Here is a 72,089-nt window from a genome sequence, read left to right as displayed (position 1 = left end):
TCTCTCGCTGATGAATGAACTGAACTGTACAATGTGAAAAATAACTTTTAAGTCAACAAAGACCTGCAGAGGTGCTGAAAAGAAGTGCATATTTATGACTTTAACTATGAGGTATATTTAATACCAACATACCTTTGAAAGGCAAAGCACTTTGAATGTGTCCATTTATATGCTGCTCAATCTTTGCCCTGACAGCAGGGCTGAAAGTGGGGCACAGAGGGCAGTGAAACAGCCAACACGTGGTGCATTCCTGCAATTCTGGCCTGGAGGCAGAACTCCAATTTGATATTTGCATCTAAAACAGAGAGAAAAACAGATAAACACCATATACACATTTAAGTTCAGGTTTTAGCAGAAATAACACGTTACAGTTAGCATGTAAGAGATTTGGGAGAAAATTCTTTACAAAAACATAATTTACAAGAAACTTTTATTTGTGACATACGTATCTATTGACATATAAAAGACAATTGAACAAAGGCTAACTAACATCTTGGCAATAAAACAGAATAAATAGAGAATATTAGTATTTATACATATATAAAACTCTCTGTGACGACCTTTACAATGTTTTTGCAGGTGGAATGAGAGACATGAATAAAGTGCAATATGCAGTAAATGGAACAATGTGCATTGATGTTACAGATCGTGAAAAGTAGTGAAGTGAATTTGTTCATAACAAGCAAAAATCAAATACGTTTGAAACTGACCACTAAATGCTAACCAGAGGTGTCAAAAGTGCACATTCTTACTAAAGTTTAGATGCCTCGGGGGTCTGACCGTTGTTGTAGCGCTAACAAAGTGCCAACGTAATCAGTGTAAGCAAACTAGATGATTCCTACAATTATATAATTATTAACGGCAAATTTAGACATGAAAGACTCTGTAACAACCTTTACGATCCACTTGCAAGGTTTCCACAGTTGATGGCTGTATCCCAATTCAGGGTCTGCAGCCTTAAAGTTCGCAGCCTCAACGGTCCATGAACTCTGAACATCTGAACTCTGAAGCATGAACTCTGTGTCAAAGATTCAAGTTGCAGTTATTTATATTTCCTATCACCTTAAATCTTCACTCAAAGACACTCAAGTATCTGTGACAGTGTGTATATAGATGTATCATATATAAGAGAGAAATATTGTTATTTTAATATGTTGGCATTACTAAATGTGGCTCAGTGCTTACATATATGTGTAAAAAGCAAATGTACGAGCTGTGATAACTGTGTCTGATAGAATGAAGAGTAGACTGATAAATGAAATATTCCTTTATTGGGTGAGAAAATCAGACCATGTCATAACTGCTTTAAGTCACACAGAATAGACATCAGAGCCTTAAACAGGCTGACTTCTGCTAAATGGGTCAAACTGGGCAGAAAGTCTACAAACACATAACATCCTTATAGAATATGATGTAACACTATAGATCAACTTAGCTCAGAATATATAAAGCAAATAAACAATTACAGCAATATGATGCAACAAACACAGCAGTGCTACTGATCCAAAATACTCAAAGCTTCATAGAACTGAAACAAACATTTATTTTTAGCTCCATTCTGCTGCTGATACAGACTTTAGGTTTCTGAACATTAAACTTGTTGCTGCCTTTCATAGTGTGTAACTTGAAGGCCCTGAGTACTTTCTCCCACACTGAAAACACTGGAATGACAACATTATTTGAACATTACCTAATAAGACTGATTCAGGACAGACAGTTATGTTAAACTTTCCTAGCAGTCCTTCACAAACAGGGAACAGTCTGTCTATTCTCTCCATCTGTCAGCTGCTGCTGGCTCTTCCTCCTCCTCTTCCTCACACACTGCTGAGTTTGTCCTGGTGGATCATCAGGGCTGCAAAGCCTCACAGATGATGTGCAGCAGTGGGTCCCTCAGTCTGTCCTCACTCTGGACACTTGCAGTCGTCACACATGGAAATCAAATGTGTGATAAGCTGCAGGATTCAAACACAAGTGTGACTTATAAACACATGTTCATACTTTTATTCCACAATCAGAGAGAAAGAAACAGAGAGAGAGTGCAGGACCATAGCTGGACTCGCCATCGGGCATACCGGGCATTTGCCCGGTGGGCCGCTGGCGATTTTTTGCTTTTATGGGCCGATCGATTTTTTTTTTTTTTTGGAAGGGTATAAATAATGAAAGGTGTTGGATTGGCCAATTGGTCATGATCGACTCTGGGCTGGACCAATTACAGCCGAGGAGGGCGGATGCACCCTCCCCCTTGTTTAGCAATCTTATAGATGAACTAAAGAAAATGGAGAACAAAAAAAGGAAAGAAGGTGCAGAAAAAATTAGGGCCAAAAAGAAACAAGCCCTTCAGGCAGACGCTGCCAAATGTGCAAAAATAACTGAATTGTTTGGCGGTAGCTGTGGCATAGCTTCCACAGATTTAGCAACATCAGCAAGTGGTGGAGGCCAGCAGGTGGATAAGGGAAAGGGAAGGCAAGAGGAGGAGAGACCCGAGGCCGCCACCGGTCATAGTGGCAGAGGAACTGAACTTCAGGTAAGAAGTTATGACCTGCTGTCTATCTGTGTCAGATATAAACCAAGTTTAGTTGTAGTTTGTTTTCGTTGTGCTGACTTTTTACAGTCGCTTAGAATAACTGGTACTAGCTAGCATGACGGAGTTTATATACTGCTGGGCGGGTGCTATGAAGTTACTGATAGTAAATTTTATTTTATGCTTAAGGTTAGTTTCTCAAACTCCTCAAAATCTTAACAAATTGTGCCAATCCTTACATGTTGCACCAGGCTGATTTATCATCTAAAGTGGAGAAGTCTGTGACAGAGGAGACAGAAGAGCAGCAGAGAGAGATGGAGCAAGAGAGAGAAATAAAAGAGCAGGAGATGGAGATGGAGAGATGACTTTATGTCATCCATGAGGGATGCATTTGACATATGTTTCACATATTATAGCCCAACAAGTTACTTATAGCAATTTAAATACCAGCAATCACTTTTTGGCAGACAATCACTTTTTGGCACAACACCGGCTATTTTTTGTGTTTCTTTTTATCGCTCTGTAGCTGAGTTCAATTGAAAGCCTGCATGCGCTAGTACCTCTTGCCACAAGTTCCCAGAATCCTTTGCGGTTTTACCCCTGAATGACGTCACATTTTTGGTGGGCCGGTCTCTAGTCAAAATGCCCAGGCCGATTTTTTGTCCCAGTTCAGCCCTGTGCAGGACAGACAGACAGGTGACAGTCTCAGGTGTACACACTGCTACACAACAGCACCAGAGAAGGAGGATTTAGTGTTTGTGTTATTACGAGTGCTAAACAAGAAGAGTTCCAGATGGTGCAGTGGACACATGTGTGACTGCTGTGATTAAAGCATCTTTCTTTCAGCTTAACGAGTGAACCGTCAGCTCGTTCAAACACACATTAAAGTCCGTTTGGCTCGACACCACCGAACAGAGGCAGCAATATAACATAGCTAACATTAACAGTGCAGTGAATCCTGCTTGTGCCGTGATATTCAGGACTGCAAACCGAGCAGCATCGCTGACTTTCAGCTTGTTGTGTTTGTGGATATATGACTGACTTTAATTATCCACAAAATCATCACATTCTCTGTAGGATTAAGGTCGACTATTGAACAGCGTATATTTTAAAGTAAAGGCTTTAAAACCAAGTAAACGCTGAAAGTACAAACATCACTAATGTCACATAACTTTGCCGACATGTGGCCAACAGGAATGTTTTAATGTTCTTCATTATTAAACATCTGCACATAAATAAGTGACATAATATTCAGTACTTACTTCTGAAAGTTTACTCTTCAGCCGCCCCTCTTCCGCCGTTTTCTTTCGGCAACATTATCCACACCCACCGCCGCGCCGTTCTCTCAGAACTGAAGAAACTTCTTGGATAAAATGTCTTCAAGAAATTTAAAGCAGTTCAGACGCTTTTCTTTCCCAGCTCCTCAGACTGTCCACCCTGTTAGCTTCGTTAAGCAGCCATGAAGAGTAGAAGGCCAAGTATGAGTTTCAAACAATAAACACATTTATTTTTAAACCCTGCAAATAAACAACATTAACATCAAAAGTTTTACATTTCCTAAATGTATCCCACAATCTGAATATAACACCCACTTCCCCACGTTTGATCCGCTGTGTTAAATATGATTAAGAACAGAATTCAATCATTTGCAAATCCTGTAAACCAGTATTTTAAACAAAGTGAGAAAATGAAACATTTAAAGAAAAATATTAGCCCATTTTGAATTTGATGGCAGCATCCTCTCTCCATAAACTAAAGGCTTTACGATGTTTAGTGCTGGACCATGTTGGTTAATGTGTAAACGCAACAGTTTCCATTTTGATTAACCTGACCAACATCTAACATAGAATACCTTTGAAGTGGCCTGTGGATAACTTCAAACACGTCGAGGTCTTCAGAGGCTGAACTTTGACCCAGCATCACAAGGAGCGCCATAAACACTTGTTACAGTTATTAGAAGGAAGCCAGCCTTTAGACATCCCCACAATGACATCGTGACCAAGGGTCTGTTGCATGATTTTTAACATGGCTACAATGTGTCGTCTGCTGAGTCATCGTTTAATACAACAACGTACTGAAAGAGAGCATTCAGCATCTGACTGAGCTGGACTAACCTTCCCTTTCAAAAGTGAAAACTGCAACATAAAACTGGAATACAACCAACTTCTAATGAAATGTAACATTTTATAACATGAACACAGATTCCAGGTGAGCTGTGTCTTCCAGGACTGGATTTACCAGAACAGGTATGAGGACGGTGCCTGACGGGCATGTACGAGCTGGAGTGGATCCCAGCTAACACAGGGTGAGGAGACAGACGACCGTTCACGCTCACACTTATTCACCAGTTAACCTAACCCCACTACCTGAATGTGTGTGAACTGTGGGAGGAAGCCAGAGTCCCCTGAGAGGACCCACACAAACACGGGGAGAACATCCAACCTCCACAGAGACTCTCTCTGCACTAAAAGCACAAAATAAAAACCACACCGTCATGTAATTCAAGAAACTGGTCTTAAAAAACAGTTAATCTAATATGTCCACATGGAGCCCGTGTTAAGGTCCGTACTGGGCTTCAGAACATCAAGTGAACAACGTCAGATGGGACCTGGGTGCGTTGTCTCCTGATAGAAAGTGCTGAGGATCAGGACTCAGGGACAACATGATATCTGTCCAGCAGAGGGCGGCATTATTCCAAACGGCTCCATCCTAGAAACATGATGTGGAACAGCTGACCTGTAGATCTGCTCAAGAACAATCGTCACAGTCTGATCACAGTCAGTCCCACGTCTGCCATGTTCTCAGCTTCCTTTAGTACAGGTAGCTTTAATGATCATTTCAAGTGTGGTTGTTTCATGGAAACAGAGAGCAGACTGCAACATCTGTGACAGCCACCTCTAACACTCTGATGGACGTGTGGACAGCAATGCTGCCTGGAACAGTACCGATGTTTCAGGGCTGATGACGTTTTTGGGTGGGACATCTACATCCTGACATATCAAGGTTACTTTACTTTTAGGTAAATTTGCTTTACAGAAAAATAATAGCATTTGTCATCCCTTCACAAACACACACATCGATTTAAACCTGACAGACACATATTTGGAAATTAGACGCGATTAATCAAATCAGAAAAACAGTTATTAGTTATTAAGTTTAGTGACGGCAGCAGGGACAAAGCTGCTTTTATAAGACTTTGTCCTGCATCATTCTCATGATAAAACAGACTCAATGGCCCCAAGATATTTATATGACTGCACTTGCTCAGGTTTGTCCGGATTTCAAACTGTTCTAAAAGTCTTTTGATTCAAATCTGGGGCTGTGTTATTGAAAGCAGCAGAGAAATCGATGAACTGAAGTCCTTTACTCTCTACATGTTTGACAATCAGGTGAAGTAGAATCAAAAGCGCGTCCTCCACTCCTCTGTTGGGCTCATGTGCAATCTGCATTGAATCAAGCTGAAGTTCAGTGTCTTCCATAATCACATTTCTGATGATTTGTTCAAAGACTGAAGTGAGGGCAGCAGGCCTGAAGTCGTTTAGAACTTTTGGACGACTAGATTTAGGACCAGGAACCACAACAGCTTCTTTCCAAAGAGAGGGCATGAACGATTTATTCAGAATAACCTAAAATATAGGACTGAGTTCTTGAGCACAAGTGTAGGAGCCATATGAGTTGTTCCTTTTTGTTTTGGATTAAGAGGGTTGGTTTAAATGCACACCTTGTATTGGTGCACGGGTGTGGGGCGTGACTCGTGGGCGTGTTAGGTGATAAATGTGGTTGCACTCATCTGTTCACCACACCTGATGAGCAGAAAGGTCGGGTGAGCATGAGGGGAAACCTGTTGACCCCAGCTTGAGTCATTGTGATGCATTTTTGGCTGTAACTTGATGTATGTTTTATGCACTAATTGATGCCATAGGCCGATGTTGTAGTTTGGTGTAGTAATTGGTGTAATTCTTTGTGAGTTGCAGTCATTGTGTTTGTGCAGTCTGTGCATTTGTTTAATAGTTCGATGAGCCGTTTGGAATAATGCCGCCCTCTGCTGGACAGATATCGTGTTGTCCCTGAGTCCTTCTGATCCTCAGCACTTTCTATCAGGAGACAACGCACCCAGGTCCCATCTGACGTTGTTCACTTGATGTTCTGAAGCCCAGTACGGACCTTAACACGGGCTCCATGTGGACATATTAGATTAACTGTTTTTTAAGACCAGTTTCTTGAATTACATGACGGTGTGATTTTTATTTTGTGCTTTTAGTGCAGAGAGAGTCTCTGTGGAGGTTGGATGTTCTCCCCGTGTTTGTGTGGGTCCTCTCAGGGGACTCTGGCTTCCTCCCACAGTTCACACACATTCAGGTAGTGGGGTTAGGTTAACTGGTGAATAAGTGTGAGCGTGAACGGTCGTCTGTCTCCTCACCCTGTGTCTGCTGGGATCCACTCCAGCTCGTACATGCCCGTCAGGCACCGTCCTCATACCTGTTCTGGTAAATCCAGTCCTGGAAGACACAGCTCACCTGGAATCTGTGTTCATGTTATAAAATGTTACATTTCATTAGAAGTTGGTTGTATTCCAGTTTTATGTTGCAGTTTTCACTTTTGAAAGGGAAGGTTAGTCCAGCTCAGTCAGATGCTGAATGCTCTCTTTCAGTACGTTGTTGTATTAAACGATGACTCAGCAGACGACACATTGTAGCCATGTTAAAAATCATGCAACAGACCCTTGGTCACGATGTCGTTGTGGGGATGTCTAAAGGCTGGCTTCCTTCTAATAACTGTAACAAGTGTTTATGGCGCTCCTTGTGATGCTGGGTCAAAGTTCAGCCTCTGAAGACCTCGACGTGTTTGAAGTTATCCACAGGGTGCGAGGTCCACTTCAAAGGTGTTCTATGTTAGATGTTGGTCAGGTTAATCAAAATGGAAACTGTTGAGTTTACACATTAACCAACATGGTCCAGCACTAAACATCATAAAGCCTTTAGTTTATGGAGAGAGGATGCTGCCATCAAATTCAAAATGGGCTAATATTTTTCTTTAAATGTTTCATTTTCTCACTTTGTTTAAAATACTGGTTTACAGGATTTGCAAATGATTGCATTCTGTTCTTAATCATATTTAACACAGCGGATCAAACGTGGGGAAGTGGGTGTTATATTCAGATTGTGGGATACATTTAGGAAATGTAAAACTTTTGATGTCAATGTTGTTTATTTGCAGGCAGTGGCGGTCCTAGCCTGTTTGGCACCCTGGGCGAACAATCCCTCTGCCCCCCCCCCCCCACACACACACACACACACAGACGCAAATCCTTACACACATTAACATAAAGCTGCTGCACACACACACACACACACACACACACACACACACACACACACAGAGAGAGTATGCATTGTATGCAGACGGCTACCAAACAGCCATCATAATTCGTCATACAATGAGAACAGGACAAATCAACAATTGACAAGGACTAATTAATATTTAAATCTGTAACATAATGTATTGTTTGGAGTTTAGTCTGTTACTGTTTGTTTTTTTACCATTTCTTCTTGGAGCAACTGTAACCCACATAATTTCTGACTCACTCTGATTCTGATAGTTTCAGGATGACCTGCCATTATCCAATCACACATCTGCTTACCTGCATCTTTTGCTCGTTTCTCCTCCTCTTCTTTTCTATTTTTTCTAAGTTGAGCACCATGATGGCTTTGAACTTTTCTTGTCCATCTTCCATTGGTTTTAGTATGAACACAAATCCCCCAACACAAGGATCACCACAACATGATCTAATAGACCTACACCTTAGTTCACAGATTCACTTCATCTAGGGTGCATTTCTGAGATTTCACACAACCCAGGATTCAAATCATGAATACATAATGGACTTGGATTTACAACATTATAAATGAAATGTGCTCTTTTTGGAAGCAGCAGGGGCCCCCTCCCCTCAAACTGTAAATTTAAATTGTTATTGATCCTTTACCCCTGGTCCTAAAGTGTATATTTATTTTCTTACTCTTCTTATTGTTTGTTTACTTGCACTGCTGTAACTGGAGCCTCGTCATCTCATATCTCTGTATACTGGACTGTCTGTAGCGGAGATGACAATAAAGTTTACTTTGACTTTGGCAGCGAGCAGGCGCACCGAGGGCTCTCGCGCTCACTTTCGTGTATAGAATTTCGAAAAAACATTGGTGCAAATTATAAGTCTGTATCATGATGCCTGGTGTTTTTGTGTTTGTTGGTTTGTTTTTATTTTTCTTTATTTTGTGAGTTGGTTATTAGATGCTGCTCCAGCCGGTCAGACTCATCTGGCTAACCTAACAGCAGTCCTGGCCAGGCTAGAAAAATATGGATTGAGAGCAAACAAAAACAAATGTGAGTTCTTCAAGGATGCCATTGAGTATTGTGGACACAAGATCGACAGACATGGGCTCCACAAAACCGAGGACAAAGTTGAAGCAGTCCTGAAGGCACCAGACACTAAAAATGTGAGTCAGCTACGTTCATTCTTGGGCTTAATTAATTATTACCACAAGTTTCTACCAAACCTTTCAACAGTCCTGCACCCGCTGAACTCTCTGCTGCAACAAAATGTCAAATGGAAATGGACAAACTATGAAGAGGCATTTAATTTAGTTAAGTTAAGCAGCTCATTACATCAGAGGAGGTTCTGACACACTTTGACCCCAAGCTACCACTTCGCCTCGCCTGTGATGCCTCACCATATGGCATTGGTGCCGTGCTATCTCACAAAATGCCTGATCGATCCGAACGACTGCTTGCCTTTGCCTCAAGGTCCCTAAATGCAGCCGAGCACAACTATACGCAGATAGACAGAGAAACACTCAGTCTAGTGTGGGGAGTGAAGAAGTTTAATCAGTATTTATATGGACGACACTTCACCCTGATCACAGACCACCGACCGCTGGTGTCCATCTTTAACCCTCAGAAAGGTATTCCAACCATGGCTTGCGTACGCTTGCTTGGGCTTTGTTCCTGGGTGCACACACCTACACCATTGAGTTCAAAGGGACAAAGCTACATGGAAATGCAGATGGACTTTCACGTCTTCCACACATGCAACCCACCGAAGAAATGACTGATCCAGCTACTGTGTTTCATGTTACACAAATGGAACCCCTACCTGTCACAAGTGCTCAGGTGAAAAGAGAAACGAGCCAAAACACAATCTTGTCAAATGATCTTACTGTGAATGGTTGGCCGTCCTGTAGTGACACTCAGTTCTCCGCGTACTCCACCCGCAAAGACCAACTATCCGTTTGCCAAGGATGTGTCATGTGGGGAACTCGTGTCATCTGCCACCCAAACTACATACAAAGGTACTGGACTCACTGCACGATGGACATTTGGGTGTTAAGATGAAAGGTCTTGCTAGAAGCTATGTTTGGTGGCCAGGCACTGATTGTGAAATGGAGAATATGGCTAAATCCTGCATTGTTTGTGGTCATCCGCTCCATGGCAACGCATTCATATAGACTATGCTGGCCCATTTATGGACTAAATGTTCCAGGTTGTGGTTGATGCCCACTCAAAGTGGCCAGAAATCTTCCCCGTAAAGCAAGCAACAGCTGCCAGCACGATCAATAGTCTTTGGTCACCGTTTGCACGCACAGGTCTGCCACAACAGCTCGTAAGTGACAATGGTCATCAGTTTACTGGAGAGGAGTTCCAGTGTTTCCTTGGGAGTAACGGCATACGACATATCACTTCAGCTCACCATCATCCTGCAACAAAGCTGAACCAGCCAGTCGCACAGAGGGGAAACCGCTACAACAGAAAATTGACAATTTTTTTACTGTCTTACCACTCATGCAACAACTGGACACACACCTGCAATGCTCTTCATGGGATGAGATCTGAGATCACGTCTAGATTTGCTGAAACCAGACATTCGCAAGGATGTCCAAGATAAACAGTCTTCCATGGTGGAAGCAACAAGAAACAAAACCAGGTTCTTCAATGTTGGACAAAGAGTTCTCGCCAGAGACTACAGAGACCCAAGTCAGAAATGGCATTCTGGCACGATTCATTCACGGACCGGACCGCTGATATACACCATAAATGTTGGAGCCAACTTAGTCTGGCGTAGACATGTTGATCAGATTCTAGATGCAGAATGTCACGTGGTTCCAGAGCAACCCGAGAGGACACATCTACACCTCAAGATTCAGAAGAGTTTGCCCTCGCTTCACCACCTGAGGTTCAGGGTTTACGTGAAACCACCAATGTTCAAACACCTGAACTTTCCACACAGAGCACTATGGACTCTGACCAAACAGGCAGACGTTACCCTGAGAGAAATCGCAGAGCACCTCAGAGACTGAACTTATAGGTTTCCAGTTCATTTTGTAAGGAAAGCAGTTAAAATGTTTAAGAGGAAACAACCTACCTCTATGTTGTAAATCACTGAGTAGGTGTCATATTTCAGTTTAAGTACAATCTTATGCTTATGCATAAGCTTATGCTAGACGAGTCCAGAAGTACAGAAACCTTGTGTACAGCGTTGGAGATGAAGTTCTTCTCTTGAACATGAAACGTGGAAGGAAGGGAGGAAGACTTGATCCAGATTTTTCAGGACCCTACACCATTCAAGACATCGCTGGCAAATGTGTGAGATTAAAAAAACACGGAAGGAGCAACTTTAAGAAATCACTACAGCATTGACCATATCAAGCCATACAGAAGAAGCCACCATGTAAATATCAGTGACAATTAAAAATACCCAACTCGCAGTCAGACGGTGAACAGCAGCACAGACCTGAAGATGCCTCCCTGCCATCCTACTGCTAACCCTCAGTGCCAGCAAAGTCCAGAGGATTCATTATGCACCCAAAACGGCTGACACAAGGAGTTTAATTGTGTTCCAGGACCAGAAACGCGTGAACAAGAACTTCCCTCCCGGAAACAAAGCTTAGAAAATGAAGGTGACATAGTGAACAACTCTTTTTGACCAGTTGGTCATTTGTTGCCAGTTTGGCGTTGCAACTTAATTGACTGTTGCATGACTTTGTTTGCATTTTGAAGTCTTCAACTCATATTGGATATAAAGAAACGTGCACTGAGCTTGTGGAAGTCTGGAAATGGATCTGCCTGTCAGTAATTTTCTCTTTTGCCCACCCGCTGTACCTTTCCTATTTCTCTGCGTGTAAATGCATGCCTATTGTATTGACTTTTTCCTGTTGTGGCCCGTCGGCCTTTACCAAGCGTATCCACTAGAAATCTCATGCATGCCTAAGCTAACTTATCATATTTTTCTTTTAGTAAAGAGGCTATGGCGTGCAAAGGATACTGGGCGCTTGGAGGCAGCTGTTGGACCATACAAGTTATTTTTCGAACACTGCAGGGGTCACGGTGGCTTTCTGATGAGGTAAGAGAACTTATCATTATTGATTCTGATTTCGAGGTTCTGCTCCTTCTGAAGCATTTGCAGTGCAGAGACCATTAATAGTTTAAAATGTGCGAGTAGGTCGGGGGGTTTATATAGCAAAACTCTGATAAGGTTTCACCCATTCACTTCAATAGGAAAAAATGTTATCAACCACAACACAGATGTTGTGACATCATAATACCCAGTTCCAGTATATGCAGAAAGAACCTTTATCAGCAATTCTATTCCTTTAGATGTTTTTGTGTACAGCACTCAAGCAGTTACTTCAAAAATTGTTGCTGTTGTTGTATAAACTCAGATTTTTCAAAACAGGTCATTGATGCATATCTGCACCGTGTTATTGACAGACGAAAGGTAAGTAAGAAATGTCATTTACCTACTAATTTTGAAATTAAAAAAAAAAAACCTATTTACTGTTCTATAACATTTTTCTATACTTGTGCAGAATGCTGCACACCTGCTCTGTTCAGTAGTTGCAAGCTTGTTGTTTTCTGGGCAGTTCAGATGCCTCAACTGGTATGTTGAAAGCTCAGAAGTGGTCCAAACAGTTGACTCCTTTCTGTTGCTGAGGAAAGAGTTCGGTTCCTTTAAAGAAGACTATATTTGAAAACACCCTGAGACGCATGGTACCTAAGTAAATCCAAATTACTCTGCACTTCCAATCCCACAGATGAAGTTCCCAGTTGAAGACGTGGCTGTGCCCTGTGAACTTTGGTACACACTGGATTCTTGTGGTATGTGTTCATTTTGTTATTAATTTGCATAATTTGTTGTGAAGCAGTTTCTTGCACAAAGTGTTATTTTTAAATAAGTTTTCAGTGGCACAAACAATTGTAATTTTTAATTTAACTTTTTCTTTAGATTGTCAACATTTCTGCACAGAAAATACTGCTCATAGACCCCATGGGAATGAAGGTGTTTATGACAGGAAAATTCTGCGCAACTGGAGGTATGTATGATACTGAGGTGTTATTCTTAGATTAAAAAAAAAAATCTTGTTTCATTACAAACACTTTTGTTCAACTAGGAATTTTCTGAGGATGAGAGGGCATGAAGACACCATGGAGTGGCAGTTACAGACTATGCAACACAACAAGCGACAGGATTCCAGCAGTTGTGGAGTTTTACTGTTAAAGGTAACCCGTATTCAAATGATTCAGTTTCTTGTTAGCTAGAATTAAGACTTTAAGTGAATTTAAGTGAAGTGAAAGTTATTTCGGTCAACAACAACAAAGATGATCATTTTACATAGAAGTACTTAATCATACAGTAACTGAAAAAGGAATAGGCTGAAGCCTTGTGGCTTATAATTATCCTATCCTTTACCTAATTAAGACTTTACATTCTAATTATGATCAATCTCACAGTTTGCAGAACACTACCTTGATTTTGGAGAGGTCAGTGAGGTGTCAACCACTACAGAGCCAGTTGTGCTGGAGCGAATGCAGATAGCTTGCACCCTACTTGAAAATCGAGGTAAGTCCAGTAAAGTCCTTATCACGTTAGTGCGTACTTCCAATTTAAATAGTGCTTTTCAAACAGCACAGTACAAATAGTGCTCTTCAAACACTTTCAGATAAGACCCTTCTCAAAGTCTAATTTAGACTAATTTTCCAGGAAGTATATTTGGAAAAAATGTACTATTATTTTTTAATTATTCAATAAATAATGTTTGATTAAAACCTAACTATGATTGTGTTTCAGGGAACGCTGAGGACTACTGCATTGTTTGCTCCATGTTAGATGCTAACGCTGACCGCAGCATGATTGAAATGGTAAAACAAAACAAAACAAAAGAAACACATAAGTCTTAGTATCATTACTTGCCAATCATAATTAAAATGTTGAGTAATAGTATTCACCAAACAGAATATGAGCCATTTATTTTTCCTTTCCAGGTGCAGTATGAATCTTGCCAAAGATGGGCACATTTTGCATGTGAAAAATATAAAGAGAGCAACCAAGAATATAAATGCCAAAAATGTAGCCAGAGTCAGACAGAGACTGTGCAGAGACTGTAGAAGGACAGAGCAGCAGCAGAGCAGTCCAGATACACTGATGATCCTCTGTCAGATCCAGAGGGACACACAGGGATGATGCTGGACTCTACATTGTGTCTGACAGTGGAGCTGTTCTCAGAGCAGTTCACTCTGCAGCACTGACAGTCATCTGCACTTCTTCTCATTCCTCTGTCAGTCACTGCTGGATGAAGCTCTCCTCTCCACCTCCCAGTAACATGGCCCAGTCAGAGCGTCTCTACACACAAGCTGCTGCTGCTTCAACCTCTCTGGATCATCAGGACACAGCTCCTCCTCTCTCAGCACACACACCGTCCTGTTTACCATCATCAGCTCCACCTGCAGAGAGAAGAAGGAAGAGCAGAGGAGATAAACGAGTGTTTCCAGAGACTCTTCATCAGCTGTCAGTCAGTGATGCAGCACATCCAGTATAAAGAGCAGCAGGGACTTCAGTGCTGGGACTGTACTAGGACTCATTGTTGCTTCACTTTTTCTAATCTTTGGATTTTTATTGAAGTTGATGAAAATGTTTTTCCCTCCTAGTTTGAGTTTGGACTTTCATTCATTAGAAGAACCTTGGTGTGTCCACTCTGAGCTCTGTAGGAACCCCAACAACAAGCCCAACAATCCAGATGGACGGTTCCAGCTGTTAACTGGAGGAATTCCATCCAAACATCTGCTCTCACTAAATTCTTCCTCACCTACAGACTGTGTTCTTCACTGCTTTAAACTTGGAAACGAATGCAGTCATTGGTCTGCGTGCTGCTTTGTTCAGAGAGCTGATTGGCTGTTGACAGTGTTTGATCAGAGCGTGTCAGCCGTTACCATGGTGACCATAAAGGTCAGAAACAGGAAGTGTTTGTGTCCAATCCTGAAGCCTGTCACCATTCTCCTCTCACAGCTTCACTGAGAAGCTGCAGCTTTACAGGAAACACTGGATCTTTGCTTCATACTGACTGTGTTTAGTACAATACTGCTGACAGCACCACCCACTCACTCCATCACTCTACTGACCCCAGAGTCTCCAGTCTGTAGTCTGGACTCTGCTGAAGATCAGACAGCTGCTTCACATCTGGATCCTTCAGGTTGTTTCCCCACAGGTGCAGCTGTCTCAGATGGGAGGGGTTGGACTTCAGTGCTGCTGCCAGATAATCACAGCTGATCTTTGACAAACCACAGCTCCACAATCTGTATAAAGAATGAAAGATGTAAGTTTATTAGACAAAGTGTGAGCTTGAAATCATTCAGTGTTTCATCATCTGTTCAGAGCTGAAGAAGGTTCAGAATGTAGAAGTTTAGAAAATGGAAACTCCAAACAGCTGAAGCCAACAGGAAGCAGCTTCAAACAGGAAACTGTGCAGAGTTTCAGACTATATGTCCTGATGCAGCCAGTTGGATTTTGGAGATTTGAATCTCTGTTCTGTGACTAAGTCCTTGAATCATTTCTTCCAGTTGGTCCAACAAGACAGACTAAGTGTTGGACATGTGTTGTGGCTCCATTAGGGGAGCTTCTAAATGTGATGTGATGGCCCCTCTGGGTCTGTCAGGTCACAGGACTGAAGAGAGCTCAAACTGGGCACACAGTTGTTCCAGTCTGGACCAAAGACTCTATACTGGGACTGAGGGACTGCTTTGACTGCACCCACTGGGACTTTTTAAAGGCTCATGTTCTCACGTAGATCATCGATTTCTACTTACATTTCTTTCTGGGAAAAATGGGGATTACTTTGGAAACAGGAAGTATTTTCCCCAATAAGCAGCCCTGGATTAGTAAATCACTCCAACATGTTCTCAGGCAGAAGAAGCTGTCTTGTTATGAGGGAGAGAAGAAAAAGATTGAGGCACAGAAACTTGTTGAAAGAGAGATAAAGCAGCTAAAATCAGGTGTAAAAGTAAAGCAGAGGATGAGCTGAATAAAGGACACTCAAGGCTGGCTTGGAAAGGAATGAAGTCCATGGTGGGGATGCAGAACAAGGAGCAAAGATGAATGTGATGCTGAATCAGCAGAAGACTTGGACTCATTGGATTCCAGCTTTGATATCATTGATTTCAATGAAGAGCTTTGTGATTGTAGCAAAGGGCTGGTAGCTCTGAGAGTCCCACTGATGAGGTGTTTGTGTGGAAATCTCTTAGTGGGACCAAAGAGAGAAAAAGCCCTGGTCCTGATGCTGTGGGAGGGAAATGATTGAAGTGTGCTGTGAGGAACTGACTGGGAGATTTTCACACATTTTCCAGTCCTCCTTGGAACAACAGGAAGTTCCCAGCATATGGAAACAAATGTTAAGTGTCCTATGGCACTCAGTGATGATGGTGCTGTGGCCCCACCACCTCCACCTCTTTGTAAAGGAACTAACTGTAATCTGAAGCTTCAAATGGGACTAAGACTTCCTCCACTAGGTGGCAGTGTCTGATGAGAAAGTGTTAGTGGAGCTGGCCTGGAGTCAGAAACAGGAAGATGCAGGATTTGGGCTGAAATGGGGAAAAGTGGTTCGCACTAGTGCCTTAAAGCAAGAAGGTTGTAGGTTGAAGCTTGTTGGCCTTTCTGTGGAGGTTGGATGTTCTCCCACAGTCCAATGAAATGCTGCTTAGGTTCATTGGTGCTTCTAAATTGGCTGTAGGTGTGGATGTGAGAGAGTGCTTCTCTGTCTCTCTCTGTTGGCCCTGTGATGGACTGCTCACCTGTGCAGGTGGACCACGCCTCTTGCCCTATGACAGCTAGGGCACAGGCTGCAGCCCTGTGAGCCTAAGCTGAATAAACAGTTAGCAAAAATGATCCATAGATGGCCTGAAATCCCCCAGTTAGCAGTTTGGTAGATAGCTATGACATGCTAATCCCATCCAGCAGCTGTATTCTACCTGTAAGCTGATCCCTGCTGAGCCAAAGCACTTTTTCATATACAAATTACAACCTTTAATAGAAACCTATTGGTCAGCATCTTATTAGCCTGCTGTTAGCTTCATTCCACAGAAAACTGAGAGAAACTAACAGAGTTGATAAAGAATAAAGAGAAATGTGCTGATTTAAAGCCTTTGAAGTGCTTCAGATGATCTCTGTCCACTTCTGTCCACTCATTCATTCATGTAAGCTTTCTAATGCAGCTTTGATCTTCACAGTCTGCTTCATGAAACTCATTCTAACCCTGAATGTCAGAGTGTTCCTCCTTCTCTTTCCCATCATTCATGCTGGCAGTGGAGGAGATTTGGATGTTGGACTGTGTTTTGGATGATGTGTGTATGTTTGTGTTGGACTGCTGTCTGTAAAGCAAACGCACATTTTGCTTTGGATTTCAGTGTCAGACAGACTTTAAGGTGGAATGAAGAGTTGGAGAGTTTCACAGTGAATTATCCAGTGGAGGATTTTTCTTCTTCTTTGAAGGTTTGAAATGTGAACATTGTTCTGCTGCAGTCAATGGACTAAACCAGAGAAGAAGAAAACAGACTTTACCATGAAGATCCTCAGTGTGGATCAGTATAATATCAGCCTGATGTCTGCAGTTTAGTGTCAGCACAACTTTCACATCATATTCATCTCAGCACAACTAAAACATGCTGACTGACCTCAGAGTTTCAAGTCCACATCCTGGACTCTCCAGGAAACCACACAGATGCTTCACTCCTGAATCCTGCAGCTTGTTGTTCAGGCTCAGGTTCAGCTCTCTCAGATGGGAGGGGTTGGACTTCAGTGCTGCTGCCAGATAATCACAGCTGATCTCTGACAAACCACAGTCCCACAATCTGTATAAAGAATGAAAGATGTAAGTTTATTAGACAAAGTGTGAGCTTGAAATCATTCAGTGTTTCATCATCTGTTCAGAGCTGAAGAAGGTTCAGAATGTAGAAGTTTAGAAAATGGAAACTCCAAACAGCTGACAGAGTTCATACGCCTTTGTCAGGGTCAAATTCAAGCAAGACCATGTGAAAATTAAAACACATCATCCTAGGTGAACTTAAACACCTTTGTTCCCCTTTTGTTAAGACATAGAAAAGTACACCACACAAAAATACTGCAAAAGGAAACGGTCGCCTTATATACATAGTGTATAAACTCAAAATGCACATTTCACTTCAAATTAAGATTAAGGCTTTGAACAGATCACATAGTTCAGTTCAACATATAAGACTTTAAGAATGCACAAGCATCTACTTAAAATCTATTTAATTTATCATCCATGATATTATTTTGTACAATTCCAATGTATTTTGTTCATCTCCCTTAAATAAACAGGCAGTCTTAAAGTATGAAATATTCATATACAAACACATATAAATGTGTGTACTGTCTCAGTGGCTGATAGTACCCCACAGGCCTCAGTGTGAGCTTGAAGACATTTATAATGTTTAAGTAGTTTAATGTGCAGGTGCTGACGATAAACACATTTTGAATGAAAGCCGGGGAACTTTGGTAGCACAGAAACAAGTGGCTATTCTTTGTGACTATATGGATCACTCACAATACCATTATTTCACACAAAGGCACCAAATTAATACTCAAAAAAGCTGCAGCAATACACACAAATATAAACAGTACTTGGTGACAACTTTGCTTTTAGCCTTTAACCCTTCTTGACTACTTTTGATGTGGCCTCTATATTTTACCTTTAAAAACAGTTTAACTTGCCAATCTGTTATTTTCTCATTTTGACCAACTGTATCAGCACAATTTATCTAAATTCAGACAAAATTTAAAATACAAGTAGAAAGTGATATTTTGACTGTAAAAACCACACACATGTTTAACGAATCATCTTCATAACTTGAAATGCAAATAGAGATTGTACATTTTTAAAAATACGCACACGTTTTGCAAACAACAAAGTTATATGGTACTATTTACCAAAAAATGCAGCCAAGGCTCAGACGTTTTTCATATAATCATTTCAAACTATTTACAGAACAATCAGGTGTCAAACAATAGTTTGTGTCACTCTAACACATATGAGAACAGCACAGGGATAAACCTGCAGGTCTGACAGCAGGTGTGTCACTCAGCGTTTACACTGCAATCTGCCTTTGTTGGCTTTAAGGCAGCAACTGTGACGATCACTAGTAGAACTGACACACAAAACAAAACAACAGCTACACACTAAATACACAAGACAACAAACTAACTTGAGACCAAACACGGTAAACGTCACAAATCTCTCACGTATCAAAACTCTCTCTCTCTTTCGCTCACTCGCTCTCTCTTGCCGGTCACTCCTAAAACTTCCCCCTTTTGCTAAACAACCAAATGTCATGTTTCCATATCATTTTTGATTGGTCGACATGGTACATTTTCCCACCTATAGGGCTTTGGAGCGTGATGTCACGGGAGATGGGCCACGCCCCCTTCCGCCATGACAGTAGGCCAGCCAAAGGATACCATTTCAGCTATGGATCGTACGTGTTGTGTTGTCGGTTGCAACGTTAGATCACACGATCGTGAAGGCAAGAAGCTGGATAACGGGCTCTCTTTTCATCGTTTTCCATCCTGGAGGCAACGTGAGGGATCCCATGTATCCGATATTACTAAACAAAGACGTCAGGCTTGGATTGCAGCGGTGAGACGAGCGGATATCGAGTTCTCTGCAATCCCCAGCTTTTTGTTGGTTTGCTCACGGCATTTTCTTTCCGGTGAGTTCTAAATTAATTCATATCACTCTTGAAAGGCTTTTAGTGTTATTTTCAACGTGCTGCGGTCATAGATAATGAGATAAAACATGCTAATGTGTGATGCTGCAGAACCACATCATGTCGACTGAGTAGCTTATGATTTGGCATTATTGCAGGCAAACCAGCATATGAAATGGATGTAACAAATCCAGACTGGGAACCAACACTGCACATGGGGCATGACGACATACCTGTATCAGACTCGGACCGGCACTCAAGGCGTACGCAACGGAAGCGAAAAAGAGCACCCATCGGCGGTAAACAACCCCCCCCCCCCCCCCCTCTAAAAACATACTAAATTGCTATCACTGTACACTAATCCGCACATAACTTCCAGATGAATCACACACCTGTCATTGGAATATTGGTGTACATTTACCTTATGTCTAATTTTATCTTACAGGCTTTCGTTATGCAGCTGCAGAGTCTGAAGGTGTGCCCCGTGCAGAAGTGATTGATGAAGATCTGACAGAAGACCAACAGCAAAATCACAATGTCATGGAGGCAGTGGACAGCAGTTGTGTTGGACAAGTGGAGGTTGAGGTAGCAGCTGCAAATGTGGATATACTGAAGAAATGTAAACCTTTTAAAATGATGACAGATTACAAACTCTCAGCTGTGTCTGTAATCAAACCTCTGTAACTTTGCTTCACTTCAGCAGCATCAGCTCATGTTCACATGTTGATTCATGGTTTGCTTCAGTTTTTGATGGACTGCAGAATATTTTGAAGGTTATCTGCTATAAAAAGCCAGAACAGGAAAATCTGCTTCATGTGTTTCTGTTTGATCCTCAGTGACTTTGACACAAAGGCCTCTGCTGTGATGATCACACCTCTGATCAAGTCTCACAGTGTCAGCTTTGTTTTTATACATATGGATATGTGCTGATAAATGATCAGAGTTATAATATTTCCCACTGTCTGCTGTGTGCCGTGACCTTTGACCTGCTAAAGACAGTCAGCTGTGGATTTTTCATTGTTGTGTCTGATACTTAGAACTGTGAGGAAGAACACTACACAGTTAATCAGGGTCCCCTCTCTCTGAATCAGGAAAGGTGGGCAGGCCGCGTGTGGGCCGCGGGCCATACGTTGAGTCTCACTGTTTGAAATGTGAACATTGTTCTGCTGCAGTCAATGGACTAAACCAGAGAAGAAGAAAACAGACTTTACCATGAAGATCCTCAGTGTGGATCAGTATAATATCAGCCTGATGTCTGCAGTTTAGTGTCAGCACAACTTTCACATCATATTCATCTCAGCACAACTAAAACATGCTGACTGACCTCAGAGTTTCAAGTCCACATCCTGGACTCTCCAGGAAACCACACAGATGCTTCACTCCTGAATCCTGCAGCTTGTTGTTCCAGCTCAGCTCCAGCTCTCTCAGATGGGAGGGGTTGGACTTCAGCGCTGCTGCCAGATAATCACAGCTGATCTCTGACAAACCACAGCCCCACAATCTGTATAAAGAATGAAAGATGTAAGTTTATTAGACAAAGTGTGAGCTTGAAATCATTCAGTGTTTCATCATCTGTTCAGAGCTGAAGAAGGTTCAGAATGTAGAAGTTTAGAAAATGGAAACTCCAAACAGCTGAAGCCAACAGGAAGCAGCTTCAAACAAACACAACAAGAGAAAAAACTCTGAATGTTTCACATTAAAGTCGTACATTTCTCATAAAAACAGGACAAAGACTTGAAAAAGTCGTGTTTTTCCTTCCAGGAACCACAAGGCTTCACTTTTAAAGGTGAAGTGTGAAAGAAATGGACATATTTGAAGTCCAACACCTTTTTCCAGTCACATTATTAAAGCAGACAAACTACAAGCTCATTTTCATTCCAACAAGTCATCTTCTGACCTGGACTAACAACACTGGTCTCTATGTGCAGCTGGCTGTGAGACCAGTGCTCAGGGAGCGTCTACAAAGTGCAACACTGAAAGACCATCACACACTCATTTGCTTCCATCATCCAACCTGAAGAGGAAACAGAGTAAAAGTAAAAGCTGCTCCTTTTGGACACAGTATAAAAGAAAGTCTACAGTATAACATAGAAAAGACAGAACAAAGTTTTGGTTGTTGTTAAATTGTGCAGAAATGAAACTACACTAAGCTCAATTATGTGACAGACATTTCATCCCATGTCAGTTTGGCCTCATCCTGGGCCGGATTATCCAGCACACACTCTGACCACAGGCCCAGGGGCCACGCACAGCTGGGCTCCATCCAAGAGACAGCAAACAAACCAACACAATAATAAAAAGCACCATGTGATCTTCTTACATCTTCAAGACAAACATAGTAAAAACATGAGCACATTTGTTTCCTGATAAAATGATGTGACAGGTAGAACAGAGTAAAGTGGTGGTGTTACAGCCTTTCTCCCCTCTGCTGCCGAGGCTGTTAGTCTCTCCCAAACTCAGCTACAGGACTTCCAAATGAATGAAAGCAGCAGAAGTGGCTTTACAAATGAAAGAGGAAGAGGAGAAGAAGAGGAGAGGGAGGCCACCCTGACCATCACTCCAGCTGAAAACATCACACTTCCATTAAAGTTGGTGAGGAAATGTTGAGCAGGATGAGCTGCTGGCTAATCTGGAGGCTGTAGCAGCAGCTCACAGTCACAGTGGATTTCCACTCATGAAAAAGCTCTGGCTGCTTCATTTCTCATCTCATATCAGAGACTTTAATGCTTCACTGAAGCTGTACTGTGATGCTTCCATATCCCAGTGAGGCCTCCATAATGATTTCAGCTGTTCTGTACACACACTGTGTGCCCTGTATGGCTCAAAGTCTCTGCAGCCTGTTTTTATCTGCTATCATCAGATCTTCATCATCCTCATTCACATCCCTCACACACTCTACAGCCTCATCAGCACCGACTTCATCTTCACTGACTGATGGAGCACAACATGAACCTGTGGAGGCTGAAACACTGTCCTGTCAAACATCTCCCCGTCACCACTCCACTTCTGTCAGCCTTTAAATGAACCCTGCTCAAGTCTGTCACTTCTGTTTGGAGCCAAAAGGAAAAACTGTTGTTCAGTCGTTTGGAAAGACAACATTTCTGAAAGCACTCAAACTTCTTCACATTTGTCTTCAGACACATCCTGAACATTTAGGAACTGAAGAAAGTTTCAAACATCAAAGACCTGAAATATAGAAAAACAACAAAAGCTGCAGTCAGTGAACTCACCTCAGAGTCTCCAGTCGACAGTTTGGACTCTCCAGTCCAGCACACAGAAGCTTCACTGCTGAATCCTGGAGGCCATCATTTCCACTCATGTCCAGCTCTGTCAGATGGGAGGGGTTGGACTTCAGAGCTGAGGCCACAACTTCACAGTGAGACTCTGAGAGTCCACACAGAGTCAGTCTGTGATGATAGAAAATATAAAATGTGTTATTATAAAAGCAGAAAATCTGCATTATAAACACAGACTGAATGTATATGAAGACAAAACAGAGTGAGGTCATAATCTGATGAATCTGCTCTTCACATCTGTGCTTCAGCTCCTCTTACTGTGTTTGACATGACACAACGATTGAGTCTCTCTCAGACCTGCAGACTTTTAATGAGAATCTTTGTTTGGCTTTAATCTGCTTTTGGCTTTTTCATGGATTTCATGGATGATTTGAGTGATTTCCAGCAGGACACTTAAACATGTCAGTGGACGTCCTAAAGAACATATTCACTGATATGAAACGTGTCATTGAACAGGATTAATATCAGTGGAAACATGGTGGAAACAGCTGTGACTGCATGGATGTGACACACTTCAAATCTGTTCTCCACTCTTGGATTTGGGATCCATGGAGCTGCTGCTGAGTCTGTACAATAAAGGAATGGTGTGGAAGGTTGCAGCGTACGGACACAAACACTTTGTGGTTACAATCTGATTTTATTTTCAACATTAAACTACTAACCTACACTGATCAATGATGTTAATGATCACATCTGGACTCACCCAGCCTTTCTGCAGTTCCTCACAGCTGGAATCAGTCTCTGTCGTCCCCGCTCTGATGTTTTGTACTTCTGCAGGTCCAACTCATCCAGAACCTCCTCTGACATCTGCAGCATGAAGGCCAGAGCTGAGCACTGGATCTCAGAGAGTTTCTTCTCTGATCTGTTCTCTGACTTCAGGAACTCTTGGATCTCCTGAAATAATGTGAGGTGGTTCATCTCCATCAGACAGTGGAAGATGTTGATGCTTCTGTCAGGAGAGATTTCATCACTGTTCATCTTCTTCAGGTTGTTGATGACTCTCTGGATGGTTCCTGGACTGATCTCTGTCTGACCCAGCAGACCTACTAAGAGTCTCTGGTTGGACTCCAGACAGAGGCCATGAAGGAAGCGAACAAACAGGTCCAGGTGGCCATTTTTACTCTGGAGGGATTTATACATGCCTTTAGTCAAAAAGACATCCATTGATGGGAAGCTATAAGACTTGAACATGTTCTTAAAAAAAGATCTGTTTTTGTATTCTTCTCGGAAATTCCCTAGAAAACCTTCTACCACCTCTGTCTTCCTGTTGGTGTGACAGTGGAACATGTAGACAGCAGCCAGAAACTCCTGAATGCTCAGATGAACAAAGCAGTAGACTGGTTTCTGGAAGATCACACACTCTCTTTTGAAGATCTCTGTACAAACTCCCGAGTACACCGAGGCCTCTGTCACATCCAGACCACACTGCTCCAGGTCTTCTTGGTAGAACATGATGTTTCCTTTCTCCAGATGTTCAAATGCCAGCCTCCCCAGCTTCAGAAGAACTTCCCTGTCAGCCTCCGTCAGCTCCTGTGGACTCGTCTCATGTCCCTCGTGGTACTTGTTCTTCTTCCTCTTTGTCTGAACCAGCAGGAAGTGTGAGTACATGTCAGTCAGGGTCTTGGGCAGCTCTCCTCTCTGCTCTGTAGTCAACATGTGCTCCAGAACTGTAGCAGTGATCCAGCAGAAGACTGGGATACTACACATGATGTGGAGGCTCCTGGATGTCTTCATGTGGGAGATGATTCTGCTGGACAGCTCTTCATCACTGAATCTCCTCCTGAAGTACTCCTCCTTCTGGGCGTCAGTGAAGCCTCGTACTTCTGTTAGCCTGTCAACACATGTAGGAGGGATCTGATTGGCTGCTGCGGGTCGGGAAGTTATCCAGACGAGAGCCGAGGGAAGCAGATTCCCCTGGATGAGGTTTGTCAGCAGCTGGCTGACTGATGACTTCTGTGTGACATCAGACAGCAGCTTCCTGTTGGTGAAATCCAATGAAAGTCTGCTTTCATCCAGGCCGTCAAAGATGAACAAAAGCTGAGAGACAGCCAGCTTCTCTGCTGTGACCTTCTGTAATGTTGGATGGAAAACATGGAGCAGCTCCAGAAGACTGTACTGCTCATCTCTGATCAGGTTCAGCTCCCTGAATGAAAGCAGAACCACCACACTGACATGTTGGTTCTCCAAGCCCTCTGCCCAGTCCAGAGTGAACTTCTGCACTGAGAAGGTTTTTCCAACACCAGCCACGCCGTTGGTCAGAACCACTCTGATGGGTCTCTGTTGGTCAGGTAAGGCTTTAAAGATGTCCTGGCACCTGATTGGAGCGTCATGGAGGGCGTCCATCTTGGAAGCTGTCTCCAGCTGCCTCACCTCATGTTGGGTATGAACCTCTTCACTCTGTCCCTCTGTGATGTAGAGCTCAGTGTAGATGGTGTTGAGGAGGGTTCTACTTCCTGTTTCATCACTTCCTTCAGTCACACGTTCACATCTCCTCCTCAGACTGATCTTATGTTCATCTAAAACCTCCTGCAGACCAACATCTGCTGAAAGAAAGAAAAACAATGAGACTAAAGAGAAAGAAAACTCTTCAATGTCTGAACAACACAAGAAGTCCAGTTTTCAGAAATGAGTCCATCAGCAGACAGATGTTCAGTCTTACTTTGTACACAGCTGCTCTGACTGGCTGTCTGCAGTCCAGCTCTGCTTCTGGATCTTTCTCCACACTGTGCAGAAGCTCTGATGGTGACACAGAAAAGTCACAGTGGAGATACTTCTGTCCACCTTTGATTAGACTCATTATAAAAAGGAAAACAAAGTTTGAACACAGTCATGTTTCCAGTTCACTGACTTACATTTATTCCATGGACACTCACTCTAACCTGAACCACAGCTACAACCCAACATTGTTGAGGCCTCATCTCCTCCTTTCCTGACTGTAGAGGTTAAATATGCAACAACCAACAAATAAAAGAATTTGGTTCATTTCAAAGAAATTCACACGGTGACCAAGTAAAGTAACCGTAGTAAAGGAGACAACATCCCGTTGATGGTGGGATTATTTGAAAGATTTGCTTTAGTCACGTCACCAAATGCAGTTGAACCACCCGTGGATCCATGTTTGACCATTCTACCACTCTGAGCTCTGCTTTTGAATCATTTTATTATTATCATCATTCATTTATTCATTCTTTGGAGGGGGGCTATTTCCTAATGCCGCCCTAATAAGCTGATGTTCAAGGGGAAATATAACAGAAACTCTTTCAGTGTTATTCATTAATAAATTAACAGATAAACTGTGAAGAAGAAAAAACTGAGATTTAAAGGAGAGAGTGAGAAACTTGATCATCCATCCTCATAATACATGTTTATCAGTATCTGCTGTGACCATACTGCAGTAATAACTACAAGTCTACATTTCTGTGACTGTTGATCAATCACAGCAGGAATCTGAGCTCATCTCTGCACACAGAGCAGCTTCAGCTCTGGGATAAACTGCTCGCTTCACGTCCTTCTCAGCTCACAGACACTCATCCTGATATTTTCCTTTAACATTTGATGGTATAATTCATCTGAGTTTACACTTTATCTGCATAAATACAGAAAAACAGACCCAAACACCAGAAACCATCAGTTTCACCATGTAGAATATATTGTTGTTTCCTTTTAATTCAGAGAAAAACTCTGATTTGGATTTTCTCTGTTCTCTTTGCCACAGCCCATCCCAGCAGCAGCTGAAGCAGCTGACTGTCACAACACTGAATAACACTTTAGGAGGAATTTCAGAGGTCAGTAAAGCTCCAGGTTCAACATCAGTTAATTAATCATAGTTCATCATAAATGTTAACCTGGCTGGCACACATGTTAATGTTAGCCATTTAAATATTAGCAGTTAGCTGAGGCCACAAGAAGAAGAGGCCCTAGAAGAACAATGGATGATAAGATTAGATTTTCAAGACTAGGCAGAGACGTGTTTTCCTTTACTGTCTCTTACAGAGGAGGGAGCAGATACCAGACGAGGTCACGGAGGTACGGGGAGGATTCGCAGCAGACAGCAAGACTGCCACGTCCATGCGAGAGAGCGATGGCTACGATAATCGATTTTCCTCTCTCAGCTCTCAGCGAAGGCGGTCGCACTTTTCTCCTCTCCTCCTCACCCTTATCTTCCCTGCTTCGCCTCTATGTCCTTGTCTTGTCTTGTGTGAATTTACTTTTCCCTGGAACAGTCTCTCACTGTCGTTCTCTAAACCTAAAAGAGAATTATGGATTTGATCAACTGGTCCCTGAGTGCTATTGACACCCTTTTCTCAACGAGAAGTCGGGGCTCGGGAGAGCCTGAGTGCCCTGGAGGGACTTTCCCTGCCGGTTACACGATGGACGGGTGGCAGAACTGGAGGACCGTGTGCCTGGCGGGACTGTCGATCGAGGACGCTGAAGATATCTACCTATTCGGAACCATGATAACAGGGTTCATGCTGATCGGCGTTGGCTTAGCCCTGCTTTATCGGAGAAATAAGAGAGCGGAACCGGCTGTTCAAACCCCCACATGGCTGCCCGCTGGATTCGAAGCGCCGGGACGAGGTGCGACCTCTCACAACGAACGTAATATGGTCAACACCTTGGAGACGCTTACAGCTGCTGTGAAGGCTCAAAACAACACCATTGAGCGTATGAGGGGAAACATCAGAGAGAGGCCTGCTCAAAATGACACCCTTGAGCGACAGTTGGAAAACATCGCGGAACGGATCACTGCAGTTGTGAAGTCTCAGAATCAAAAGACTGACAACACCTTGGAACTGAAGTTTGCTACCATCATGGGGAGGCTCGCAGCTCTCCAACGGGAGGTTGAGGGACCTGTCTCAGAGTGCTAAAATTCGAGCTGCTCACAACAGAAATCAACAATATTCAACATTCGGACACCACGGCGCCAGCTGCAGGCCCAAGGCTGGAGCCCACCAAAACAACTCCCTGATAACGACTGTGTGATGACTGTTCTTCCCGTCCCATGAAGGCCACCTGGGTTGGCTGGCAGACTGTTTACTTAGCCTGATAGAGCGAAGGACACTGTCTCCGCTGAACTCTGGACACGCACACACATACACTTACACTGATAAGCACACACTCATCCCCCCTCCCTTCCAAACGCCTTCGATGCTTGTTTCCTGAAGGGGCAGCACGGCGGGTCTGTGTGCCGCGCTGGAACGGTAGCGCTGTGCAGGGTGGCTGCTGTGTTCGCTTCGGATTACTCCTCAACCCCCACCCACCCCTGTGGCTTGTCATGTCTTCACAATGTTGTGCTGTGGACATTTATGTGCTTCTTGTGCAGAGGAGTTTTTTTGTTTCCTGTTCTCATGCTGTCCTACCATGGAAGCATAGCATGAGTAGGGGTCTCTTTTTTTCCTCTTGTACTTTCCCCAGTGTAGTGTACATTTCAATGTTTTTCTCTGATTCTACCAATCTCCGACCTGTATCCCCATGTAATGTTTGTGCTATATGTGTAAGGTCGGGGGGGGGGGGGGTGTCCTATTTCACTGCAGGGCAACCTGCATGTGACGAATAAAGCTTTGATTGATTGATTGATTGATAATCTCTGTTTTTGTCTCCCTATATAATGTTGTACAGCCCATGTGAGGGTTATCCTCTCTGTGAACCAGATGATTGATTTCACACAGAGGTCCACCAACTGGATTTGATCAGTTATGGAACGATTTACCTCGACAGGCTCCTTCACTCGCTGCTTTTAAACCTCCTTTAAAACACACTTTTACTCCCTGACCTTTGACCCAGTGTGACATGTTGACTCACTACCTCAGACAGCTTAAAAATAGTCTTTTTGTTTTTTGGTGCTGCCTAAAAGAACCGTAAAATATCGATACGGAATAAAGACCAAAAAGGACAAGATACATACTGCTGGATTTATTGGACTGTGAACTTAATTCATGCATACCAGTGACATCGCGTCACCCCCGTTAACGACCACCTCAGTGGCTTCAAGCGTAGGCTTAGCCTCTACAGATATGATTACCTGACAAAAGGAATGTCATATACATGTCTATTCAGTAAAAGAAATGAATTGTGTTTAAAGCAAACAGATAAAGGGATCAGTAATGGCAATTATCTGTCATTGTCTTACTTGTCTTAGCCCAGTTAGGTAAACATTAACAATTGTGGTGGCAGATTTCTTTTGTCAAGTATTAACTGAGAGCCTATATACAGTTATGTTCATATATTTTTGTACTACATCAGGAAACTCAAAAACATAGTTTTTAATATTTTAATCCTAATTTTTAAAACTGTTTTTGTCATTTTTATTCTCCCATTGCATCAAAATCATTATTTACACTGAATAAATGAGTCAGCAGCTCTCTTACATTGTTGCTGCAGGTTCATTACTGAAGTCTGGAGGTTGATCATTGGACCAGTCACTCCTCACAGACACACAGCTGGATGCTGCAGATCCTGCTCCATCCTCTTCCTCCATCTTCTTGATGTCAGGGTGGAGTTAGTCTGAGAGGCAAACACACACACTCAGAGGTGCTGTTGTACTGGAAGCATCACACTGATGGGTTTCTAAAGTTCTCATTGATCATTTCATGGAGTTTCTGTGGTAAACACTGTCCTGTGACGTATGTGTTATGGTGAGGGTCATGAGGGCTAACCAGCCCCACTCCTTCCTCCTCATATTTCAGCCTGAAGCACAATAACAGCCTAAACCTAACCAGGAGGCTGTAACCTCAAAGGGACTTCATGGTTAGAAATAAAGGTTCAATGAAATGAAGCAGATCATAAAAACATGAGTTCCAACTTTAAAAGAAGCATCCACACGATGACGGCACAGCAGAGGAGCACTTTCTCTAACACACTGATTCAGTTCCACTGACACAAGGACACACACAGGAAGGCACACACACACAAGCCTTTATAAGAAACAACACAATCATCTGCGCTTGACTTGTCAATCCAAGTCCTTAGCCCATGAGCCCGCGGTATCAGACCACAGATATTCCCTTACTTTGAAAAAATAAAGACAGTTTTCAGAACAGACCTGATGTTTATGCTACAGCCTGTTTACCAATATAATCAATATCAGATATCAGAGCAACAGAAACCTCGGTGATCAGGACGCTGGGACTGAGAACAGGAAGTGGCTCAAACGTCACAGTTTCATAACGTCACCCTGAACTCCACTCACGGAGTTTCTGTCGCCATTGTAGTTTTTAAAGTCCCGTGATAAAGGCGGGGCTTTCTGTGAATCCGCACGCTCATTGGCTAATAGCTCGAGATTGACACATCGTTATCCAATGAGCGTGCGGGAACTTCCGACATAAAGTTGTTTCCTTTGAAAAACCAAAGTCTGATTATTTTTGCCTCCACTGACGGAGCCTGTTGTTCCCGCCACAGAGACACAGTAATGTCAGAGCGGTGTTAACACTCACCCTGCCTCAGCACAGCTCTCACTCTCCTCCTGCTCTCTCACACTAAACGGAGGCTCAGCTAAACTCACTTCCTCTCTACTTACAGGAAACCAGCGCTCAGAGGAGCCGACCGGCCTCACATTTCACCCACAGACACGAACAGCGTGGAATTATTTTATGTCATAAGAAGAAACATATTCATGTTAACACTCACCTGCCTCAGCTCCACCTTCCTCCTCCTGCTTTCACTTTCACTGCTGCTCCCTAAACACAGAGGATGCTGGGACTTGTAGTGTTTTCCTTCCGGTGCGGTCTTCCTCTTTGTTTGTTTGTGTTTGTGTTCAAGTTATTTCGATCATGTAAACATCAACAGAACACGTGAAGCCACACAGAGTTTGTATGTCGAGGTGGGTAGGAGGGTTTGAGGGTTTGGGGAGGGGTCAGAGGGAAGAGGTCTCTCAGTCTTGACAATCCACATTGATGGCATTGCATCTTTCAGCGTGTTTGTGGGTCGATTTGGATGCTCCAGGTGTTCACACCGAACGCGATGGACGCGAGAAAAAAGCCCAAAACGCCCCTAACTTGACGCGTGCACATTCGCACCTCATACGCGTGTCCAAGAAAAATCCATCGCGCCCCAAAATATCATATTTTAACGCGCGTGAACCGGAAATGTGGGAGGGATGTGGGAGGAAGTTGTGCCAGACTGGTATCTTTGCAAGATGGCAGCTATCGAGCTAGCGCTTGAAGAGAGAGTCTCCCTTCTCTATTTACTGTGGAGAGCAGAGTAGCGGCGTAAAAGACGTCCTTGCCGTACCTGGGTCCATCAGGTCCTCCAGAGGCGTGAGCAGTTTGGTGAGTTTCACCACTTGCTCCAGGAGCTGCGCCTGGATGACAGCCGATTCCAGCGCTATCACCGTCGGCCAGTTTGAGGACCTGCTTTCCCTCATCGGTCCCAGCATCGCCCGCCTAGACACCAACTACAGGCGCTCAATCCCACCTGCAGAGCGCCTGTCCGTCTGCCTGAGGTTAGTAAAACTATTTAATACGGTAGTCCTTTATTGATACCTGTGCTAATATATGCTAAACCATCCATTTATACACTGCTAACATGGATGTGCTATGCTAACAGTGAATGCTGTCGGTGTTTACTGAAAGCAAACTGTGGTACAGAGACGACTGTTTATAATATTTCTAGTGATACTCAGAAGCTCTCATCAAGTCCCGATTTAATTCGATTTATGCTGTTATCAGTGTTTGCATGATAGCATGGCTGTGGTGTCACATCAATGTATGCGCTCGGTGTTTGCTGATATCAAACTGTAGCATTAGGACCACTGAGTTAACCTTTGTAGTGATACTCACTCCTTTTTATTTAGACCTGGTTTAATTCTGGAATAGTTGAATATTTGTATATAATCCCTGCAGCTGTCAGACTCTATAGCAGGGGTCACCAGCCTTTATTAAAACAGAGTTAGATAAAACTGTGAACAGTTTGGTTCATCTTTAGTTACATGGTTCTATCTTGATAAGCTGTCTTATCACAGATTAATTTTTCAAAAATATTAATGATTTAAGCAAGGAAAGGGCTACATGTCAACATACAACTCTTTATTTCTATTAATGTCTCACTTCATTCCTACCTGATTGACATGTTTAGGAATTATGAGTGATTGGCTCACTGTAGTTGTGAAAGTTGCTACCAATCAAATTATGATATGTTAAAGTTAAAATAAAACACAACTGTTTTAGATATTATCTAATATACATTTTGTAATTATCCTTATAATTACAAAATGTTTTATGTAAGATTTAAGTTTTGTGATTTAAATCTGACATCACAAAAGTATTTTGGAATTTGAATAATGTATTTTGTAACTGCAGTACACATAATACTAATTTTGAACAATTTTGTCCAGGTTCCTTGTCACCGGGGACTCCTTCACGACCAAGCATTCAGTTACAGAGTCGGTGTGTCCACGGTGAGCCAGATCACCCCCCAGGCAGCGACAGCCATCTGGGACTGTCTAGTGGACGACTTCATGGCTGTGCCTTCACCTGGAGACTGGCGCTCCATCACAGAGGGATTCCAGGAGCGCTGGAACTTCCCTCTGTGCTGTGCAGCTCTGGATGGGAAGCACGTCCAGACAAAGGCACCCCATATATCATATAGGAGACACACACATTGATATACACTAAATATTCATTTCATTTCTTTTTTGTGGTGCCCAAATTGATGCACCTGCTTGATTTTGTTTAAACAATTATTGCACACTTTCTGTAAATCCAGTAAACTTCTTTTCACTTCTCAAATATCACTGTGTGTGTCTCCTGTATGATATTTAACTGACATTTTTTATTGTAACAACCAACGATTTATACAGGAAAATAATGTCTATTAACAAGGTTGCCCAAACTTCTGCATCCCACTGTATCAGTATATTTTGTCATTAGTATAATATGAAATAAATTCTACATGTGTCAAGTTGTGTGCCAACATTTGCTGTGTAGTAGAACTGAGACATTAGTTATTATAAACATTTATTTGAAATAATATTAAAATTCTCAAACAGAAAAACATTAAACATAAATATATAAAATATAAGAATTTACAGAGAGACAGGAATAAAAAGGACCAGCTGCTCTCCAGAGCAGGAACCAGGCTGAGGAGGAAATGCTCCATTGGAGACTGGTGTGGCTCCAGCTCCACCACCGATGGACCGTCCTGGGACCCGTCCCTCATCTGCCTCGGAGCCGTCCTCCTCTGTGGGCCTGTAAAACAGCACAAAACACAAAGAAATGAGAAGGCTGCTACTAGATTTTAATTTCAACATTGAGAAAAAAACAAAAACAATAACAGGACATAATCAGATTGGTTGTAGATATTTAGTAAAGGTGATCACAAGGGAATCCCACCGACTAAAAAGGTATCAGTGCTTGCTGTACATATCTGTGGGTGCAGCAGCAGGAGCTCAGGGACTGGGGATGCTCTGCTGCAGAATCAGTTCGTTCTATCAATACAGTATTAAATGTTAACAGGTTGAATATAATAATCGTAGAGTAGACAGTGGTCCCTCATTTATTGCAGCAGGGGTTCTCAGAATAACTAGCCCCTGGTCACAGTTCTCACAATTGATTCTCAAAGTGCAAACCTTTGTAGATTGCAAAACGTAAAAGTATTATTATGCCGCCGTTTGTCTTCATCTGCCCGCCACTTTCGTGCGCCTTTTTCCCTCACGGTGCAGGTGTCTATTTCCGAATGAGGCTCATAGTTATGGGTGTTTTTGTGCTGTTTTTTCTATTGGACGCGATGGTTATCAAAACCAAACGTGATAAATTTGGCAAGCGCAGGAGACACGACACCAGGCTGCAGAATGCAATGCTGTACTGTGCAATAAAAAATCAGCGAAAAAGCAAAGCAGTGACGGATGAACAGCGGGACCACTGTGTGCTGTTTATTAATAAACAATAAAATATATTCCTAAATGACAACATGCATGAAAGCAGAACGGTATTTGTACGTCAGTGGGAAAATAGCGGTGGCTTGCTAGCTTTTGTGCGGCTTCCCCAGGTCAGTAAAGACTTTCAAAAGAGAAATTAATGAACTTACCAGGTTGCCCGATCTCTTCACATATCTTCCTCCAAGCTCGGTCCTTTATATTCCTGTCTCGGTACAGAAAGCAGCTAGTGTCGTACAGCTCCGGGTTGTTTGCTACCGCATTGATTAGCCTTCCCCTCCATCGAAGTATGAAGGGCTTTGGCTGGATCTGCCCCTTTGACCTAGGTAACAGCCACGTCACCGGGCTCCTGATTGGTTGTCGCGGCGCGATTTGACGCTTGAGTTCAGATTTTTCCAACTTGAGCGGTAGACGCGAAACGCGCGTATGCACAAAATGCAACACAAAAACTCACGCGCGTGGTTTTATTCGCGAGTCAAACGCCTGAAACGCGCTACACTGACGCGCGTTTCAGGCGTTTTCGCGTTTTCGCGACGCAAATCTGCTTCCGAATTTTCGCGGGACCCGCAATCGCGGGTCATCGCGCCTTTCCATTGACTTTACATGTAAACCTGACGCTCTGGCCGCCTCTATCGCGTTCGGTGTGAACACACCGTAGAGCAGCCACTCAGCCTCTGCTGCAGATGTGTGTCACAAGTTCATCTAGTAGTGAGACGGTGGCGCAAGATGGTGAGTTGAGCAGTCGCACGAATTATGAGCTCGTTGAACTTGTCCCAGAATTTACTTTGTGTTCGTTATTGTTTCCACTCGAAAGTAGTAAAATGACTGCCCCATGTATAGTTAAACCTGTTAATTTCAAACTCGACCTCAAAAAACAAGAAACAACATCGCCATGTGATGGAAAGGAAGACAGCAGAGAAGGAACGGATCATGACTACGTAGCAATGGACGTAGCAGTGATGAGTAAAAGGGAGTAATCCAAAGTATTCAGAATACGTTACTGTCATTGAGTAACGTAACGGAATATGTTACAGAATACATTTTGGGGCATGTATTCTGTATTCTGTAATGGAATACATTTTAAAAGTAACCATCCCAACACTGGCTGGGGATGATTTCAGAGGTGGGACCAAGTCATTGTTTTGCAAGTCTCAAGTAAGTCTCAAGTCTTTATCCTCAAGTCTCAAGTCAAGTCTCAAGTAATGTCAGGCAAGTCAGAGTCGAGTCTCAAGTCACTGGTGTAAAAGTCCGAGTCAAGTCACAAGTCTGAAACTTTGAATTTCAAGTCCTTTCGAGTCTTAAAAAAAAAAAAAAAAAAACGAAAAAATAATGTTGCAGTTATGCTAAATGTAAATATTAGACCATGTAATTTTAAAATCTGTGTTTTTCTCAACACATACAAAATAGTGAACTTAGAAAATATACACAAATTGTGAAATTGCACCTCTTTAAAATGCAGCTCAATTAAACCTAGCTCCAAGAATAATTTTCACCGACAGTTCTGAGATAAGCTGCATGTTATTCTTGGATGCGGTTGTAGGACCAGCTTTAAAATCGCATGACAAAAATATCATACACATTAAAAAAAAACTGTATCACGTAGCCTGGAAAACATTTGCTAGTTAGATGAAGTCAGCTATCTTAGCATATTTATATGCATATTTATAATCATACGGTTCTTGGAGTGAGTGCATACACTCATGAAGTTTAGTAACTTCAGGTCACTGCAACAAGCCCAGGTACAGTTTACCGACGGATGGGTGCAGGACCTTGAAATGCACCGTGTAGAACGAAAGACCATCGTACATATCATAAGTTTACCAGTCTCACAAATCGTCGTCATAAATACACATTCGTTAACCGTTTATTAATAGGACCTTTGAGCTCAACGGTAATTAATTAGTAGTGGAAATAATTTCTGGTACCCATCACAGAAATGTAGCAGCGACAACAATATTGTATGCTGTAATCGTACTGGGCAATTAGTGATACAAAAAACCTGTTTTATCCTGTGAATAAAAGTATATGTTTTTGTCAATGTACCATAATAACAGAAGCGAAACGCAATATTGTGTCAGGACAATTCACTATTTATGCACAATAAACACAATAAATAAAGGAGCATAGCGCGACAATTTCTGTTCAGCGCCAGACTTGCTTGTAACCTATATCACTAATTATGTTATGAAAATGACGTATTAACTACTAAAAAACACTGACCTTCGTGTAAATGCTTGGAGCAGACTAACCTGTGAGCTGGAGTGTTCTGGGACGTTATACAGTGGGGCAAAAAAGTATTTAGTCAGCCACCGATTGTGCAAGTCCCCCCACCTAAAATGATGACAGAGGTCAGTAATTTGCACCAGAGGTACACTTCAACTGTGAGAGACAGAATGTGAAAAAAAAAAATCCATGAATCCACATGGTAGGATTTGTAAAGAATTTATTCGTAAATCAGGGTGGAAAATAAGTATTTGGTCAATAACAAAAATACAACTCAATACTTTGTAACATAACCTTTGTTGGCAATAACAGAGGTCAAACGTTTACTATAGGTCTTTACCAGGTTTGCACACACAGTAGCTGGTATTTTGGCCCATTCCTCCATCCAGATCTTCTCGAGAGCAGTGATGTTTTGGGGCTGTCGCCGAGCAACACGGACTTTCAACTCCCGCCACAGATTTTCTATGGGGTTGAGGTCTGGAGACTGGCTAGGCCACTCCAGGACTTTCAAAGGCTTCTTACGGAGCCACTCCTTTGTTGCCCGGGCGGTGTGTTTTGGATCATTGTCATGTTGGAAGACCCAGCCTCGTTTCATCTTCAAAGTTCTCACTGATGGAAGGAGGTTTTGGCTCAAAATCTCACGATACATGGCCCCATTCATTCTGTCCTTAACACGGATCAGTCGTCCTGTCCCCTTGGCAGAAAAACAGCCCCATAGCATGATGTTTCCACCCCCATGCTTCACAGTAGGTATGGTGTTCTTGGGATGCAACTCAGTATTCTTCTTCCTCCAAACACGACGAGTTGAGTTTATACCAAAAACTCCTACTTTGGTTTCATCTGACCACATGACATTCTCCCAATCCTCTGCTGTATCATCCATGTGCTCTCTGGCAAACTTCAGACGGGCCTGGACATGCACTGGCTTCAGCAGCGGAACACGTCTGGCACTGCGGGATTTGATTCCCTGCCGTTGTAGTGTGTTACTGATGGTGACCTTTGTTACTTTGGTCCCAGCTCTCTGCAGGTCATTCACCAGGTCCCCCCGTGTGGTTCTGGGATCTTTGCTCACCGTTCTCATGATCATTTTGACCCCACGGGATGAGATCTTGTGTGGAGCCCCAGATGGAGGGAGATTATCAGTGGTCTTGTATGTCTTCCATTTTCTGATGATTGCTCCCACAGTTGATTTTTTCACACCAAGCTGCTTGCCTATTGTAGATTCACTCTTCCCAGTCTGGTGCAGGTCTACAATACTTTTCCTGGTGTCCTTCGAAAGCTCTTTGGTCTTGGCCATGGCGGAGTTTGGAGTCAGACTGTTTGAGGCTGTGGACAGGTGTCTTTTATACAGATGAGTTCAAACAGGTGCCATTCATACAGGTAACGAGTGGGGGACAGAAAAGCTTCTTACAGAAGACGTTACAGGTCTGTGACAGCCAGAGATTTTCCTTGTTTGAGGTGACCAAATACTTATTTTCCACCCTGATTTACGAATAAATTCTTTACAAATCCTACCATGTGAATTCATGGATTTTTTTTTCACATTCTGTCTCTCACAGTTGAAGTGTACCTCTGGTGCAAATTACTGACCTCTGTCATCATTTTAAGTGGGGGAACTTGCACAATCGGTGGCTGACTAAATACTTTTTTGCCCCACTGTATTTGATCTTTGAATGGCTGCAATCCAGGCCATCCGTCGCGTCTTTGTTACTTCGGAAACATGGCTTGAACAATTTCTCTTCAACGACGTAATCCGATAACAACCGATCTCTTTACCCGTCGGCTTCCCGTGGCTGTCATGCGACCGGCTATTGCAGTTAATAATACAACAGCTTCTTGACATTTTTGTGTTTCTTTTTATCGCTGTATAACTGATTTTAATTGAAAGCCTGCGTGCGCTAGTACCGCTTGCCACAAGTTCCCAGAATCCTTTGCGGTTCTACCCGTGAATGACGTCACATTTTCAATCTCTATATAATATGCATGTTAAATTTTATATTTGGGGTAAAATATCAAGTCTTTTCAAGTAAACCGGTTCAAGTCCAATTCAAGTCCCAAGTCATTGGTGTAAAAGTCCAAGTCAAGTCACAAGTCTTAGAACATTTTTTCAAGTCAAGTCTAAAGTCATAAAATTAATGACTCGAGTCTGACTCGAGTCCAAGTCATGTGACTCGAGTCCACACCTCTGGATGATTTACACTTAACATTTTAATAACTGGGTACAGAATGTCATAGGCACAATAAAAGTAACAAAATAAGCTAACATCAAATACATTTACTGTAAACACATCAGAAGGTTATTCATGTGGCAAAAAGTTAGATCTATACAAAATGTTGCAGGGAAACAGAGAAGGGGCTCGTATAGGTTTGAGTTTTATTCACATCTATTGTGCAGGTACAAATAACAGAGTGGAAAACTTCATATTTTGTGTTTCCAAACATTAATTTATGAAGATTAATTAACATGAGTGTAGCACAAAGTAAAGGTGAAAGCAGTATTCTGACACGACAGTGCAATCAAAACACATTTTGCCACTACAATCTGTGAATAATTGTAACAAACAACTGTCATTTTAATATTGGACAAACTAGTTGTGCAGCCCTAACCTGAAATATGCTGTTTGTTCTGAATGAAAAACGTTAGTCTTTGGTAAACATTTTAATCACATTTATAGATGCAATATGTTATTTCAGTTAAGATTAAATGTTACCACAAGTTCCCATCATCAGAACACAGTGTGGAGAAGTGTCCTCACAAGTGCACTCGAGGTAAAAAAGCACTGAACCTGTGAAATAAACAAGCTCTCCTCCTTTTGGGAGGTGACTCAACGCTATGGAACAGCTGGGTCTGTACATTTTTGGACACTGATACTTGAAAAAAAAAATCTTCCCTTTGTGCAGAGCACATGAAATTTACTGCAAGTTCATTAGACCAATCATCATTAGAAATATGAATGAAGGAAGAAATGAGATGCTTTTTATTTTTATCGAATTTGCTACTAAACCATACAGTAAAACTATACTGGGGGAAAAATGTAATCTTTTGCGGTTAGTGTGATAGCTTTAACTCCTATTGTCCTGCTTGATTTTGCAAAATAGAAACACTTTCATACACCGGGGTTGTTATTAGTAATTTCCTCCAGTTAGCCAGGTAGTACAGTTATAGTCAACAGTTTTAACAGTGGCACCACTTGCAACACTAAACTTTTATTTATTTGCAAACAAACATTTTGAAACTTGTGAAATTCTGTGAAAAAACAAAGTAACGTAGTGCATGAAGAACAAATTTTGTGACACATAAGTGCTGATGTCTAAACACAATTCATTACATCTCCACTCATTTTTATAAAAGAAGTGACTGTCTTTCATATTCTCGGCCACTGACCTAATTATTTTATATTTGATGCTCAGCTACAAATTTTACTTCACTGGGTCACACACATCACACATCCTACCATTTGTCTGTGATTGTTGTTGCTCAAATAGCTGTTTAGTCTAATAATATGTATTTTTCAATTTAATTGAGCAGTTGTCCTGTCTGTTCATTGGTTGTTTGAGAAATGCTCAATGCATTTTTTTCACTATAAACCAGACAGACCATTTTAGGAATTGCCAGTCATGCTGCTATCCAGAGGAACAATGACATAAAATATCCCTCTACACTGATGATATAATATTATATATAACAAAACCCAATTCTACAATATCATACCTAAAAAAAGAGTGTGTGAATTCAAATGGTCTAAGGAGGGTATTAAATATTTAGGAACTTTCATTCCCATACATTTGGACCACTTGTTTGGCAAAAATTATAATAAAAATTATTCAGCGTATCAGCAGTGATTTAGAGCAGTGGTCTATTCTCCCCCTGTGTCTGTTAGGTCGAGTTGAATATATCCGTATGAATGCTGGTCTAACCCTACTCTATTTATTTCAGATGATACCAGTTGAAATCCCAAAGACAATGTTTGATAAGCTGAATGAAAGAGTTTCGAGCTTCAGGTAGACTAAACAGCGGCCTAGAATTAGACTCAAAACCCTGAAGTTGCCCAAAATTAAGGGGGGCATTAATGTACCTAATTTGAAATATTACTACTGGGCTGCACAAATAAAACCTTTGCTGACATGGTTGCAAAATGATATACATACAGGCTCGAAATAGAAAACAGTAAATGTCCCAAAATACTGGAAACACTACCTTTCTTAGAAAAACCCATAAAAGAAATGGCAACCTGGACAAAAATACATTAAAAACTCTGAACAAAACATCTGAAGAATGAATTTGATCTCCTCAGGACAGATTTTTATAGATCTCTTCAACTAAGGTCCTTCTTGATGGTACTCAAAAGCTGGGGAAACATTGCCAAACCCACACCAAATAAAGAATTTCTAAAAAGTAAACAAATCAGAAACAGAGACAAGAAGACTATTAGTAAAAACTATAACGCAGTCTCATCAATGATTAAGCATAATTCCCTGAGGATGAGGGAAAGGTGGAGGCAGAAATAAATGAAAAAAAATACCTGATGACACCTGGTGGGAAATCCGGTTGTTCAGTGATGACGCGACGAATCCTACTTCCGGGCCTAAAGTAGTCTGCGTTTAATATGGCTTTTGTGTTGTTAACATGTTTAATGTTATGTATTTTCTTATATTTGATCTCAAAAAGCTCCTAAAACAGTCAGTGATCACTGTTGACCTCCCTCGGCTTTTATTACCGCTAATCATTTATTTAAGCTCAGTTTTTAAAACCTTAGGATGTAACTACAGCCCAGCCCATGCAGCAGTATATGAATGACTAACCTCGTATTGTGGATGGATTATCTCAGTTGTTCTCCTGGCTGAAGTTTGGTCCTTTTACAGCATCCTGCCATGCGATTACATTTGTTCCTGACCACCGAGAACACTCACGCTAACTTTTATCGAGTGGAAAAAAGGTTAGCTTGTTTATATTATGCTAACATAGCTGTGTCGCTAGCGGTCACGTAGCACATCATTATATACCAGCTAGCCAAACTTCAGTAACCCTACAAATGTCACTGCTGTTTAGTTTTCTGTCTTCATTTATGTTGGAAGTCATAACAGAGCTGTACGTTTTAATTTGTTTCCAAAACCCCGCAGTCAGGACATGCTATATTGTATTTAGATAGAAGCTAGCGAGCTAACTCCCTGCTAACTTCTAACTCCGTTAAATGTCATAAATTCCGTTTTCATGGATGCCTGGATTCAGTGTTGGTCAAGTTACTTGAAAAAAGTAATCAGTAACTAATTACTTCCCCAAAAAGTAATCCCGTTACTTTACTGATTACTTATTTTTCAAAAGTAATTAATTACTTAGTTACTTTTTAAAAGCACGATTTACAACCTGAATAGGTGATAAAGCGATAGATCTCTCAGCCCAATTCTACTTTTTCTGCATAATCCATCATACAAAATGTAATCAAATGGAAAAGTCCCTTTTTAAAACTTGTTTTATTAGTTTTAATCTTTTAACTTTATGCATCAAGCAAAAATTTAATTATATGCAACATTCACTGACTGGAAGAAATTTGTTTAATATTTAAACCTATTTTTCCAGCACATAAATTTTTTTTTTTTGTGTGTTTACACTCAGTCTTTCAAATAGATGCAAGTAAAACACAGCAGAAAATAAATAAAGTCAAAGACTAGCGGTCCTTTTGCTCTATTTTCACCTGTAAAGCAGGAGCAGGGTAGGCGGAGGTTTACCCTGGTGCAGGTGTGCCGCAGCGGTCAGTGGAAGGATATGGCAGCTCTGTGAATTTCCCATTACATCGTTGTGCACTCGGTGCTTGCTTGGAAGTTTAGGGGTTTTTTTTCGCTGTAAAAAGAAGTTTTCCTCCCACGCACAACGGACACTAATGTTTTTGTCACTTTTTATGGAATCAAACTCAAAGGTCAGTACTTCCACGCTTTAAACGCTGCACGCTCATACTCTCTCCAGTACTCGATATATGATCCACTGTTGATCTGCACACAGCTGTTGTCACAAACGTCGCCCTTGCTTACCTCACTGTCATGAGACATTCTCGCAAAAAAAAAAAAAAAAAAAAAAAAAAAAATCACGGTTTTAGTAACGCAGTAACGCAGCGTTCCTACGGGAAAGTAACGGTAATCTAATTACCGTTTTTGCAATAGTAATCCCTTACTTTACTCGTTACTCGAAAAAAGTAATCGGATTACAGTAACGCGTCCATTTCTGCCTGGATGTTAAACTCAATTGTTACACCTGGTAGAGCAGAACGCTGATCATTTTATTAAAGATGAAAGACTTTAGACAGTTTTTCAACTCTCAGTAATGCCATAGTGATCGTTTGATATATGGACCTGCAGCGGAGTTTAGGCCCAGACACAGCTAGTGACGTTAGACTGAACAATCGGATATGTACTGAAGCACAAGTTCAAACACATGGAGAGTTTAAATGGAACAATATCACCAGATTCTACAGAACACCAGAAATAACTGCTGTATTGCTGTATTGATGAATTTCTAACTTCATGTAGACTAAACAGCGGCCTAGAAATAGACTCAAAACCCTGAAGTTGCCCAAAATAAAGGGGGAATTAATGTACCAGATTCTACAGAACACCAGAAATAACTGCTAAGATGGGTCCAACACATCTGAGTTCATGCTGGAGTAACTGTGGGACACACTCTGCCAACCATACTCATATTGTGGCTCTGCCCTAAACTCTGTGTATTCTGGAGGCAGATATTTGATGCTGACAAAGAAATTTGGACAGCAGGAGGTGTAGTTTCCCTTAATTTGTTTTCCTGAATTTCTCTGTATTTTTTGTCACTAAGAAGTCAGCAGCATGAAACATGAAGTAGATTCACAACTTTTTTTTTTATTTTTTTAATTTGATTAATTACCCTTTACATTTGAGTGTAACAGATAGTTAACTAAAAACTAGTTATCATACACTCTTTTAAAAAATGGAAATATAAATATTTAACATCAGATTTCTCACAGAAACACAGAATTTATATCAATAACCCTTAAACATAAACAGCAACTTGTCCACCCAAGTTGTGAATGCAATAACATGAAAACGAAGGGACGTAGGAGTTTCAAACTGATACCACAGGTGTATCTATAATTTGTTTAATATCAGTAACCTTGACCTTGAGGTCAAATCTTTATGAAAATCTTGTAAGTTGATAACTTGAGAAGTTAGGATATAGAAATTCATTACATAGGTACATCTGCTGGGAGGCTGAGGGACACTACTGGCTGTTGCTAGTAGTTTTTCTTTGAAATTTTCTGTTTAATTAAAATAATGCAGACTGAGTCATCTACAACAAAGATAGGATTACCTGACAAAAGGAATCTCATATACATGTCTATTCAGTAAAAGAAATGAATTGTGTTTAAAGCAAACAGATAAAGGGATCAGTAATGGCAATTATCTGTCATTGTCTTACTTGTCTTAGCCCAGTTAGGTAAACATTAACAATTGTGGTGGCAGATTTCTTTTGTCAAGTATTAACTGAGAGCCATGCTAGGCTCAGGGAGACTCTGCTGACCGTCTGTCCCGCGGTCATGCAGGGACTTCATCAAGCTTGCTTGTCTGTTCTTCGTGTGTTTTGATTAAAGAATGTTAGCTACCGCTCACCGCTCGTCTGCAGGCTTTATTTAAATGGAAAACTTCCACAACAGGCAAAAAAAAAAAAAAAAAGAAGCTTTTTGCTAAAAAAAAGATTTAGAGCAGAAGTTTTTTGCACTGCATTTTAAAATGAAAACATATTGCATTTATTTACAGTTAAAGACACACAGAGCAGAAAGTGTTACTGTTTTACATCCACACAAGAAAAGAAGCAAGCAACATGAGGTCAAGTTATGGCAATTTTATTTGTGTATTTCAGTACATGTATTTAGAGTGTCTGGCCCATTGCTATGGGCCATTCGATCCCTATACAACCGTTGCAAGAGCTTGGTTCGCATTGCCGGCAATAAGTCGGACTTGTTCCCGGTGGGTGATGGGCTCCGCCAGGGCTGCCCTTTGTCTCCGGTTCTGTTCATAATTTTTATGGACAGGATTTCTAGGCGCAGCCAAGTGGCGGAGGGCTTTCGCTTTGGTGGCCTCAGAATCTCATCTCTGATTTTTGCGGATGATGTGGTTCTGTTGGCTTCATCGGGTGAGGGCCTCCAGCTCGCACTGGAACTGTTCGCAGCCGAGTGTGAAGCAGCGGGAATGAGGATCAGCACCTCCAAATCTGAGGCCATGGTTCTCAGCCGGAAAAGGGTGGAGTGCCCACTCCGGGTCGGGGATGAGTTCCTGCCCCAAGTGGAGGAGTTCAAGTATCTCGGGGTCTTGTTCGCGAGTGATGGGAGAAGGGAGCCGGAGATCGACAGACGGATTGGGGCTGCAGCTGCAGTAATGCGGACGCTGCACCGGTCCGTCGTGGTGAAGAGGGAGCTGAGTGTAAAAGCGAAGCTCTCAATTTACCGGTCGATCTACGTCCCTACCCTCACCTATGGCCACGAGCTGTGGGTAGTGACCGAAAGAACGAGATCGCGGATACAAGCGGCAGAAATGAGCTGCCTCCGAAGGGTGGCTGGCCTCTCCCTTAGAGATAGGGTGAGAAGTTCGGCCATCCGGGAGGGGCTCAGAGTAGAGCAGCTGCTGCTCCACATCGAAAGGAGCCAGCTGAGGTGGTTCGGGCATCTGACAAGGATGCCCCCTGGGCGCCTCCTGGGTGAGGTGTTCCAGGCGTGTCCCACCGGGAGGAGGCCCCGGGGCAGACCCAGGACACGCTGGAGAGATTATATCTCTCGGCTGGCCTGGGAACGCCTTGGTGTTCCCCCGGATAAGCTGGAGGAGGTGGCTGGGGAGAGGGAGGTCTGGGCCTCTTTGCTTAGGCTGCTGCCCCCGCGACCCAGCCCCGGATAAAGCGGATGAAGATGGATGGACAGTTAAAAGGCAAACCTGTGCTGCCACCAGGTTTATTTAAAAAAAGGATCTGTATCTGCGAAGACGATGGAAACAAGCCCAGTATATTGTGGATCTATTCTGGAAAAGGTGGGTGAAAGAATACCTTCCTATGTTGCAGGAACGACAGAAATGGAACAAGATTCGTAGGAACTTTTGCATTGGTGATGTTGTGCTTGTTGTTGATGGAGCTGCACCAAGAAATTGGCCGCATCACTGAAACCATGGCCGATGCACACGGAGTAGTTCGCCGTGTTAGAGTTAAGACACGAACAAATGAGCTGGAGAGGCCAATCAACAAAATATGTCTCCTGGTGGAGGTCATCTAGAGGAAACAATGAATGTTGGCCTCCAACTGAGCCAAGTTCTGGAACCTCTGGCTCTACATTTACACTGACACTCACTTTGCTCTACACTCCATTATGCAACATACACCTTTTCTGAATACACACAAAGCAAACACATGAACATCAGAGACTTGAAATCATAGAACATTGACCTTTCCTTTTGTTTGGTTTTTAAGAAGACCTATACGGACGGACTACTGAAGAAAATTATTGGCATTGCTTTTGGTGATGGCCACTTAGACAGATATAATTCATGTTACACAGGAATTAGGGGCCGGAATGTTGTGGCCATTTTTGTTGAATGTTTATAAAATGCAATTTGTATTCTTTTTTGTTTTTTCTTTAAAGGTGTAAGAATATACTGACCTGGTTTTGTTATGTAAATTTGTAATTAATTTTATTGGAGAAGCTTTTGGAAAGTGATTGGTTTATTAGCTTATGGACCCTCCCATTAATCAAGAGATTAAGAGCACCCTGGATGGGTGTGGTAGAGAGGTTTTTTGTTTGCCAAATGTCAGATGGGAAGACGGGAGGGTTAGAAAATGATTTTTTGACCACTTTTGAAGTTGTTAAAGCAAATTAAGTTAACTTTCGTTTAATTTTAAGTTTTAAGAAGTTATTTGGCTGATTTCTGTTTGTAATTTTTCACGAAATAAACGGCATATGATTTTTAAACAATGGAATCAGAAGTGCGTTCTAAAACAAACCTCCCGTTGCCACCCATGGCCTTTTCTTGGACTTTTTTGGTGTTTGGAAAGTAAAAGGCCGCGACACATATCCATACTCAACAGGCATATACTGACAGCTTCGGACCATTTCTCTGGGATGGCCTCTAGTGTATTGCTCGAGAAAATATAAACAATCCTTAGCACTGTGAGCTTGACTCTCCACCATGTGCTCAAAAGCTCTCATAAATGTTTGATATTGCAAAGGATCGCCATCAAATAACTGAATGTCACGTCTTGGTAACAAAAACAGACTGCTGCTCAGCCAATAAAGTTGTAATTTCATTTTGTTTCTTCAAAACTGACTAAATGATCATGACCCTCACCACCTTGCACTGTATGTGTAAGAGGTTTTGATTGTGTGTGAGACTGCGACATCATCTGAGTAGTTGAAACTGCACCTGGAAGTACTTGATGTAACTTCGTCTCTGACCTTTCCAATGAAACGACCTTAGGCTGAAAAGTATTTTTAACCTTGGGCCTAACATCCAATACCTGCGCTTGATGATCACCTGCATCAACACCCTGATATGGTTGCTCTGGTAACACAGGTTTGAACGTTGGAGCATTAAGATTTAAAACACCTAAACGCCCCCGCTCTCGTTCTAAATACGAATTCATTCCATCTGATTTAACCTTAACAGCACTTGAGACTCGGGACATTTCAGAAGTTTTTAAAACATTCACCTTTGCTGCTGAGGCTGCTATTTCAGTTTCCAAGTCAAGCAGCTCCTTTCTTTTCTTAAGCTGTATTTCTTGTTCTTCCAGAGCATGCTTTTCTTTCAACAACCTCTGTCGAACAAGAAGGGCAGCCATGTCAGCCTCTGCCGTTATCCGTGCTGACAAGGCAGATGAAACCATTGAGCCACTGGGTGATGATTTACTTTTCCTACAACTTTTGTTTCCAACATTAGAGACGCCATCACTTGGATTAACATCATCTATCGCAGCACCTTTACTAACATTCCCGGTGTACATAGAAACAGCAGAACCATTTCCAGCAGGTAATACATCAAAGGAATCAACACCAGGTGGATTTAAATGTGGCAAATCAAGCTCAGACACCTGATTTTTGCTCTGAGGGTTTCCCTTTGCAACATGAAGCCATTTCTTTACCGCTTCCATAAACTCAGTATTATGTGCTCGCACACTTATAAATCAAGCAGTCTGTTTTTCTTGCTCTTCTTGAGGAAACAAAGGAAGCAAGGTTTCCTGCAGTTGAGTCGCCTCATTAAGCAACACAGACAAATTCTCTAACTGAGCCTGAACAGTTGAAACATTATCCTCAGATTGCTTTAACTCTTTAATAATCTTTATGACCTTTTTAATGTTATTAATCTTAGTGTGACGTTCTGTCTGAAGCCTTTCAATCTGATTCTCCAAAGCCTTAGCAGTCGGTTTCAGCTGTCTTTTCTTTCCATCCACATCACCACATTGTATTAATTGGTGTGTCTCCATTTTTCTTCAAAATATTACAAAAATCCAAACGCTGAACTGCACCTATGCCACACAGCTTCATTCCAACACATCAACTTGATGACATTCCCTTCAATAAACCTTGGACACACACAATTGACAGGAGCAATATCCCCCACTAACTGCCTATTAAACCTAACTAACTTAACCTAGTCTTCCGTACATACTAGCGGTGGGTATTTATGTACCTCCATACCGTCAGCTGTGAGAAAGACAAACTGTCTTAAACACAAACTGCGGCGGTACTCCCAAGCCAATGGCTTCAGCCGCCTGATGCACAATAACTAGAAAGCAAATCAGTACAACGCCTAATGCAGCTGTACTGCTAAAACCTAACAGAGGAATAAGACTCCTGAACGAAATCTATTTTGTGTAGCCAAAGGCTTAATCAAAAAGCGGGTTGTAAAAGGCAACAGCAAACTACAAAACTATCATCAATAAAACTAATCTATAAATAATCCAATAAAACCTAAAACCTTTCTGTTGACAATTTGTTGCGGCTCTTCCAGCCAATGGCCGCGGCAGGCTAAACATGAGGACACCGATGACGCGCAACAATTAACGCACAAAATACACTTCTGTATCATTTGCTTCTTTATTTCCGCATGCCACTGTCCAAACCACAAATCAGCATATGGGATTAACTATCAAACAAACGCACAGACTGCACAAACAAATAACTGCAACTTACGAATAACTGCAATAGCTACTATGTCAAAATTACAAACTGATCTATGGCATCAATTGGTGCACAAATATACAAATACCATCAAGTTACAGTCCAAATATATCACAATCATTCAAGCTGCTATCAATTGCAATCACGTTGTGTTCAATTTGCATTCATATTGCGATAATGTTGCGGTATGTTGCGGTCAACAGAAAGTTTTGCCTCGTGCTCACCCTAGCTTCTGCTCATCACATCAGGTGCTGTGAACAAGTGAGTGCAACCACATTTATCTTATACCACACCCATGAGACACGCCCCACACCCATGCACCAATACAGTGAGTCCATTTAAACCAACACTCTAAGAAATAAAACGTTGGATTTAATTGACAAAGTTAAGGCAATCTTTTCCACAAAACCTGGTCAATTAAACATAAATCAATATGGTTGTTATCTGCAATTTCAATGGTGATGTATATCAGAAGTGAAATTGTTCTATAAAAGCAACAGCTTTCCTTTCACTGTTACTATTTAACACCATAAATTAGAATTTAAACACTTTGTTCATTTTATTAACTGTATTGCTTTAGGTTCAATTGACAATATTAATTTGAATTTAATGGAACCATTTAGATTGTGTTTTGGACCTAATTAATTTGATTAATTATGATTTAATTAATAGTTTCATCTATATGCTAAATGTTTAGGCATCAACAAAACAAGTCTAGAAAGGTTCCTGAGTTGTCATCTATACATTGTAATTAGGTGTTTGGACCTTTCAGAGGTCTTCAGCAAAGGTCTAACACTTAGAGTACAGGTGACAACTCAAAAACCTTTTTACACTTGCTCACACGTTACCATTTATAACATTCAAGATCCTTGCACTTCAATAGAAAACTCTTACACCAAAGCTTACATAAAGTGTAAATGCAAAAAAAGGGTGCTGCATCAACAACTTTATTTACGGTGAGCCTTGACAAGGCAAAGCTTCAACAGGGAACAACACTGCATAAGGCAACATTAAATGCTTAAAGTGCATGACCAAAATTTAAACATTGGAAACAACTTTCCGAGTTTCAACAAAGTGACATTGTAGTGTGCCGTAAGCTGTCAAATTCAATACAACTTGTGATTATAGTCAGATCTGCAGATTTACCACAGCTACTTAAAAATCACTGTATAATGCAATTACAGAAAATACTTAAGTGACACAAAAAGGTAAAAACGATTTAGTCCCCAGTTACAAAAATCTGATTCAGAATTATAAGTTTTCTATTATATAATACATTTTACAATAAAAAAAATGCATCAAAAATCTCAAAATATTCTTAATTAAATGCTAAGACCAAAAATCCAGTACTTAACTTGAGTACAGGTGACAACCTTAGAACCTTTTCACATTTGTTTGCACATACACTTTAACATTTATAACACTCAAGATCCTTGACCTACAATGGAAACCTGGTACACCAGAACTAATATGAAGTGTAAATACAAAAAAAAAGAAAGAGTCATTGCGTCTCCTTTTGGCAGAGTTTGTTCTTCAGCACTTGTATTTTGTTAGACAGTTTTTTGTCTTCCAGTCCCATGAGCACCTTCTGGAAGAACTCAAATGTGTAGCGAAGTGGCTTTGGGTAACTCAGATTGAGGCAGTAAATTAGCCCAAACAAAAGTGCACACCCGCTCGCCACATCGTGAAGATCCTGCAAGACGGTGCATCTCTCGATAATGATGCCAACATCTTCAAGGGAGTCATCAGGCTGTGCTCCTTCATGGATTATTTTATAAACACGCCAAATCCATCCTCTCAAGCTCTTCAGCTTCCATCACGTTGAAATCCTGAAAAGGACAGAAATATTTTAAATCCGTTGTATTTTGGTCATCGCATCATCTATCTATTCACTCCATTTTAGTTAAAATGGTCCACACTATCCTAATTACACATATCCCTGAATGAGACTGAGGAGAACAGACCAAAGAAAAATGTGGATTTAAGACTATCACCAAATAAAGACCAAGAAGAAGATACATGAAACATGGACAGAGGGCAGAAGGAGTATGCATTAATAATATTATCAATATTCTGCTGACCAGGGTTATTTTCTTTAGTTTCGCATAAAACAATGTAAGTGAATGGAAACAAAATCCTAGTATTTCCCATGCACTTTATTGTTGTAAGCTAATTTAAAGAAAACTGATTGCTGCCAGAACAGGAGAATGCCTGGGCTTGTTTAGAAAATACATTTTTCAACTTACAAAACTCTGGGAATTATGACAGTCAAAATTTTACTGAGGGGTGGAATATCCCTTTAAAAATAAACTTACCATGTACTCTTTGATGAGATTTTCAGGGTTCTCATTCAGGTATATATTCACGCTTCACTTCGATTCTGGAACTCTAAACAAAACAACACATGCAGCGCAATTACTTTTTTGAAGTTTTTAGAGACCCCCACAGAACTTAAGTCAATTTTTATTGTTGTTTAACCAATTCATAATTGTTTCTAAGTAATTTTAAACATGCTTTTTGCAAGCAAGTAGTATTTTGTGTTAGAGAATGAGAAGCTTACCAATTCACTCCCATAAAGATTATAAGTTATGAGTCCAATTACATTGATTGCAATACATTGGGTCGTGGAAAATGCAGCTTTAGTGTGGTGTACCACCCGAAAGAAGGAAGAAAAGTGTTGTTGCATAGGAGTGCTGTTCAAAGGAATCAAAAACATTTTGATAGAGATTTCCAAAAATTAATGACAAAAACTACACACTGTCACGTTAATATGAGGTATGCGGGCTACCACCACATTTGCAGTATTTATACCAAGTTTGAGTGAAAAAAAATAATCTATTGTGTTACTGAGTTGTGGCGAAATGTGAAATGTTGTCTGCCTTTGTCTTTTCTCAGTGTAGCTAATTATTCCTTTGGACAATTAATGAGTAACAAAAAAAAGAAAAGAAAAAAGCTACAATGCCAACAGCGGCACTTATGGCCTCTAGGGGCATGAGTTACTTAGTTCTGCTTTGTGTCAGGACCAAGTCCAGCATATAAGCCAAAAGCGAGATGAGAAGTATAACGCAGGACAGAACAAGCATAAAATGACCCAAGAAAGTTAAAAATACAGGTTAATAACCAGACCTGAGATCAACCTGCAACTAATCTATTAGTTACAGAACATTATAACAAGACAGAATACCTGTGAAATTGTAGACAATGCTGCTGTGATCCGCCGCGCTGTTTCCCCTCCTTTTTTTCGTAGAATCTTCATCAACTGGTCAGAGTACTGGTCAAGACTGCTCATGAATGTGGACAGCAGTGGAACTGTGGTGATAACCTAAAAGACCAAATAAGAGAATTCAAAATGTAAAATTGCGTATTAAGGAAAAAGTAAATAATATGCAAGCATTAGGTACCTTCAACATGCACTTTTGGAGCACAGCTCAAATCTCTGCAGCTCCAAATTCCACAACCAGCAACCTGAGAGAAAAAGAAAAACAGAAAAAATACTGGGTGGTTAGTGCTCCGTTTGTGTCGGTTTGTGCTGGTAAAATCATCGTTTGTATCGCTAGGTGTCAAAGATATTACACTTTTATTTAATAGGTCATTCAGAGTTCACCCCCCAGCAACACGAAAATGGCCCGAAATAGGTCAAAACATGCCACAAAATGCTCGGGTGCGAGCGAGAGTTTCCTACGACGTCTACATCACCCGGACGCTCACTCGCGCCCGTAACGGTGTGTTCACACCGAACACGATAGAGGCGGCCAGAGCGTCAGGTTTACATGTAAAGTCAATGGAAAGGCGCGATGACCCGCGATTGCGGCTCCCGCGAAAATTCGGAAGCAGATTTGCGTCGCGAAAACGCCTGAAACGCGCGTCAGTGTAGCGCGTTTCAGGCATTTGACTCGCGAATAAAACCACGCGCGTGAGTTTTTGTGTTGCATTTTGTGCATACGCGCGTTTCGCGTCTACCGCTCGAGTTGGAAAAATCTGAACTCAAGCGTCAAATCGCGCCGCGACAACCAATCAGGACCTAGGTCAAAGGGGCAGATCCAGCCAAAGCCCTTCATACTTCGATGGAGGGGAAGGCTAATCAATGCGGTAGCAAACAACCCGGAGCTGTACGACACCAGCTGCTTTCTGTACCGAGACAGGAATATAAAGGACCGAGCTTGGAGGAAGATATGTGAAGAGATCGAGCAACCTGGTAAGTTCATTTATTTCTCTTTTGAAAGTCTTTACTGACCCGGGGAAGCCTCACAAAAGCTAGCAAGCCACCGCTACTTTCCCACTGATGTACAAATACCGTTCTGCTTTCATGCATGTTGTCATTTAGGAATATATTTTATTGTTTATTAATAAACAGCACACAGTGGTCCCGCTGTTCATCCGTCACTGCTTCGCTTTTTCGCTGATTTTTTATTGCACAGTACAGCATTGCATTCTGCAGCCTGATTGCCAAATCTGTTCCGTGTCGTGTCTCCTGCGCTTGCCAAATTTATCACGTTTGGTTTTGATAACCATCACGTCCAATAGAAAAAACAGCACAAAAACACCCATAACTATGAGCCTCATTCGGAAATAGACACCTGCACCGTGAGGGAAAAAGGCGCACGAAAGTGGCGGGCAGATGAAGACAAACCGCGGCATAATAATACTTTTACGTTTTGCAATCTACAAAGGTTTGCACTTTGAGAATCAGTTGTGAGAACTGTGACCAATGTTCATGTGTGTGTGTGTGGAAAACAGTGTATAAAGTGCGTGGCCAGGGGCTAGTTATTCTGAGAACCCCTGCTGCAATAAATGAGGGACCACTGTCTACTCTATGATTATTATATTCAACCTGTTAACATTTAATACTGTATTGATAGAACCAACTGATTCTGCAGCAGAGCATCCCCAGTCCCTGAGCTCCTGCTGCTGCACCCACAGATATGTACAGCAAGCACTGATACCTTTTTAGTCGGTGGGATTGCCTTGTGATCACCTTTACTAAATATCTACAACCAATCTGATTATATCCTGTTATTGTTTTTTTTCTCAATGTTGAAATTAAAATCTAGTAGCAGCCTTCTCATTTCTTTGTGTTTTGTGCTGTTTTACAGGCCCACAGGGGAGGACGGCTCCAAGGCAGATGAGGGACGGGTCCCAGGACGGTCCATCGGCGCTGGAGCTGGCCATCCTGGTGTCCCTGAAGAGGCCACACCAGTCTCCAATGGAGCATTTCCTCCTCAGCCTGGTTCCTGCTCTGGAGAGCAGCTGGTCCTTTTTATTCCTGTCTCTCTGTAAATTCTTATATTTTATATATTTATGTTTAATGTTTTTCTGTTTGAGAATTTTAATATTATTTCAAATAAATGTTTATAATGACTAATGTCTCAGTTCTACTACACAGCAAATGTTGGCACACGACTTGACACATGTAGAATTTATTTCATATTATACTAATGACAAAATATACTGATACAGTGGGATGCAAAAGTTTGGGCAACCTTGTTAATAGACATCATTTTCCTGTATAAATCGTTGGTTGTTACAATAAAAAATGTCAGTTAAATATTATACAGGAGACACACACAGTGATATTTGAGAAGTGAAAAGAAGTTCACTGGATTTACAGAAAGTGTGCAATAATTGTTTAAACAAAATCAAGCAGGTGCATAAATTTGGGCACCACAAAAAAGAAATGAAATAAATATTTAGTGTATATCAATGTGTGTGTCTCCTATATGATATATGGGGCGCCTTTGTCTGGACGTGCTTCCCATCCAGAGCTGCACAGCACAGAGGGAAGTTCCAGCGCTCCTGGAATCCCTCTGTGATGGAGCGCCAGTCTCCAGGTGAAGGCACAGCCATGAAGTCGTCCACTAGACAGTCCCAGATGGACGTCGCTGCCTGGGGGGTGATCTGGCTCACCGTGGACACACCGACTCTGTAACTGAATGCTTGGTCGTGAAGGAGTCCCCGGTGACAAAGAACCTGGACAAAATGGTTCAAAATTAGTATTATGTGTACTGTAGTTACAAAATACATTATTCAAATTCCAAAATACTTTTGTGATGTCAGATTTAAATCAAAACTTAAATCTTACATAAAACATTTTGTAATTATAAGGATAATTATAAGGATAATTACAAAATGTATATTCGATAATATCTAAAACAGCTGTGTTTTGTTTTAACTTTAACATATCATAATTTTTTCAAATTCAAATTTTTATTTGTCACGTACACAGTCATACACAGTACGATATGTAGTGAAATGCTTGGACAACTGCTCGTGACCTAAAGAAAACAAAAAAGGAAAAGGCTATGAATAAGATAGGAAATAAATATGAAAAATTAAAAAGGGTAAATTTAACTAGGAAGGAATAAAATATAAATTAAGGTTAAAAATGAAATAACTGTACAACACACTGGGAAAGAATAAGATAAAATATATAAATTAAATTGAAAATAAAATAACTGTACAACAAAATACACAATATAGAACTATATAAGAATGTATGAACAAAATACACAAGAAGTATAAATAAATATATACACAATAACAGCAGCAGTGATTTAAGTGATGAAGTGAAAACAATGTCCAGAAAGTCCAGTGTGTGTGTAAGAACCATATGTGTGGGTCAGTACTGTGTGGTGGTGTGATTGAGAGACCGTATCGCCTGCGGGAAGAAGCTCCTCCTCAGTCTCTCTGTGTTGGTCTTCAGGGAGCGGAATCGCTTTCCTGACCTCAACAGAGAGAACAGTCTGTTGTTGGGATGGCTGAGGTCCTTCACGATCTTCCTGGCCTTGGTCCAGCACCGCCTGCTGTAGATTGAGTGCAGGTCAGGGAGCTCGGAGCGGATGGTGCGCTCAGCTGACCGCACAACCCTCTGTAGAGCTCGTCTGTCCTGCATGGTGCTGTTCCCGAACCAGGTTAAGATGTTTCCCGTCAGGATGCTCTCTATGGTGCACGAGTAAAAGTTCCTGAGCACCTTGGAGGGCAGTTGGAAGTCTCTCAAGCGTCTGAGGTGGTAGAGACGCTGTCGGGCCTTTTTCACCACGGTGTTGATGTGACAGGACCATGACAGGTCCTGCGTGATGTGAACTCCGAGGTATTTGAAGCTGTCCACTCTCTCCACTGGGCACTCGTTGATGACGGGGGTCTGGTAGTTCCTCTCCTGCTTAGTGCTGAAGTCCACTATCAGCTCCTTTGTCTTACTGACGTTTAGAAGGAGGTTGTTCCTCTGGCACCAGTTCTCCAGATTCCTAATCTCCTTCAGGTAGGCCGTCTCGTTGTTATCAGAGATCAGGCCCACCACGACGGTGTCGTCAGCAAACTTGATGATGGTGGTGGAGCTGGTAGTGGCCACACAGTCATATGTGTACAAAGAGTACAGCAGGGGGCTCAGAACACACCCCTGGGGGGCTCCAGTGCTGAGAGTGGTGGAGGCTGAGACATGTCCGCCCATCCTTACTGCCTGTGGTCTGCCAGTTAGGAAGTTGGAGATCCACTGACACATAGATGAGCTGAGTCCCAGATGCTCCAGCTTGGTGGTGAGTGTGGAGGGAATTATGGTGTTAAATGCAGAGCTGTAGTCTATGAAGAGCATTTTAACATAATTCCCCCTTCTAGTGTCCAAGTGAGTGAGTGATGTGTGGAGGAGATGAGAGATGGCATCGTCTGTGGAACGATTTGGACGGTAAGCGAACTGTAGTGGGTCCAGTGTGTCTGGTAGTGAAGAAATGATGAAGTCTCTGACCAGGCGTTCAAAGCACTTCATCACTACTGAGGTGAGGGCTACAGGGCGATAGTCATTGAGAGAAGCAGGGTGGGGTTTCTTCGGGACAGGAACAATGATGGACTCTTTGAAGCATGTGGGGATCACCGACTGAGATAAAGAGATGTTGAATATCTCAGTGAACACAGGAGCTAGCTGGTATGCGCAGTCTCTTAGGATACGACCTGGGATGCCGTCTGGTCCTGCTGCTTTCCTGGTGTTCACTCTCTTGAAGGCTCTCCTTACTTCATGCTCGGAGATGACGAGCACGTTTCCGGTGCTGGCAGTATCTTCCTGTCTGCAGCCGTTAGCGCCGCTAGCACTAGCATCGTTGGAGTCCTTAGCTGCAGCCTCGAAGCGAGCATAGAAAGTGTTCAGCTCGTCTGCCAGAGTCACGGCCGCATTCGTCATACCGGTTGTTGGTGCTTTATAGTCCGTTATTGTCCTTAGTCCCCGCCACAGGCTCCTAGAGTCACTCTGTTGGAGTTGTGACTCTAGTTTCCTCCCGTAGCGCTGCTTCGCCTCTTTTACTGCCCTCCGCACGTTATATGACGCGGCTTTGTACGGGTCCATGTCCCCCGTCGTGAGTCCCGTGTTGTAGGCAGCGGTGCGGGATCTCAGAGCGTCGCGGATGGTTTTATCCACCCACGGCTTCTGGTTGGGAAACGTTGTGATAGTCTTTGTCTCCACGGTATCATCCGCTAGTTTCCCGATGAATCCCACAACCGCTTCCGTAAACACGTTGACATCATCATCGGAGCTGTTTCTGAACATGCCCCAGTCTGCGTCATGCCCCAGTCTAATTTGATTGGTAGCAACTTTTACCACTACAGTGTGCCAATCACTCACAATCCTAAACATGTCAATCAGGTAGGAATGAAGTAAGACATTAATAGAAATAAAGAGTTGTATGTTGACATGTAGCCCTTTCCTTGCTTAAATCATTAATATTTTTGAAAAATTAATCTGTGATAAGACATAGCTTATCAAGATAGAACCATGTAACTAAATGTGACCCGTGGTAGGTACCTATTTAAACTAGGACAGAGCCGTAGGCGCACAGTCAGTTTAAAAGAGTTTAATTTTTAATACAAAATAAAAAAAACAGTGTAACAGCGGCACCTAAAGCAATTAAAAACTTTACCTTATTAGACACTATAAAACTGTACGATTGCCCGTGAACCAGGACAAGCGCTGCGGGGAACCATTTAAAAACAAATCGACATAGCACACAGGTTAAAAGTGGACGGCAACTCACACATGACCCCAAATGGGTAAAACACTATAGACAAAGGCAAATCTTCAGTGCCGTCTTCACTCGGGCCCACCGCTGTGCATGCAAAAGCGGGGAGACAAAAAAGGATTTGTTTTCCCTGCAGCGCCTTCACCGTCTGCGACATGTGTGTGTATGTATGTGTATATATATATATATATAAAAAAGGGGTTAAAAATACTAAAAGGATCAATATCTGTGGTGCCTACTGATACAGAAAAAAATTAAAACAAAAAAACAAAACCATCGACAGCCGCAACAGTCAGTCTGTCGACTTACGCCAGTTTAAAACAAATTAAAACACACTGAAGTGTCAGGTCCTTTGCCCGCAGCCAGAATTCCACCTGGCAAAGCAGCAGCTCGGTACTCTGTAAATAAAAGGCAGGAGATCACTAGCTGGACAATAAAACACAGGAATATTCCTCCACTGAATTGGTTTTGTTACCTGTCCACAAGTTCGTGTCACACCCTAATAAATGTGGGTCAGTGGCGATGAAGTCCACTATACCGTTCTCACGGGAGCAATGTTTCCCACCTACAAGGGTGCAAATAACTGTAAACCTCTGCCAACAGCCAGAGCTCAAGTGGTACATTTTTGTGTAACCTACCGTTCTAACAGAAGTTTAGGGGAAGACCCGTATCAGACTTTCATAGTTAAGAAACACCAACTTGCCCAACTCGGACCAAGCACTCGCAGTTTCAGGTTTGCAGAGGAATACCCAATTGCCCACACCTGCGCTTATGAAAGGAGCAAAGACCAGCTCCGCCCACCAGGGGCGGTCCCGAGTCTCCAGGTCTCACCTGTCACATAAAGATGAACCAAACTGTTCACAGTTTTATCTAACTCTGTTTTAATAAAGGCTGGTGACCCCTGTTATAGAGTCTGTCAGCTGCAGGGATTATATACAAATATTCAACTATCCCAGAATTAAACCAGGTCTAAATAAAAAGGAGTGAGTATCACTACAAAGGTTAACTCAGTGGTCCTAATGCTACAGTTTGATATCAGCAAACACCGAGCGCATACATTGATGTGACACCACAGCCATGCTATCATTGCCAACACTGATAACAGCATAAATCGAATTAAATCGGGACTTGATGAGACCTTCTGAGTATCACTAGAAATATTATAAACAGTCGTCTGTACCACAGTTTGCTATCAGTAAACACCGACAGCATTCACTGTTAGCATAGCACATCCATGTTAGCAGTGTTTAAATGGATGGTTTAGCATATATTAGCACAGGTATCAATAAAGGACTACCGTATTAAATACTTTTACTAACCTCAGGCAGACGGACAGGCGCTCTGCAGGTGGGATTGAGCGCCTGTAGTTGGTGTCTAGGCGGGCGATGCTGGGACCGACGAGGGAAAGCAGGTCCTCAAACTGGCTCCTGGAGCAAATGGTGAAACTCACCAAACTGCTCACGCCTCTGGAGGACCTGATGGACCCAGGTACGGCGAGGACGTCTTTTACGCCGCTGCTCTGCTCTCCACAGTAAATAGAGAAGGGAGACTCTGTCTTCAAGCGCTAGCTCGACAGCTGCCATCTTGCAAAGATACCGGTCTGGCACAACTTCCTCCCACATTCCTCCCACATTTCCGGTTCACGCGCGTCAAAATATGATATTTTGATGTGCGATGGATTTTTCTTGGACACGCGTTGAGACGCGAATGTGAACGCGTCAAATTAGGGGCGTTTTGGGCGTTTTGTTCGCGTCCATCGCGTTCGGTGTGAACACACCGTAAGCACGGGGAGCGTGCTTGACGCCCTTGACGTCACCGCGAAAAAGTAAAACATTAATAACTGGAAAACCGTAGCAGCACAAATGTTAATTTTAACGGCACAAACAAGCACTAACCAAGCAGAGCATTTTGTGGCATGTTTTGGCCTATTTTTGGCCGTTGTCGTTTTGCTTGGGGGGGGGCTCTTCAACTCTCAATGACCTATTAAATAAAAGTGCAATATCTTTGACACCGTAGCAAACAAACGGAGCATTAACCACCCAGTATACTTGATTTTATTTTTGGGGGCAAGTGGGGGTCACCTTCAGAGGTCTCTTTGAGACTTGATGCGCGAAAATATGCAAACTACGCAGCTACCAGTTCTCTTCAGTGAAACAGACTAGTATGGACTCGTCGACAATCACTGCACATGTATCCCAATTCTTGTTCGGGCTAACGTTCTCCTAACTTGATAGTGCAATAAAACAAATAAAATAAGTGTGCTATTCGGAGTACGAATGAAATTTTAAACGCAGATGGGACAATATTCAGATGTGCAGTAACGTCGAATATGCAAATGAATGTTTCCAATGCTAGCAAAATGCTACAACCTACAGAACACATACTGCCCACATATTTACCGGAAAAATATACGCCATATATTATCACAAAGTACTAGTTAAATTATATTCTATTAAAAATAGGAAGAAATTACCTTAACTCCAACGGATGAATCGTGATTAATCCCTCTTTCCAGACACGTGGCCAAAGCACACTGTGGCGTAGATGAAGAAGGTCAATGCGTATGCGCGAAGATTTTTTTTTTTCCATTCTCTGCGCATGCTCAGAAAGGATGTGGAAAGGGCTCTTTGGATTTAATTAAGTGTGTTCAATAAATTGGAAATATCAATATTATTTAACATTAAAACGGTATAGAATTAATTAAATCAAATTTAAAAATATTAATTACACCCATAAGATTAACAATTTTAAGTATATTGAACATAAAACTAAGAATTAATTTTTAAAAAGCCCATGTTTCATTTCTTAGAGTGAACCCACTTAGTCAGACGGAAACAACTCATATGGCTCCTACACCACCACCACCATCAACTTTGTTAAATTGCTAATGAAAAACATTGATCAGGCAGCTGTGATTGAGCAGCAGTGTAAATCCAACTATTTTCACGGTTGTTGTGGTCGTGATAATTTTGTGATGCCACATCGAAAAGGCTCGGATGAGCTTTCCAAAGTTCTACAAGTTGTGCCTCCATCGCTTGTGTCCAGATCACACGCTGCACTACCGTGCTGCACCGTCTTTTTCACCGACGTTTACGTGTTTGCGCGTGAGCAGTGTGAGCACCTGTGGTGACACCCTCACGAGCGATTGATGATCGGGGAGCTGGTCGTGAGGTGTTAATCGCTTCTCGTTACCCCACGCATAGCTGGACTGGCCATCGGGCATACCGGGCATTTGCCCGGTGGGCCGCTGGCGATTTTTTGTTTTTATGGGCCGATCGATTTTATTTTTTTTTTTTGGAAGGGTATAAATAATGAAAGGTGTTGGATTGGCCAATTGGTCATGATCGACTCTGGGCTGGACCAATTACAGCCGAGGAGGTCGGATGCACCCGCCCCCTTGTTTAGCAACGAACTAAAGAAAATGGAGAACAAAAAAAGGAAAGGAGGTGCAGAAAAAATTAGGGCCAAAAAGAAACAAGCCCTTCAGGCACACGCTGCCAAATGTGTAAAAATAACTGAATTGTTTGGCGGTAGCTGTGGCATAGCTTCCACAGATTTAGCATCATCAGCAAGTGGTGGAGGCCAGCAGGTGGATAAGGGAAAGGGGAGGCAAGAGGAGGAGAGACCCGAGGCGGCCGCCGGTCATAGTGGCAGAGGAACTGAACTTCAGGTAAGAAGTTATGACCTGGGCCCTATTTCAGGAAGCCGGTTTAGTGCAAACTCTGAGTAAGTATACCCTGAGTTAACGAAAACTCTGGGTTTTTGGTTTCACAAAGCGAGTTCAGATGAATTCTGACTGAGTTACTATGACGACACACTCCGTGAAGCTAACCTGCTCCCCGGCAGGATTACTGCAACTAACCCTGACTGTCCCCGCCTCTTTGTCGGAAACCTGACTGTAGGAAGTGTCAGACATGGCGTGCCCCTTCCTTGAAGAGCCAGTAGATGTTGAAGCCCAAATTGGACTGGGACAAAAAATCGGCCCGGGCATTTTGACTAGAGACCGGCCCACCAGGATAAATGTGACGTCATTCAGGGGTAAAACCGCAAAGGATTCTGGGAACTTGTGGCAAGAGGTACTAGCGCATGCAGACTTTCAATTGAACTCAGTCACACAGCGATAAAAAAAACCCCAAAAAATGGCAAGAAGCTGTTGTATTATTAACTGCAATAGCCGGTCGCATGACAGCCACGGGAAGCCGACGGGTAAAGAGATCGTTTTTTTTAATCGGATTACGTCGTTGAAGAGAAATTTTTTAAGCCATGTTTCCGAAGTAAGAGCCGACGGATGGTCTGGATATACCAAATATAACGTCTCAGAACACTCCAGCTCACATGTTAGTCTGCTCCAAGCATTCCCACAAAGGTCAGAGTTTTGTAGTATTATTACGTCATTTTTCTTAACATAATTGGTGATATAGGTTACAAGCAAGTCTGGCGCTGAACAGAAATTGTCGCTCCTTTGTTTATTGTGCATAAATAGTGAATTGTCCTGACACAATATTGCGTTTCACTTCTGTTATTACCATGGTACATTGACAAAAACATATACTTTTATTCACAGGATAAAACAGTTGTTTTGTATCACTAATTGTCCAGTACGATTACAACATACAATATTATTGTCACTGCTACATTTCTGTAATGAACCAGAAATTATTTCCACTACTAATTAATTACCGTTGAGCTCAAAGGTTATATTAATAAACGGTTAACGAATGTGTATTTATGACGACGATTTGTGAGACTGGTAAACTTACCTTTGTTCGTACGATGGTCTTTCGTTCTACACGGTGCATTTCAAGGTCCTGTACCCATCCGTCGGTAAACTGTACCTGGGCTTGTTGCAGTGACCTGAAGTTACTAAACTTCATGAGTGTATGCACTCACTCCAAGAACCATGTAATTATAAATCTGAGCGTGGTGAAAGTTGGGCAGCACGCTAACGTCTTTTGTCCCTCTGTGTGCTCGTAAGGGTCTAACCCTTTCACTCCTTTGATTTTTTTCCTCGTATCTTTTCTTTGACTTTTCATCAAGTCTGTCTTTGTACGGACCGGCATTGTTCTCCTTTTGTTTTGTACATTACTTTTTTGTGCGGCAAAGAAAAAACAAGAAGGTATTGGAACCGGAGAATGAACGTTTTGCGGTGCTGCAAATGCTTGCATTTGATGTGGTACATGGATTGTTTTGCCACGAGTTCCCGGCATGCAATGCGCGAAAATCACGTGATTGCTAAACAAGGGGGAGGGTGCATCCGGCCTCCTCGGCTGTAATTGGTCCAGCCCAGAGTCGATCATGACCAACTGGCCAATCCAACACCTTTCATTATATATACCCTTCCTAAAAAAAAAAATAAAAATCCATCGGCCCATAAAAACAAAAAGTCACCAGCGGCCCACCGGGCAAATGCCCGGTATGCCCGATGGCCAGTCCAGCTATGATCGCGGACATTCTCTCAGTTCTGTAATATTATTTGTATCGCACTTCGGTTTTTTGCGAACGGGAGCTTTCTGTATAATATTGGTGACGCTGAGCACGTTTCCAAGGCTACTGTCTGTCGGGCAGTCAGGAATGTTACAGTTGCACTGAAACGTCTCCTGTACTCGTTTGTGGTGTTCCCCGGTCATAGACCCACAAGATTTATCAAAGAGGGATTCCACAAAATTGCAGGTAGCAGGATGAACAAAACTTAATTCATGGTGTGGTGATACTTGAACTACTACTTAAATTTTACATTTATTTTCAGGGTTCCCAGGCGTGATTGGCTGTATAGATGGCACTCACATTCCAATCATTGCTCCTTCAGTAAATGAAGGAGACTATGTGAACAGGAAGTCTTTCCACAGCATTAATGTGCAGGTACATAGTTCCCTGTAGCATTTCAAACTAACAAATTATTTCATTATAGTAATGGATGCTAATTTGTGTTCTCTGCACTGTGAAGATCATATGTGATGCTGCCAACATTATCACAAATGTGGAAGCCAAGTGGCCAGGCTCTGTGAGTGGTGGTGGTGGAGGACCCCCACCTGTTTTTCGGGCCTCCGCTTTTTTTCTAGTGGCTATAACGGGTCACATTTGAGCATACAGAGTAAGCAAATATGTACTTGTAATGTGCTCAGATAATTTCAATAAGTGCTTACAGAAAGTAAATTAATGTAGCCTCTAACTGCAATTGATTTACATCGGACAAACAGACCAAGCACTATGGCTCATAATACAATTACACCTTACCTGTTTGGACTATATTTTTATATTTCATTTTTACTTGCTGCCAGGAACGTTTGGGGCCTGTTGGGTTGCACCTGCGCTCAAATCACATCACAAAATAAAATGTATAAAATAACAAATAAAATATAATAAATAACATGTTAAATGGGTGGAAATCCCTAGATCAATGTTTAAATTAACACTCACGCATTGACTCTGTCGGCTATGTTTTGCCATGCATGCTCCCTTTCTTTGGCAGCTGAGGCTGTGTTACTTTTTTTCTGCAAAATTTGCATGTTATCGGCATATGCTGCCATCAGAATTTCGGCCTCAAGCGCTGTAAAATACATTGACCGCGCCTTCTTTCCCTCCGTCTCCATGGTGACTCGCTTAATCTGTGCTCCACTAATCAGGGCTTTATGTATCCTCGTGCGCGCGCTTAACTTGGGGTTAAAGCAACTCTGCGTTGATTGAACTACTTGTTATCAGCCTTTCTGAAACCGAATATTCCGAGTTGGACAGTTCGGGGTTACTCAACCCTGAGTATCGTTTTTCACTCTGAGTTTTCTAAACCGGCTTCCTGAAATAGGGCCCAGCAGTTCAAAAAAGCGCCCCTCCGACAGCCAAACCCATCTGTTCTCTGATTGGATTGTTTAATTTGTGATTGACATGACATTGACCAATCAGCTTAAAGGAAGAAAAATAGGTTCAAAATTCGTAGTTGTAAGTCCACACACAAATCTTTTTTACACACACACAAATCTTTTTTACGCACGCACAAATCTTTTTTACAAGTACAAAACCGATTTACAAGTACAAAATATTTATGACCACATTTTGAGCCCATAAACATGTAACAGTATCCCATATTCATAGAAATATTATTGATATTATAACAAAAGCTGTCACCAACACAATTGTCCCAAGTGCTTTTTTTAAACAGGATTTTCAACTAGAGGATTTCCCTATAGCTTAATGTTTTTAATATTTTGTACACAATAACAGAATAATTTCAGAAAAACACAAAATGACTGGTGTCAATATTATTTGCCCCACAAAAAAGGTCGAATATAAAACAATATTGCAAATATTGCACAGTTGAAAAAAAAAAAGCACTACAGCTCAGTTGTTCCCGCCCTCCTTTGTCCTCCTGTTTCCCCTCCCTCTCCCCTCCAACGAGGAGTTTGATGGCATGTGAGACAAAGGAGTTTTTAAGCCTGTTGGTTCTTGTCTTTGGGAGAAGCAACCTGTCGCTGAACAGGCTCCTCTGATTATTTACCACCGTGTGCAGAGGATGCCCAGCATTGTCCATAATGTCCAGCAGTTTCTTTAATGTCCTTTTCTCTGCCACTGTCACCAAAGTGTCCAGCTTCATGCCGACCACAGAGCCAGCCTTCCTGATTCGTTTTTCCAGCCTGGATGAGTCCTTCTGTGCTGTGCTGCTCCTGAGGAAGTACAGTCTGCTTTGGCCTTTTTTATACAGGTGCTGCATGTTGCATGACCAAACAGACAGAGACAGTGGGATTACACAGGACAAAGCTGAAGACAGCTGACTGCAATGGACTGCTGCAAGGGGGGGAGACGAGACTACAGTGGAAGGAGGGGGAGGAGACATGGAAGAACGCTGTTGTTTAGTGTGGGAGATCAAATTGGGCTAAGGAACCTGGGGAGGAAAACCGACTGCCTTTGAGTGGAGAATTGAAAAGTGTCTGAAACACTGCAAGGAGGAGAGGCACACAAAAATCACACACACAAACAGAAAATGCATTAATCCTACTAACACATATACACATTGTTGTGGAAATTTTAACAATAACCTGCAACACACCCAGTGAGCTTGATTTGAAGTGGTTTTAACTCATTCACTGCCACTGACGTCTATAGACGTCAATTGAAAACATATGTTTGAAAATGGCTGGCAGTGAATGAGTTAATAAACACATTGCAATGTGGAGAGAGCATCCCAGTGAAACACCAGGACCATCTCTGAATTGTGGCCACCGCCCTTACATCTTATGTACAGAGTTTGTCTGTGTCTATATGTCAGGTCGGGTCTTACACTCCACCTCTCTGGGAACTCCCAGGCCCTCCAAAGGCCTATCTCCCCTCACCACACTCCCTGCCGGTAACTGATGCCCTCAGGGGTCGGTGGGTTGGTGGTTCTTGGTGTCCGGGGCTGGGCGCTCAGGTATGTACCAGCTCACTCCCGGTGACTACTTGGCAGGGCCTGGTGCCTGTTGCCCGGTCAGGCCTCTTCCAGGGCAAAGGGGGCCCTCGGGCCTCCGGCCTCTGTGCCTGCGGCTCGGATCACTCTGGCACAGCTAGCTGCAGAGCCGGCGGGCACGCCACTGCAGCCCCCTCTGGCTTCTGCTCCGTGGCTACTGGGTGACCCCTCATCTGGGGCTCTCCTCAGCTCTTCCCAGGAGGGTGGCACGGATGCCCCTCCGGTGGTCCTCCTTGGGCTCTCGCACTCTGGGGCCTCTGGATGTCTGGAGCCTGGATCTCCTCCATGCCTGCTTCATGCCCTGGGAGACGGGGCTATGGCTCTCTACATCCTCTAGCAGATCATTACATGGGGAAACCTTTTGAATACAAGCGCGCTGATCCACACAGGTGTGCACATGGGTGTCCACTGTTCATAGACATGAACTACACTTTTATTGGTGCTTGTCAATGGAAAATAACCCCATAACCATCAGACGGCGTCTGAGACGGAAGGGCCACAAAAACAAAAAAAGTCTTCGTCTCCTTGAACGCCACAGAAAGGTGGAAGAAATTTAACCAAAATTACCCCAAGAGCACAGCGACAACTCATCCAAGCCAAAAACCTACTCCTGAGCAAAAGGAACATCTTGATGATCCAAGACTTTTGGGAAAATACTCTGTGGACTGACAGGACAAACGTTTTTGGAAGGCGTGTCTCCCATTACGTCTGACGTAAAATTAACAGTATTTTACGTCAAACCAACAGTAAAATATGGGGGTGGATGTGTGATGGTCTGGGGCTGTTTTGCTGACTCAGGACCTTGAAGACTTGCTGTGGTCAATGGAACCATAAATTCAGCCGTCTACCAAAAACATCCTGAGAGAGAACGTCCAGCCATCTGTTCGTGACCTCAAACTGAAGCACACTTGGGTTCTGCAGCAGAACATTGATCCAAAACACACCAGCGGCTCCACTTCTGAATGGCATAAATAAAACAAATGAAGACTTGTGAGTGGCCTGGTCTGACCTGAATCCGATTGAGATGCTGTGGCGTGACGTTAAAAAGGCGGCTCATGCTGAAACCCTCAAGATCCTCAAGGAGTCATACTCACTTCTGACATGCCGTTTAAAAATAAAGAAACAATTCAGATGTCCAGTCTTTTCCTTGTTCTTTTGAAAAAGATTTTATTGGTTAATAATTGTAACAATAGCTGTAACAAACTGCAAGAAAGCTACAGAAGAATAAGTGAGAAAGCAGTTTACTATTACACTTCAAGCTGTGTGCAACATTCAACTGTCAAAAGACAGCGCAACACTCGAAAGTCACAAGTAAAACAGTGTGTAGAGAAAAGCATGCATCAAAGTTTGTATGTGTGTTAGTGTGGTAAGATGACGAAGTGCGTCCTGTATGTGGCAGTCAGGGTAAAAAACCCTCACGCAGCAGATCAGCTGTAGCTTTGCTGGCTTCTGTAACAGAAACCAGATATCTCGCCTTGTTCTCCTGAATAAAAATGTAAGGCTGCAGGATTTTGGTTGGCGTTGCGTGACACAATCATCGGCTGCAAGGACAGACGGCAGGCTGAGTGACAGCATCGCAGGTGCTGGCTAAAGATGAAGCTCTTTTCTAGACAGTGCAGATCTTATACAGTGGAAACTCATCTACTACCAACCAACATCACTGATGTTCAACAGGCCACGAGGGCTGATCGCCACATCTTCTGCTTATTGATGACAAACATTCTACTGGTTTTATTCCATCTACGCTGGAATCGTTACACAGTCACATTTAATCAAACATTGTACTGTTTGCTGCTGGGCTGTAGCAGGTCTACTGGTACTGGTGGTCACACATGGGGCCCATATCCAAACTGCAGCGTGCCATAAATTCCACACTAAAGCCCAAAGCAGAACAGTGCCAATAATAATGCACTGTGGCTGAATGCAAGCATTGCACAGGTTAGCACACATTATTTTAAGACATCAGACGTATCTTTTTCTTTTCATTGATATAAAACAGTCATGTTCTCATACACACTCAGACCAATTCAAATGCTTCACATTCAGATTCAAGCATATAATCAACAGTTTATTATTTTCTAATAACAGATTATCCAGTAACTCTGCACAGAGGCCATGGCAGGCTCAATCAGCACTTTGTCTTTGGTAAATACATATTTTTGCTACAGACCAAATATTTTTGCATTCAAACATGAATATTTAAATACATTCAGCCAACTGAAAGGTTTGTTATTTTGTTTGATTTGAGTGAAGCTTCCAGCAGCCCGAGCCTGATGAAACAGCCCCCACCTGTCGCCAACAGGGGGCGACTGTGGTGTCGCTCGGGTGCAGCTGTGCAGTGTTACATGAATGTTGCAGTGCGCTCCTGTGGGACTTTGCAGGATATAAGGCTAAAAGAGAAGTGTCATTTGGATTACAGCATACAGGTATGCAGAGTCTTAAACAGCACCGCCAACTACACAGAGACCACACCTGCAAACACAACACACGGCCTAAAAAACACAACCCAGCACAGGAATCACTCAGATTAGAAAATAAGACAAAGCTAAGGATGCTAATGGCTACTGTGGCCACAAACTGGGTTATTTTTCTCTTTTTAGCATTAACCGTTCATCTCTCACACACGCACAAAGATTTATCTAGCCATAGAATATTGGTTATACACATACATCCTACTTTAATGACCAACCTCAAAGACATGTACACAAAGTGAAATCATCACAAAACTCTCAAATATACAAAAAAGACCCTTTCCAGACATGAACCTGTTAATCTGATCCCACCTTCCAGTTGCAGCATTTTTCCTTCCTGCCATTCCAGTCGAACCGTTTTCAAAGTGAAACACGCAGTGAACACAGTAAAGCTGTGAGAAGCAGCTGATAGATGTGTTGTCTCTTGTTACCAGAGTCACACCAGGGAACAGGCTGCTGTCTGTGCTGCATCCTGACTGTAACACTTCCTTTCTTTAGGCTGCGAGCACAGCTGGATGACTGTACTGTCACTCTGTTACAGCTCACAGGACACACAGTGGTGGTTCTTACTGCATGTCCATGGTTACTTGTGCATCTTCTGTACTTGATCCTTCGCTCACACAATCCAACCTCCCAACAACAACAACAAAAGATGGCAATCATATACAATGTAACTAATTGACTTTCTTATTACAAGACTTTGTTCCACACATGAATGAACATAAGCTTATTTACTAGATCTATGCTGTGTGTGGAATAAATCAGATCCCCTCATTACAGGTTTGTGCTACAAAAAGGTTAATATATCAGACATTAAAGGAAACTGTTTCAGACACAGCGCAGGAACGTTAATGAAAGCTTTCTTGTTTTGGAACAGCCAAGACTCAATGGAAAGCTGGAAAAACTTTCACTCACCAGGAAGCATCAACTATCTTCAAAAGTTAAGTTATTAGGAAAAGTCCAGTCAAGTAAAAAGTATAAAAAAGCAAGCTAACAGTGCAAACACACACAAGTCTAAAGTCTAAATGCAGCAGGAATATATGCTACCACACTAGTACAAACAGAACTGCTCAGTTTCAGAAAGCATTCCTCAGGGCACTATCTAAACCCTTCAACTAACTACGGCTGCTAACATCGTCGACACGGCTAAACCTTTTCAAACACAGACCAACTCAACCAAGGTTCTGTGCAGCGGTGCCAGCTCCAAACTCCTTCCACTCGGTCCCTAATTTTCCTATCGCACCCATTTTAGTCCAGCAGAAACTGAAATGTCTTTTTAATAGAGTAATGAGGGAGTCGGCCAGTGGTTTGTCTTCGTTATTCCTGGATCAACAGTTAAACTAGTTTGTAGTGAGATTTGGAATATCAGTAAAACCCCAAATCAGCCAGGTCTGAGACAGATGCTGTCAGAGACGATGTCCTCTGGACTGATTATGGCCTCGGGAATCTGTCTACTCGGATGCTGAAGGTTATTTATTTATACACAATCTTCTTGTCTTCACATCTAAGTTCTGTTACTGATATAAAGTAAACATTTACTGGTTTCACTGGTTGCTTAGATGTGCAACAGTTAGTAATTAGTTATTCTTCAAAGAGGGACGCTGAATTTCATTTCCACATCCATCAGATTGATGTGATCTTTGCTCAGTAACTCTGCAGAGAAATAGGTTTCATAGAGTTTTTCTGAATTGTTAAAACACTAAAAACTAAACTACCAACACCAAAACACATCAAATCAATCTCACAGTTGTCAAAATCTTAAACACTGTTCATCTGGTTAGGACATCATTTGCAAATCTGAATCTCCCATTTACCAAAACTCTAAACACTTTCTCAAACACAAAATTCATTTAGCAGTGTGGTGCACACAGGCTACAGAAGTTAAACACAACTAACACACTGTTGTCATCATTTACACCGTGCCACTTAAAATTGAAAACATGTGTCCAATCAGTGAACCCGATTACTAAACAGTATGAGTATGGTATGAGTGGATCCAAGAGTGGGGCAATACAATAGAAGAGGAAGAGGAGTCCGTGTCAGAGGTGTTGGGCAAGGACGAAGACCAAGAAGATCATGTTCTGGTGCATTGCAATGAGGGAGGCAGGGCAACGTGTGCAACCAAACCTACGCAGGTTGCTACTATAATCCGGACCTTCAGAGAAGGAAACAGGTAAAAAGTTTACTCTCAGTAAGAAGACAGTGAAAAATCTCCATGTTACTGTGTGTGAAAACCTGAAAACATGAGTGTGTGTACTTATATCCAAATGGTATTTTGTTTAGAATTGAAAGACGGCCACATGAGGGTGGAAGAACACGCATGTTCTCACAACGCCAGGAGACACTTATTGTGGATATGGTCCGTCATAATAATGCAATTCGACTGCGTGAAATACAGCAGCAGATTATGGAAGACAACACACTTTTTGAGGGAATAAATCGTGTGAGTCTGTCAACGACTGACCGTGTCCTGCAACGCTACAGGATAAGAATGAAACAAGTTTATTGGGACCATTTGAACGAAACTGTGCCATCAGCAGCTATGGGGTTCTCCACCGCGATGTTACTGTTGGGCCATACAACAACGAACTTCTAGCAACATTCCTGGATGGTCTACAGGATGCTTTGCTTGAGCAGGGAGATCGCGAGTAAGCAGAGCATCATTTGGGACAATGGAGCTTTCACCGAGATTCAAGAACATGCAACTGGTTTCACAATGAGCAGCATTTTATGAATGTGTTTCTTCCTCCATACTCTCCCTTTGTGCACCCTACTGAGGAGTTTTTCTCAGCATGGAGATGGAAAGTCTACGACCGAAACCCTTACACAGGAAAATCTACTTCTAATTTTTGTCTGTAGGGTGTAATCGTTGCTAAGTTGTGTTTGCACATTGGCTGGTTTTGAGTGGTTTTTGATAGTGGTGCTTGATTTTGAGTAAAGTTAAAATAGTTTTGGATCAAATGTTTGGTTTTGCAAGACAGGTTGAAGGTTTTGTGAGTGTAGCTTGAATTTTGCAGTTTTAGGAAATGTGTTTTAGCAATTCAGAAAAACTAATGTGTTTTATTAGGATACCATGAATGAAGGTTACACGTCTACTAAAAGTTCCACCGTCCTGTAGCTGAAAAATCTGGAAAGTAGGCAAACCCCTTGTGTAGCATACAGCTGGGCTGTGGAACTAAATGCAAAGAAATATTACACTGAATCTTTGAGAGTACGAGAGCAGAGCTACACCACGAGACACAAGAAGGAACCATAAGCTGGACCTGACATGGATTAGCCTCCAAGCTAATGGCAAAACAGCCCTGTTTAAATATTTATGTTTGTTATGGGATAACTGTTTGACAAATGTTAACAATCTTAACTAATATAACTACTCACTTTACAGTTGTTTTCAATGAATTCACCTTTTGTCATGTGATGTTATTTCTTCTAGAAAAATTCACAAACTTAAAGTCAAAGTCACCTCAGAGCTCCACAAACCCAACACAAGAACTCAGTCACCAGTATTACTAACTACTCATGTTAGACTTGTTAACATTTCTGTGACAGTCAGCTTTTTTTTCCCGGGAACAAAGTGCTGGAGTTTCGTCCGTTTCCACTGAAGAAAGTCCCGTTAGGATTCAGAGGGAAGCAGCAGCTCACGGGACGCAGTTTTAAGCTGAAACTGATGTGGAACAAACTTCATCATCATCACTCACATCAAGTGCATTTACTGCTTTTCTGACTTTTCATATTTGGCACAATACTCAGTCCTCTTACTCTCACAAGCTTTACACGTGGGAAACAGCTTCCAGTCCTTCATATTGTGAGGTAAAGACCCTCCAATCAATAATCCCCTTTCCCCCTTAAAGAAGACAATATGGCAGAGTGGGCGCACAGAGTGGGCGCGCAGAGTGGGCACTGTTTCCCATCTGAGGAGTTCCCATTCTAGGTTTGAAATTGACCATAAGGTGTTTTATTAACCGCTCAGATGTTTCAGCATCATTTACATTAATGGTTGAAACAAACTAGAAATGAGTTTTTTTTATAAGGCCATTTACACTCTAATACTTACAGGTG

General features: G+C 42.2%; 3 protein-coding genes and 2 long non-coding RNA genes across 6 annotated transcripts in view; 1 reads left to right on the top strand and 4 right to left on the bottom strand.

The window, feature by feature from the left end:
* Positions 1-22,787: 22,787 nt before the first annotated feature.
* Positions 22,788-25,592, bottom strand: LOC146716422 (protein NLRC3-like). Its single transcript, XM_085441349.1, has 3 exons — positions 25,517-25,592; positions 23,561-25,400; positions 22,788-22,968 (listed from the first exon to the last, which is right to left on the bottom strand). Exons 2-3 carry the CDS (start codon positions 25,198-25,200, stop codon positions 22,788-22,790), a joined length of 1,821 nt encoding a protein of 606 aa, XP_085297475.1. The 5' UTR covers positions 25,201-25,400; positions 25,517-25,592.
* A 5,350-nt stretch (positions 25,593-30,942) lies between these two features.
* LOC146716421 (uncharacterized) lies at positions 30,943-32,754 on the top strand. Its single transcript, XR_014918986.1, has 2 exons — positions 30,943-31,297; positions 32,189-32,754. It is a non-coding gene; the product is annotated as an uncharacterized LOC146716421 (long non-coding RNA).
* Positions 32,507-34,161, bottom strand: LOC146716420 (uncharacterized). Its single transcript, XR_014918987.1, has 2 exons — positions 33,880-34,161; positions 32,507-33,041 (listed from the first exon to the last, which is right to left on the bottom strand). It is a non-coding gene; the product is annotated as an uncharacterized LOC146716420 (long non-coding RNA).
* A 15,436-nt stretch (positions 34,162-49,597) lies between these two features.
* LOC146716419 (uncharacterized) lies at positions 49,598-59,659 on the bottom strand. Its single transcript, XM_085441338.1, has 4 exons — positions 59,599-59,659; positions 51,531-51,594; positions 51,314-51,451; positions 49,598-49,939 (listed from the first exon to the last, which is right to left on the bottom strand). The coding sequence occupies exons 2-4, from the start codon at positions 51,537-51,539 to the stop codon at positions 49,631-49,633; spliced, it is 456 nt and encodes a 151-aa protein (XP_085297464.1). The 5' UTR covers positions 51,540-51,594; positions 59,599-59,659; the 3' UTR covers positions 49,598-49,630.
* An 8,956-nt stretch (positions 59,660-68,615) lies between these two features.
* Positions 68,616-72,089, bottom strand: part of cd99l2 (CD99 molecule-like 2) — a 22,160-nt gene continuing 18,686 nt past the window's right edge. For both annotated transcript variants that reach the window (XM_085451861.1, XM_085451862.1), the window contains one exon: positions 68,616-72,089. This exon is cut by the window's right edge and continues 885 nt beyond it. The gene's annotated coding sequence lies outside the window, so the exon portion shown is untranslated.

This window comes from Copadichromis virginalis, linkage group LG3 (assembly GCF_057382275.1).
Source record: "Copadichromis virginalis isolate Kocher_CV1m ecotype Utaka linkage group LG3, C_Virginalis_male_GT1.1, whole genome shotgun sequence".
Classification (NCBI taxonomy): domain Eukaryota; kingdom Metazoa; phylum Chordata; class Actinopteri; order Cichliformes; family Cichlidae; genus Copadichromis; species Copadichromis virginalis.
This window is presented reverse-complemented; position numbering and strand designations above follow the sequence as displayed.

What these genes read in the sequence shown, in the direction of transcription:
- LOC146716419 (XM_085441338.1), bottom strand. An exon ending in CATTGTCTACAATTTCACAG is followed by an intron (nt 49,940 to 51,313) that starts GTATTCTGTCTT and finishes ACGTGATGGAAG; the next exon opens with CTGAAGAGCTTGAGAGGATG.
- LOC146716422 (XM_085441349.1), bottom strand. Translation starts at nt 25,200, where the DNA reads ATGGACGCCCTCCATGACGCTCCAATCAGGTGCCAGGACATCTTTAAA. An exon ending in AGGAACTGCAGAAAGGCTGG is followed by an intron (nt 22,969 to 23,560) that starts GTGAGTCCAGAT and finishes CTATCATCACAG; the next exon opens with ACTGACTCTGTGTGGACTCT.